This window comes from Polyodon spathula, chromosome 30 (genome assembly GCF_017654505.1).
Source record: "Polyodon spathula isolate WHYD16114869_AA chromosome 30, ASM1765450v1, whole genome shotgun sequence".
NCBI classification, from domain to species: Eukaryota; Metazoa; Chordata; class Actinopteri; order Acipenseriformes; family Polyodontidae; genus Polyodon; species Polyodon spathula.
Window position 1 is genome coordinate 3,483,364 of NC_054563.1, and position 72,089 is coordinate 3,555,452.

A 72,089-nucleotide genomic window follows, 5' to 3' on the forward strand; every position below is an offset into this window, starting at 1 on the left:
CCCATTCCTTACATCTGTTTTCTTCTTTAAGGAAACGAAAACTTTAATTTTGCCTTCCATCTGTCGTCTGTATTAGAACATTGTGGTGTTGCACAGCACACTATTATTATATTATTGAAGCCTTTAGTACAGTGTCGGTATTACCTGCTTACCAACAATCGAATACGAAAAAAAAAACATTGTTTCCTCTACTCCCGCTTAAATTCCGGAAGCGTCTGGCTGGCTCATTGCACAGTGAGATATGTCTAGGATCAAGTGACGTTTATGTTCGGACAACCAAGACCTTTTGTTTCATGTTTTTCAGTTTAATAAATGTGGCGTATTAGCTACTCATTTCAAGCTTGTACCACGATGCACGAAGGCGTATCATATCTTGTTGTAAAGTATTGTGAACCATCAACATACGATGAATCACCCCTATTAAGTACTAAATAACAGTCCATAGGGTTTTCCACAAAATATAAAATAAAGTGTGTGAGCACAATCATTATGCAAAGTACACAGCTGATGATGTCATTCTTTGAGCGTGCTCGGTTCCATTTCTCATTCCCAACAGGCTTTTTGTCCTATAGAATGTAATTACAATTCTATTGCTGAACAATGAACAATGAATACATATCCATGTAGCAATAACCTTTTAGTTGAAGAGACCGTATAATCCATTGACAAAAGCAGACTAAGCCTATCTAGTGTTTCCGTTCCACACAAATGTCCCTTCTCTCCAACCCAGTGTCTCTTAAACAACTCATTGTCTGATTTTAAATATAACAGCAATCACTTCCTTTCTGTGTAGTGAATAAAAAGGCATTACCTATATTCTTTTACATTACATGTGAAAAGGGTATTTCTTGGTTGTCACCTGCTGAAGAAAAATACAATACTGTATATATGATACCAAATGTACTGGGGCTATCCCAAACTAAATATGCTTCTCTTTTGTTGAATCCGTAATAAATTGTGAGCTATCAGGTGCACACAATACACTGTAACAAATACTTTTGTTTTCAAGTTACCAGTAAAGAGTGTGTTTATAAAACATATCTAAACGCAGAAGTTCATTCATTATCCAATAGACTTCTGACAATAAATGTAATGCTTTTAGTTACAATGCCACAAAAGGTTAATTCAATTATTATTAACTCGTGACGCAAGTGATATAATTTAGTACTTATTTGCATGTAACCTCATATAATATGATTACTGTGGCTAATAATTTAACAGCTAAAGTTATATAGGAGACATGCTGCCTGGGTCATTTTCACAGGGCTCTAGCCAACACCACCTAGGGCCAGAATATTAGATAAGCCAAATGTATATTGTATGTGCCAAGTTACAGTCTCTGTTCTATAAGAATAATTTCCAGTAGTAAAAGAAGAAAAGGGGATACAATGCAAAGAGTGCAGGTTTAGAGTCATGGCTTAGTTGCCATGTAGATGCACTGAAGTAATTTTAAAGAAAGTTTTATATTTGAAATGCTTCAAATGCTACACAATGAGAGCCTCATTTTTTTTCTCTCTTATTAAATGTAGTGTGCCAAATTATTTTACAGCAGATATACTGTCCAATTATTTCTTTCCCCTGACTCTAGCAATTCCACATAGAGCTCAGGGAAACCGCTCAGTGGGCGTCCTACGATCCCATGGCTTGGACCAAGCCAGCTTCCTCTTTGACATGCACGAACTCGAGCGCGAGTGTCAGCGAGCCACCGCCCCCTGGAGGACAAAGGCCAGTTCTGCAGGTGAGTTCACAGGCTACCTGGCCGGTAAGGTCTGCTGTAACCCATGGCAGCGCCAAGGCCAATGGAACACTCCCTCCGGAATCTCCAGAGAGCCTCTTTTCCACTTCAGTAGTCCAGCTCCATTTCGTTCGCAGTCATCCGGTTGACTCGTTTGAAATGTTAGGACAGAAATTGCATTCGCATAGAAGCTCCTGCATGTTCCACACTTGAACAAGCTTTAGGTTTGTAAAAAAATTCTGATAGATACAACACAAAGGAAGTCTTCATTGTATTGTGTTTATGTTGTGTTTACAGAAAACAACAAGACGACCCACATTCCAGGCAATAAGGGCTCAGCTAAACCCTCACTATACAATTCAAGAAGCCTTTTAAAATAAGGATTCCATATGAAAGCAATGCAATATATCTGTGTTATAAGCACACATGTATCCCTCCCTGATGTTTTTGTGTGTGTGTGTTTTTTATATTAAAGTTGGTAAACAGATCATAAGATATAGGTACAGCTACAGTACATTGCCAGACTGGCAAGGTTACAGCATAAAAGTATTTTAACATTAACATTTATTTGAAACCTGGGTAAAGCCTCTCATTGTCTTCACATCATTTGAGGCTTCTCCATTACTGACTCCATCCAAACTGGATAGCGAGCAAGAGGACAGTACAATAAAAGACTATTATTTACAAAGTAGCATTTCTAAAATGAACTAGCGTTCACAAGGTCCCCAACTTATTAACTAACTGTCAAACTAAAAACCTAGTAGCTAAATAATTGAAATGCCTTGCTGGACCCATAAGTGTGGCAGCAAAGGTCACCATGTGTGAAGAAAAGAGCCTTTGTGAATCAGATCAGATCATCAAGACCTTCTAGAACACAATCGCCTCCATTATGATAACAAATCAACAAGGGGCATGATTGTTTATGGACGAAACTCAATCCATTTGCTTACTCAAGTTATTCAGCGCTAAAAGGCACACCTCATCACTTAGCCAGCCTAAAGGAAGATATGTGAAGGATGGATAGCCCCTCTCTGATTGTCTCTCTCCACAGTTACAGCTTTGTGCTATCTGTCTTTATGTCTGGAGCAAAGTGGAAATATTTTAGCGGCTGACATGTGGATTTGGGGTTTTAAAGGTAGCATGATTAACGTTGATCTCTAGCACCAGATCTCAAATGACAGATGCCGTTCTAATCAGACAAAGGCTGAAAGCAAATTGAGCTTGGTGGTTTTACAGTAGACTGGATGAAAAAAAAAGTCTTTGCAACAGTCTTTACTTGTAGGAGAACCTGAATTAAGCAGAACAGAAATAACGTGCATACTTCAACTGATTATTCACAGCCCTCTGCTTATAAATATGATATTTTTAATTCCTGTGATACAGTAGCTGAAACTTGGTTTAATAAGCCCAGAGAGTGAACAAAAATGTTAAAGACTTTAGCAACATGCATGTTAGTCATAGAACTGGAGGCTTATCATTAGTGTTCCCATGGCTGTACCTGTGAATATGACACCCCATAGTCAATCACCTTACAGCAGCCACAAGGAGCAACAAAGAAAGGCCCCTGTGCTTTACTCAATTGTTTCTAAAATGCCATATATTGATCCACTGGAGTGTGCCACAACCTCAAACACAGATTCTGCAACACATAGAGACCTCGCAGCTCAGAGGGCACTATTTTTCTGTTGAATAAGCAGCCCGTACTGATAAGAAGCACGGCCGCCCTCTAGTGGTAAAAAAAAGTATATTACCTGTAATTTAACCAGACATTCAAAAAATGATGGATTATAAGATCTATAAATCAGACCCCTGCTCTGCTGCCGTGAAGGTACAGTAATTAACAGGGGAGGTGCGGAGGGAGACATGACCAGGGTTGATAGCGCAATGCTGGGAATCAACTGCCTGTTCCCACAGTCCTGTCAGATCATAGAAACTAAACAAGGCTGGGCCTGGACAGCAGTTGGATGGGCTCAGTTTTTTTTTTTTTTTTTTTTTTTTTCAATTTCCTTGAGTTGAAAATCGTGAATTGTTTATTATTATTATTATTATTATTATTATTATTATTATTATTATTATTAGACTAGTTAAATCGTTGTGTTATTTTGATGTATTTCATGTATATTGACCCTTGATTTGCCTTTGGGAAAACTGACTCTGGAGTGTGCTGACTACATTTCGCCGCTTCCACATTTATAGAAATCCTTAGTAAAACCAGAAAAAGTGATGTGTTGTCTTCTGACAACGCTGCCACCGGCTGCGTGTGAAAGTGCAAAATAAGCATACGTTTTCTTTCCTTCTTATTCATCTTTCTTGAAACATAGTGATCTTCAAAGGGGGTAATGATCTCTCTAGCCCTGTTGATTAGCAAGGGCATCATCTGAGATGTGCTCCAAACTAACCTGCCACCTCCTGGTGAAGCCAAAGAATGTAAAGTATTTTTCTTGATATTGGTCTCTACTGACTGGCATTGGGATAACGCTTTGATCATTCGATAGAAAAGCAAGTGCTACACTGCCCCCTAGTGTATATCATAGGCAAGGCATCAGTGCTTGGACGGCACTGTACTGTTGCTGAATGGGAGTACAAAAGACTTGAAAGAAGTGAACACGTGAGAAATTATCAACTGACACTAAACATATGAAAAAATACATTAGAGAATGTTTTAGATTCTCCATTATCAGTGTATACGGTCATGCATCTGCTAATATATATATATATATATATATACTTATGACATATATATCATCAAATATATGATATAATATATATAATATATATATATATATACTGAATCTGAACCTTTCGTTTGGATATATGAAACATACTGCATGCATACGGTAGTTGCATTCGTACATTTTAAACACTTGTATACAATGTATTACTAATTTAACACAGGCTGCGGGTAAAGCATGGGAATAACAATCATGAAATTCTCAGGAGGACAACTTGAAAAAGAGAAAAAAACTATTAAGAAATTCTAGGTTAAATTTATATTAGATTTTCTGTTAAACTTACTGCATACTGATGCTCACTGATGCATTTGAAGTAAAAAAAAGGTAATAAATAAACAGATAATCCAATTTTAAATGAAGTCACATTGTACTACAGTATTTTCGTGACATGTGACAAATAAAAAGCTTTAGTTTCAATTGTTTTGTGTGTGATTTCATTTAATACTCCGCATGCTCCACATTCAGATTGCAAATATGCCTTTTAGATGATGATTGACAGGTGAGAATTCCAATACAGCATTGTGAAAAGGAAAATCAAACTACTACGGCTTGTAGCACAAAGTAATTTTCTCTGCGTGTTTCATGGAGTGACATCATGCACAAGAAGATTTTATATATATATATATATATATATATATATATATATATATATATATATATATATATATATATCTGCAAAGGCATGATGTGATTAAGGACTGGATGGTTGAAGTATGAATACATGATTTCATCATGCACCATGGCAATGTAGCGTGTGTGAAAAATGGAACATGTTCCTCTTCTTAAATGCAGCTGAAGTGCCTTGAGGACATGTTTGCTTTGTGATATTTCTTTACTGTGCGGATCTGTCAGTGGTCAGATTAACTACCTTATTCACAGCTTGTAATATTAATGGAGCTGATGGAGTGGTGAGGGTTGTGTGTTCCATTGTAAGCTGCTTATTGTACAGTGCATGGTTTCTAGAGCCTCCACAGTACTGCACACATCGGATCTGGAATATCTGGGATTATGTTAGTCTGCCATGCATTTTCAGTGAAATGGAAACGCACTAAAACAGTTTGAAACGCTGATAGTAATTCCAAAGAATTACCCTTTAGAGAAGTGATTAGGGGGTATTATTACTGTTTGGTAGTTGATCACCCAGTAGCTAATGATCAGACAACTACCAGGTCAACTTGGTAATGCCCGAGAAGGAGGGTTTTATTGTGATAGGAAATGCCTTTTTATTTAGTTTTCCTGTTAAAGCTAGACATTCTGGAATGGAGTTCCAATTCCCTTTTGGCAAAGTAAAATAATCAATTATCATTTCTAACTCCTATTTGATCATCTGTGTGTCTTCTGCATAAACAGCAGCAAGTACCCTTGTTTGAACTAAAAATAGTTAAACAGGTGCCAATTAACCAAGGTCTTCATAATTACATAATAATAAAATCAAGAGCTTTCAGATTGCAGCTCATTTTTCTATGAAATGTAAAGGTTAAAAAGAATTCTGCTCTGCAAGAAATATAATTGGGTTGATAGCCAATCAGAACACTCAAATCAGGAAACTAAGTACAGCTTGAAATAGTCCAAAACACATTCAGTATTGATTCCGAAAAATAAATCTTTCCAAGAGGATATGTGTGAACATTTATACACGGAATAGTTTATCAATGTTTGTATGTCGCGCTAGCATTGGTATCTTTGCTCACACTTTTCTTGTGTTGAAGATCTTTCAGTTCAGTTTGGAATATCAGGATGTTTCAAAGATAAGGCTATAGATGAAAAGTTGTTGCTGTTTCCTGTCACATTATGTTTAACAGATCAAACTCCATCCAGTGATTTCCAACTGTTATTAAATATAGTGTCTATGAGTTACACAAGTTAAACACATACATCCAACAGAAATTCATGTGAACACAAGCTAGGGCTGGTTTATTCTCGACAGGGTAGAAGTTGATCAAATCAACGCCCTCGCGAACTTCTCCATTCATTTGGAAGCCTGTGTGAATTCTACAAACTAACTCCCCTTTATTCTACATTTAATCAGACCAGACAGAGACTACTTTCTGAGTTTGCTTGTAGATGACAACTGAGCTGTTTGCATTTACCAGTGTAATGTGAATTCAAAAAGCAATTATTTCAATTACAGTCCTATCAAACCAGGAAATGCACTGACATGTATCATGTACTGTGAGATTTTCCGGAGTCGTGAAAATCGATACACATGCTTAGCTTCCACGTCAACAAGAATGTTCAATAACTCCTGTGGCATACTGAAGGCATTGTTTGTTAATCAAAATACTTAAAGTCACATGTCAATGGCTTCTAGGGAAACCGTTAGCTAGTTATGCATAAAAACATTACATTGGTAACGAATTCTCTCAGTTAACTACTAATGTAAAGAAAAGATTACAGCTCACATTAATTTTTGCAAACAGGAACAGCTTTATGTGAGATTCCAATGTTACCAGAGTTAATTTTCAGACTAACTTTTTTTAGCAGGTACATTTTTCAACATGCTAAGAATAATGTTGAAACCTCTTTTGTCACATTTTGTTTGCATTGGTGTTAGTTAGTTGAGATGAAATGTAAAAGTTAAATGAACCACCAGTTCTGAATCTCAGGTGAATCCCCAGGGTTGCTCTTCAGTTCTAGTTGGCTGACATAGATGAATGCAACATGCTGTAATGAATGACCTCGCGGCTTATTGAACTGACTGGAAAAGCAAGGATTAGGTGCAAACTGCAAACTCTGTGGTTCACTGTGGTTCTGGGAAGAAAACAAAAGCATGCATTTAGCACTCTTCAGATGTAATTACATTGTAGTTTTATGTGTGGTTTGCACTGCAATAGAATGCATCTTATAGTCACTAAGTACATTAGAATTCTGATGTTCTGATGTCAGGGATCAGTCACAGGCTGTTGAATGAGGAAGTCAATCTTGAAATGTTGTGCTATCATGCTATAATTCCGCACAAAAAACAAAAACAAAACATGTGTCTTTTAAGGTGCAAACACACTCCACACACTGAAAAGCATTTGCTGGTGGCTGTTTAACTCTAATGTTGTTTGTAATGCTGGTTTGTAACGTTGCAATGGACCCGGGTCGCATTTTGTGTTCAGAATAATAAAATCAGTTGTGTAACTTGCAAGATTTTCTATTAAAAAAAAAAAAAAAAAAAAAAAGATTTAAATGTGCAAACTCAAGACAAACATACCATGCAGTTATATGTGTTACTTTACTAATTGCATCATTAACCTTTATTATGGTAAAAGTGCACAAAAATGCTGTTCTACATTTTTTTACCCCCTGTTTCAATGTAGTATTGAAGTGTGTTTACACAACAAGTTGAATTGTAGTTGTACTGTTCGGTGTGCAGCTAATTTAAAATGTTACAGTTAACCTGACAGTTAATCTTTCTGTATACCTTAATAAGTCAAACATAATTAAATAGAAACAGTAAATAGATAATGTGTTCATTTATACACATACAGGCTTTACAGGGATGAACACCACGTCATAAGCAAGATTTATCATATGTGTATTTTTTTTTCTTCTTTGCAATGGACTAATTGCACTAATTTTGTTAAATAAATATGATTTCAAAGAGGTGACAAACTTATTTTTACCTGTTTTGTACTCTGTCAAAAAAAAAAAAGCCTACGTTTTGCACCGTTGGAAACAAATGATGACACGGTCTGCTGATGGACGGGTCATGTGACACGACTGAATTCCCTGCCTGTCGATAGGAGGCTCCAAGGTTTCTTGTGTACAGAGAGTATGCTGAAACTATAGCCTGGCTGTCGCCATTTCGGCTCTTGAGTCTTAGAATATGGTACATGGTGGCGACTCATTAAGTGAGCCAAAATGTCGTCAGTTTCACACCCGGCACAACTTTCTAAACCTTGGGAGGCTCCAGCGAGAGAGGAAGTGGACCCGCCATTTTCCTGCAAGCCAGCTCTAGTCCATTTAAACCCAGTAGGGGGAGGAGAGATAGACAGAGGGAAAGAGAGTGTGTGGAATAGGAATAGGGAGGGACAGAAAGAAAGGACCTATCTTTAAAAAACTAGGGGTATCTTTTCCATTTAGCCCGGCTTACAGTATACCTTTGCATACTGGTGTTCGGGCTAGTTGAAGCAAGACTCGCGGATCTATATATATATATTTTTTTTTTTTGTGTGGTTTTTTTTTTTTTTTTTTTGCCCCGGATACGACTGGACCTGTCTGGTGTTTTTTTTTTTTTTTTAATTTTTTTTAAATTTATTTATTTTTTTAGGTCAGGTAGTTGAACCGTGGAGCCGCCAGAGGATATTTGAAAATAACATTTCCTTAAAATAAAATATATTCAATATTTTATAAGATATACAAGAAAAAAAGTCGAAGATGTCGGGACAGAGCATAACTGACAGGATAACTGCAGCTCAACACAGTGTCACCGGGTCTGCCGTTTCCAAAACTGTGTGCAAGGCAACCACGCACGAAATTATGGGTCCGAAGAAAAAACATTTGGACTGTAAGTAGCCCTTAAGGGAGTGGGGTGTCTTGTTAACAGATAATGTGGTCGTCTGAAGCATTGTGTACGTGTTTTAGGGTTCTTATGACGAGCCTTCACGACCAGTCATATAAGCAGTACCAAGGCCTCCTATCATTTATGTCATTCTTGTTACAGGAGTGTTTCGTTGACAATGTAAACCACTGTACAGACGAATTTAATATTGCTAAAAAGAGAAAGTGATTGGATTCTCCGTGTACCTCGCTTTTTAAGATAATGTACAGGAACGACTGTAAACAAGTTAGTGTATTATTGTCCTGGCTGTTAAAATACACACACAAGTACAGTAACACAAGGTATTATGGAGGTTTCAATGCTTAATTATATATGAAATATTGATTTCCTGTTTTTGGCAAATACTGTCTTTATAATTTAATAATAATGAAAAAAAAAACAAAACTATTTCATAATTGCCAGGAAAGCTGTACAAAGTTTCTCATAATCTTTTCGTATAATCTTATGTTTTATTGACCATGTAAACTTACTGTAATCCGTTTACAGTAGTATCATTTATTATGTAAATACCACTGGCTTAGCTTAGTTTGCTTTTGTTTTAAGACATGCCGGAAAGGGTTTTTGCTGTACACACATTTTCTCAATTTACTGATGCACACTATTTATGTTTTCAGTTGTGTGCAGTTGACTTGTAGTGCTGTGTGAATGCCAGTAACTGATCTCTATAGATGTGCTCAACACTTGGTAATGATTTTTTGGCCAGTAACTAGTTCAGTAGTTGATTATTTCTGTGTTGTATTTCCTCAGCATATTTAGTAGGCATTTAGTCTTTTTGACCTGTGAGGAATTTAAACTATAAAGCAAAAGGCAGTGACATCCACGCTGCCGTGTGTTTCAAGTCTTAATATTATTTTTTGACACCTCAGTGAAAGAAATACCATTTGTATTGAAGGATGGATGACTCCTGCTTTTATTCTTTTCTTCAAATTATTATTATTATTATTATTATTATTATTATTATTATTATTAATATATTGTTATGCATGTAAATAGAATGGTGCCTCCAGCTTAATTTCACATTTTGGTCCTCAGAAGATGATGACTATAATAAAGAATTTTATGCTATATTAAAAATTAATTACACTTGTGATTTGTATAATACAAGAGGGGCTGACATGGTTATCTCATGAATTCGTCATGTTTTCCAGTTCTAAACTATTTCATATGGGGAGCTACATTTGTTGCTTCGTCCGTAGATTTATTTATCACTACAATAGTGTAATAATTGCTTATTATAATTGAAATGGCATACTCCATAGTGTTTGTGGTAGCTGGTGTCCTTTTAAAAGTCCCCTGAGGTGTTGGATTGCTTTGGGTATTTGAAGATGACTGCCCTTTCTGGGTACAGGCTTCATTTTCGTCTCAGTTAGTTCAAGTGGTACAGGGACTTTTCAAAATTGATCTTTCACAATACAGTAAGTGAACATTGGACTCTGTACATAAAGAATACAGCTGGGTTTGTTGTGTTATTAGGGCATGGGGGGTGGGGGGTGGGGGGGGGGTTCAGGGTTTTCCTTCAGTCGGTCTGAAGTAGGATGTTGGCTTTTTGCCACATCATCAATAGCTTTGTAGTTCCCACTCCTGATTAGCAGACAGACTCTTGGTTTTGTGGTGCAGTGCCTGTTTAACTCATTTCCTGTGAGAAACATTTTTTTGATTCCACGATAAGCAGCACATTCTGTTTGTGTTGCTTAGGGCATGTCTATAAAATTTTTGCAGTTGATAGCCTGATTAACAAACTTGACTGATCTCTTAAGTCATTAGTAGAGTACAGAACATTTTTGTTTATGTAAGGGGGGTTGACGGGTATGAGGCGTGTGTGTATTTTCTGCTGGGAAGTATCAGCATCTGGGAGTAGAGGAACCCTGTTTGCCTGTCTGTCTGGCCAATGTATGTCATGCTAAAACCCAGTCGCAATACTGTATAATTTAAGATACAATGGAAATAAAATGTGAATTCCCTGTTTGAAAGAACCTGTGTTGGACATTAGTTTTTTGGCTTGACTGTAAAAAGGAAAATGACTTGCTGTACTTTAAACAGAGTACAGTATAAACTATACATATAGTACATGTAATCATTGTGAGGCCAGCTGGGGAGTGGAAGCATTGACAAACCATTGCTGTAGTTTGGGTGTAATCCAGGTGTTCTGTAATGGAATATTGACCTTGGGTACCATATTACAAGCATTAAGTAAACGTGGCTTTGAAAATACACCTGCCGAAATTACACGTTTTCAATAGTGCGTCTCTTGTATTTGAATACAACTGTAATTAAAAGTTTAGTATGAGAGCTCTGATAAACTATAAACTGTGTTTCCCTACGGCTATGCATTGACAAGTAAAGAAACCAGAATTACTTGAATTAATAAATTACATATATCAATATCCAATGTGCTGAAAATGGCAATGATCAGCTTAGAAGGGTCAACATTGGTTTTATTTATTTATTTTATTTAAGAGACTGAAATAAATAAAACCATTTTAAATTGTAGTTTTAAGGATACCTAGTTTTTTATACCTGAGAACAGCAATACAAGTCTAACTTAGGTCTGTTTTTTATATTGTTTTAGCAAATTTAGTAATTGTCTAATATCTGAATATTTCTCAATTTTGAAAAGATAGTAAAGAAAATCTGTGTCTCCATGTCTGGTTTATGTTTCAAAAACTAGACAAATACCATAGACTGCATACTGTGACCACATTAAAGTAAATAGTGGGCTAAAGGACATGTTGGTTTGGTTGGACAGTATGCAAACTGGGTAGCAGTTTAAACACTACATCCCTTATTTTTTCCTGGTTTTAAAAATCTTCTGTCTACCTGCATGGGGAAATATCCTGTACTTTTCTATTCAATTATTTTAAGTACTGTGCCATCAAGTGAACCACTGCAACAAAGTACAGTGCCAAAAGGTCATGACAAAAGCAACTGATTAGGAATGACTATACAATGTTCTGTTTATATTCTAGATTATGCTTTGCCTAAGTTTTCTAAGAGGTGCATTTCAATCAATACTAAAAACAACTGATTATTATATGTTTTTATGTATTGCAACCAGAGTCAACATCCTAAAGTAATTTTCTGAACGCTTAAAATTTAGGCTTTACACTAGTGTGGTTTTATGCAGTATATTTTCCCTGCTGTACATTTATTTTTAACCACTATTGCCTTATACCAATGCATGATGCATCATCTGCAGTGACTCCGCATGATTTGCATGTAATGAACTTTACACCAGGAACTTGATTTGTTGATAGTAAATGAGGTCATTCTACTGATGGCTGTGACTTTCACCAAGTTATGTATTAACAGAAATGGTTCAAGCAAATGCTTGCTTCCTTGTGCAAGACTCAAAATGTAAGCCGTGCCCTCATAATAGGTTTACAGTAAACGCAGGGGAAGCACTCTGTGTACAGTATGTAATGTCCAGTGTCGTCTAATGTATGAAGTGTAACCAGCTGGCTGCCAATTGTTGACAAACTCAGTCAACAATTTGCAGTTTCCCTGTAGCCTGTTTTTAATCTTTGTTACTTGCAAATAAAAACTTGGCAAATCTGTCTGGAACTAATTTTATATATGGTTTTCTATGAAAAGTACAGGCATTCAAATTGTTAGTTGGTTAGTTGGTTGGTTGGGGGGGTGGGGTGGGGTGGGGTGGGGTGGAGGGGCGCGAGGCTTTAGGTGTCTGCGGTGACCACTAGTCTTTCTTTATATGTTGCTAAAAGCTAATATTGGGTTAAAGAAATCCTGGGTTTTCAAACAAAACAGTAAAAAAAAAATGATGATAATTATCATTATGCGATGATAATTAACATGCTGGTGTCCATGTGGCATCAAAAATCGCATTTAACCGATAAGTAGAGCCTCAGGTTTTGTAGAACATCTAGGGCTTCCCTAAACAGTATCTGGCCCCGGGACAGATAACTATTGTGCTAGTATAAATAATCGGCACCCACACAAAATAAACTCAGTGTGCTTGCTTGTCTTAGCCAGAGGGCTTCCTCATTTTACATTTCCCTGTCGTCTGGAGGAGGGGGAGGAACGAGCTGTAATCTTTTTCACCTTCTATGTAGTTTCATGCATAAATCTATCAAATTTAGGAATAAGTACGTACAGTAGATAAGTTCAGTTTGTTTTTTGAAATGTAAATACTGGGGTTTCCAAACCCGGGATGAAATTCCAGGCCTGGGTTTTCAGGATTTAAAATTCACTAAGCCCCAGGACCCTGGGACGCCCGGGCAGTGGGGAAAAGTCTGCAATATGGAAAGAAAAAAAATATATATGTACATATTTTTTTTAAAAACAATAAAAACACTAGCTTACAACGTGCACTGGCTTCATAGTCTCTCACGCTAAGCTTTTCAGATGGCGCTTCTCTCTCTCTCTCCCACACCAGGCTGAAACAGCGCACTGAAACAGCTGCCTCTTATTGTGTGATGTGCTTGCAGCACGATGCGTGTGTTGCCTTCCCTTGCAAGTGCACGCCTTGTCCTGTCACACTTATTTTAAAAACATAAATCTGTTAGATCACTGAACTCCTGAAATCTTTGGCTTTTATGTTTTCATCCCCTTATTTGATTCATACACTAAAACCCAAATCGCCAATTCAACAAAATCCAAATTTAACAAGTTGCAATGCAAGGGATTTGGGTCCTACAGTAGCTCATGGGAGCCATCTCAAAGGATTTACTGTACCCAACAATGTATCTACAGTACAGTTGCTCCCTCTGGCATATCAGTTAGAAAGCCACAGTGAGCACAGTACTCAGCCAGTTTTATACATCTGCAAGGAAACTTCAATAGAAAATAAGATACAATAAAATATGTATGTAGTTTGATCTGAAACAGTGTTTTAAAATAACATATTTATTGACAAAGCAAGCTGTTAAGAAATTGTCTACTCCCTCTGATAAATATACTGGTGAACCCTTTCATGGTTCAGAGATATCTGCATGAACAGTGAGTGCACTATGTAGGCAAAAAAAAAAAAAAGTTCTATTGTGCTTCATTTTACTAAATGGCCAGCAAGAGAGGCTTTGTCTTTTCATTCTTCTGCCCCAAGTCATATTGTCTTGAGTAGAAGTTCTGATGAATTATTAATTAGTTAATTATTTAAACAGCCTAGTGAAATACAAAAAGCTACTTTGTCAGCTAGTTATCCAGGGATTGTGCGTTGTACCTTACTGTTGGTGTCTCAAGGAGATGCTTAGAAAATCTAAATGTTACAAATTGACAAAATAGAAAATTACATGCACAACTTCCATAACTTTAATGTTTTTGTTATTTACTTTTTTTTTTAATAGGTGCCTTGTTTCAATATTTGTAGGTTATATTTTCCAGACCTAAATACCAGATTATTTGACTGATGACTGTTGGTCAGTTTTCACTGTTGTCATCAAGACTGTGTTGTCGCAGATTATAGCATGTCTTTTACACGACGGATTTCCAATTTAAGCTGTTAAGTCCTTTTTTATTTCTTTTCTTTTTTTACCCCATTGAGAGACCCATTATGTAGGCAACCATATAGCTTTATGGCTGTCCCGTCATTGCTCTTAAGTTCTTTTTGTGTAGCATAGCACACAGAACATTTAGTAAAACTACAGTATAGTACACTTCAATTTATTCATCCCATTTCCACTAACGGTATTCAAGAAATATCAAAAGAGAAAGCTTTGTGCATTCCAGGCATAAAGATTTTCATTTGCCTAGTGGCCTGGCATACTTTACTTGTAAATTCCCATGACACTTTAATTGAGAGTGCCCTTGAATGAGTAAGTTTGTCAAAATAATGTACTGTTCTCTGGTTGCCTTCATTTCTGGCCATGGAATCAGTACAAAGTCATGTGTGTGTGTTTTCTACAGGTGTAAGATACATGTATCTTTTGTATAAAAGACAAAACAGCTGCTACTGTTAGATGGTCCATTGATATCCATAGTTGTTAATACCAAGAGTGCTGCTGGTGACGGGTGCAGTTGAGAATTGCCCTAAAAAATACTAGTGTACTATACCTAGGCCTTTATATGAGATCTCTGACCAGGGAGGCGTATTTGTGTATTGGGATATTTAGGCATTGCTACAGCTGATGATTCAATTAAATAATACATTAGGTTAATAACCTTTAGAGTGGACTGCTATCATTTGGACAGATATAATTAGTATGATTGGCACCTTCTAAAAGTAGCAAAACAGTACATTAGCAAACCCGTGTTTCAGTTGACAACACACCCGTGAAAACAGACAGGGACAGAACCTTAAGTGTTTTTGACAGACACAAAGCAGGATGGCATGGGAGAGTGCTAGTAAGGTAATGACCGTCAGAGAGAAACTATAAAGCAAACCAGCGCTTCCAGTTTAAAACTGGATAGCTGGGGGACTGATTTTATACCCCAATGGGTTAAGTCATAGATTTGTACATTTTACAGCACTGAGGAGTTGCCTAGGATTTTGTCAGCCATCCCAGGATACCACTAAAAACAAGTGGTTGATGCAATCCAGATGGATTCCCTGGTACTATAAGGTGTTATAAAAAAGACATTTATAGAGGGAGATTGTCAGACCCTATTCGATTTAAGACCTCCCTCCTTCAGTCGAAGGAGAATAGTTTCAAAGTTGAGTTGAGATATAAAATATATAGCAGTTTTGTTCTTTTTTAACTGTATCAAACTTCAATTTCGGAGAGCTGATAGTCTTATCTGAATGTTTCCCTTTTTTACTGGAAAATCCATCAAGATTTAGGCCACATTTAACCAAAGGAACAGTGGCAAGATGGCCACATACAAAGCAGAAACAAGCTAAACGTATACATTTACACAGGCACAACCCACTCAATTTTGCTTAATTGTGACTGTTGATCTGTAGGCGGTCAGAGGTTAGTAGGTTTCTTTCCAGAACCAAGCAACATAATCTTCCTATTGTTGTTGCAACCATAGGAACATTGCTTGCATAGTAGTTGATTGAAAACAATGAATGGGAGTATCCTGTGTTGCTTGGTCAGTAGAGTATTCTGAATATACTATTGCTTTAACTTACTGTTACAGTATGCCAGTTTTTGTCTGTGACCAAAAGTATCCATTCAAAGATTTAGACGCACACTAGATAAATAAGCCTATTTGTTCTCCTGTCAGCAACCAGCTTTAGAGTATACAAGTGTCTGACAAGTAAGGCGAGGCTTCTCTTATCCTGTCGCATCAAATTTAAATAACAGAAAAGTAGTCAACTACTGTGACTAGTACCTGCTAACCAAGCTCCCTGGTTGTTTGTGTTCAGGGCTTGAGAAAGTGGATTTAAGACAACATAGTCTAAATGCCAGCCACTTGCACTGAGGGTCAAAGTTGATTCTGGTTCCTGCCATGAAGCAATAGGAAGTTTTGATCTATTTCTTGCTCTAATGACCTTTACATACTGTAAATACATTCTCTTAAGACTCTTCGTGTACAGGTACTGTATAATCTGGACTCTGGAACTTTAGGGATTAGAGATCTCCAAACTGTATTTGAAGGTATTTCTTAAAGTAGGGATCAGTTTGGTAGGGTTTGACCCAGGTGATAATGCAAATCCAAAGTGTGAGATTCGCTATACAGTACTGCAACCCCACATATTCCTAGTACAGTGATTTTATAGACACTGGGAGACTTTATTTACAAACAATGTAAGCGCTGGTTATTGCATTGCAGTCAGCAAAAACTTGTCATGAATACACATAGGGATGAATCACCCCTGTTTCAAAGTGCTGGCTTCTCTAAATCTGACAAAGATAATACAGCAGAGGAATTATTTTTCTTTTTTTGTAGACTGAACTTTATTAAAACAGTATTTAATGTATTTATTAATTTGATGTCTGCTAATCAGTAGACACATTTTTTTCTTTTTACTGTGTCAAATTACCTTGGTGGATTTTGCAAGTGTTTTTGTTTCAAAGCATTTTTTTTTCTCCATGCAGTAGTGGGTGTGCAAATCTATGACATACGTGTTTTGTTAATAGTACCAACAGAAACGTGTTGGTACATGAACTATTTTTGCAGCATGGGTTCAATAATGAAAAGACATTTGTCACGTGGATGTAAGGCTTGCTTTTGTTTACTGTAGGTCACAAAGCGAAGTCTGGGATTAAGTCATGGTGAACACGTGTGTCACGGATTTGGTGTCTGTGATTGTACTCCATCTCAACCAAAAAAAAAACCCAAAAATCAGCTTTTTTTTACATTTGCGCTAATTATGTTGAACTAATTACTTATGAACATAAACATAAAGCAGAGGCCTTTGAGATTCCCAACTCTTGCTGTAATCAGGTGCTTGACAGTACCAGTAAATAGCATTGACGCAGAATGCTCATTTTCTGCATGCAAAAGTGTACTTTGGGATGACCGACGCTCCATAAAAGCATCAAACCTCTCAATGTTGTATCAGAATAATATGTAAACAAACCAAAATGTAAAATAACTGCAAACTGTACCACAGCATAAGCAACAGATACACACACACAGTCGTTTTGAACTTCAAACGTTATTTTTTTAAAAAGTTATCTGAAACCTACAGCTTTTGTTTAGAAAAGCCACAGAATGTTATGTAAAATGAACATTTTTGTTATACGCTGTGAAGCTTAGAGATTCACAGGATAAAAACTTGAACCTGATGTTGTGAAAACCATAATAATTAAATATTTTGATTAATTTCCCATGTTCCTACTACAGACAGACATATTTTATTTTTATGTAGGTATGTTTTATTGACCCCTACTGGCCAAATAGGCACATTGTATATTTGCATACAAACACCACTAGGGGTGATTACCCTTTAGCGAAACTGTAGCGTGTCAGCTTGTAGTGCTGCAGGTTGGCGGTTCAAATCCAGACAACGTGAAACTTTATTAAAACAGTATTTAATGAAAAAAAAAATATATATATATATATATATATATATATATATATATATATATATATTTGGTGCACATTTCTAGAATTTCTAGTGCTAGTAGCCCATAGTGTAAACTGTTGTCTTCTAAAATGATACTATGAATGCAACTCTGTCCATTTAAATGACACCTTGTTGTGAAATAAGAGAAGATATTTCTCTGTAGACTTTGAAATTTGTCACTCTTTTAATTGTTGCCTCAACCTGCCGATAATTTCCTTACAAAGCAAAGTAAGCAGCCTTGAAACATTCAGTGAAAGCAAGTTACTGTAGACTTGTACATTAAAAAAAAAAAAAAAAAAAAAAAAAACCTGCAAAGATTTCTATTTTGATCTCCTTATGATGTTGGGTTGTGTAGGTTTGAGTGAAGTACACTATTATAATTTGGCAATTTAAAAATATTTAATAAAAAAAATGACATACATTTCTCAAACTACTGCCTGATTTGGTGATGAACCCATCCCTTTTTGTGCTATCCTGAAGGGGCTGCTGTAAAGAGATATATTTATTTTATTTTTTTTAATTAATTTTTTCCTATCTTTGCCAAATATATTTTTGTGGTACACCTCAAAACCATGCCCAGTGCACATCAATCAGTATAGTTCATGCCTTGTGTATTGCAGCTTAATCCACCGTTTTGACTGTAGCCAGTTACAATATTAAACCGTTGAAAGCTACTTTTAAGCAAAACACGGAATTGAGAGTGCATTACTAACTGTTTACCTTTTATTATGTCATTTATAAGTTGGAGAACACTGACTGCACCGAGATGCCACAACAAAAAGGGTCCTGGGACGGATACAGAACCATCCAGTTCATAGCAAGTGTGGGATGTGGGTGTACAGCACAGTATTCACCCCAGCGTTTACAGTATGCAGGAAACAAATCTCTGTGCTGCCCCTAAAGAATGCTGAATATCTGAATGTCAAATGCAACGTTTCCTTTTCTTGGGTGTTATCTCTGCTCCTCTGTTTAGACTGCAGCGTTGAGGTTCAGTAGGGTTTTGAACTTGCTAATCAAACATTTTAGGAAGGAAGTTTTTAAAATCTGCTTTCGTCCAGATTTATTTTTAAAAGTAAATTACATTTTTTTTTCAAGAAGTTACTGTATTTGAAAGGTGGTTTAAATAATGGTAGCTATATTACTATACAGGGGGCATCAGTGTAAATGCGTAGATCCTGCAGTCAATAATGCAGTATAATTTAGCATGACATGTTTTTGCATTGTTTGTCAAAAGCCCTATCAGAAGCTGGGATTTGGGACAGGGTTTTCTATCAGTTTATAAGTACTGAAAGTAGCCACAGTCCTACGCTAATACAGTAGCATTCCTCAAGTGGCTATGAAGTCATGGTATGCACAGGTACCGTTACTGACTGAATTGCACCCCAGTGCTATATGCTTCTTTGTGCTACATACCTTTTAAAATGGATAGTCAAAAGAGAAATACCGGAAGGATATCCAGATAGCTAGATAGCTATAAATGAAGATTGCTGCGTATGCTAAGAAAAGCAATGGCTCAGAATATCTGTAAAACATAAAAGGAATGGAAGAAAGTGTTGCATCAAAGTGAGGCTTCATGTGAAACTGGTAAATAGCATGCTGGGATTGGCCCCCTGCAGAAAACTCCATAATTTTGCTTGTATCTTCCGCACCTCGCTGAAGACCAGCCCTCACTGCTTCAGTGTCCAAACAGGAGCAGGTTTTTAGCTTATGTGTGTGTGTGTATTCCCCTCAAGGTCTTCATCACATCATTAAGCATCCATGTGAAGGGAGTTCCTGTATACGATCTTCTCTGTTTCGCCATTGCTGTTTCAACTTCATATTTTCGTTTATTGATTGTTCATTAATAATAATAATAATAATAATAATAATAATAATCCTTTCACTGTGGAATTGTTTTTACCTCCTGCCCATATCAATGAAACTGAACTCCACACTTTGAGATGGTGCCCCAAATAAATCCCATTACATGATCCAGACCACACACGCCTTCCTTTTTTATTTTAAAATATTTTTTTTCTACTGTTTCCTATTTTAGACCTGATCCAGTGCACCAACGAGATGAATGTTAACATCCCACATCTGGCTGACACGTTTTTTGAGAGGACTACAAATGGCAGCTGGGTGGTGGTGTTTAAAGCTCTCATCGCAACACACCACTTGATGGTTTACGGCAATGAGGTAAACTGCTTTACAAAGCTGCATTGCTGTACATGTATTGGTACTGAAATACCATGAATGCCATAGAATGTGTAACACTGCAAAAGGGCTGTTAGGTCATTGCTAATCTTTTTTTCTTTTTAGGGTAATGACGAGGATTACTTCATGTATCTAAATGCTTTTATTATCAAATGTCCTTATCTCTGAGGCGTGGCAGTCAGGCTCTGCCGTTGCATTGTCTAATAGACTTCCCGATGCGGTATCTAACAGATGAAACTACTGTACAACAGTTCATTCTCCCAATGTTTTAGTACGCATCAGATGGATTTTTATGTGCCGTTCTAACCCCACAGTTCATGGAATTTTGAATTGTACACCCATGACTGCCTGCGTATCTGTCACACTACAGACACATTTCATGTTTTTTTTCGGCCCATCCCATTGTATGAGTACAGCGTACTACAGTCATACATCTCAGCATACAAGAAGTTAATAACGTTTATTTCTAAGATTAAACATTCATCATGGTACTCCTGATTTTAAGGTTTGATATTTATGTAGCTATAATAATAATGATAATCATAATAGTAATAATAATAATTGGGCAGTCATTGTACACAAGAAACTTTCTTTATATGCATTAGTTGAAGCATAACTGTATACAGCAGTTTTGTATTTACAATAACGTTTTCGGTTCATCACTGAATATAATCGTAACACCAAAAAAACTAACTGGCTGCACCATGTTGCTGGTTTGTTTAGATGGGTTTGTGGTCGCTAAGCCCGTTGCTAAGCAAATGACACATTAACGCAAATTACGTGTATTATGTAGTGCCCAAAATTGATGATTGGTCAGTTGCAATGTCTTTGCACACTGCCTGTCTTCTGAAAGCTGTTTTCTTTATGTAGAAATACAGTAGTGCATGATTTACATTATTTAAAATATGTTGCCAAACCCACGTTTTATTTGTTTAAAAAAAATTAAAACTGAATTTTTTAAATAGGTATTTTGGTTGTTATCGGTTAAAACCGCAAACTTCAAGCCCTAATTATAACACACACCAGACTACCACTAAAAAAAAAAAAAAACAATCTTATTTTATTTCATCCCAATCTTGAAACACTCGCTTGCTTAGATGGGTAATTGATTAAACAAATGAAAAACCCTGGAGCCAATTGGTGATTCTTTAAATATTGGATCAAATTCTCAATTCATCTGACCATAATGTTGTGCACTGTTTAAATGCATTAGTGCGTGGTCTTTTTGTGACTAATTAATTTATAATTAATAATTATCTTTTGAGAAGATGTGCCAGTATATGAAGTGTTTATATCTTTACAGTAGTAATGGTCATTTGACATCTGTGGAGATGTAGAACAGTCTACATGGTAAGGACCTGTTTTGATATGGTTTTACAGTCTCTTCATTGTTCTTTCATTGCAGAGGTTTATCCAGTACCTGGCTTCAAGGAATACATTATTCAACTTGAGTAGTTTTTTAGACAAAAGTGGGTTACAAGGTGAGTTAAATGGAGTACAAGTTTGCAGTGTTAGTGGATCCTATTTGGGGGAGCTGTAAAAATGTTGCCCCTTTTTTCAAACCTGTATCTTTCTATTCTATTATACTTTGTTTTTTGTCACAACTGCTGTGTCCTGTTAGTTAGCATGCAGCACCACTGCACAACCTACTGACAGAAATGTTCTGTAGCGTTCTATTTGTCGTTGAATTGTAAGCGTGTTCATCTTTTTCTTGGTTGTTTTCACCCAGCACTAAACCCTCTGTCCTCATGCAAAAGAACATGCCGTTCCATCAAATCATCATTAGTTGGAGCAGAACCGAATGACATAACTACCGATCAATATTCACAACTTCGCTGCATATTTCTACCACGACTTCTCTGTAAAGTAAAATGTTGAAGAATGTGCATGTATCCATCCAGAACAATTGTAAACGCTGTGCTGACTTTCATGTTGAATGACAGCCCAGTGATGCCTGTCGTTGCCCTACACCCTGTTGACAGTTTTATGGACTGGGTTTCACATTTTTCATCCAAATCCTGTACATTCTCTTGAACCTGTTGAGTCTAAATTAGAAGCCATTGTTGCTGCTGAAAGCTAAAGCAGCCAGAAATGAAAGCCAATATTGCTACAGTATACTAACCATGCCGTGGTGTATCTGTAGTGCTTTCAAATGTAACTAATATCTCTCTCTCTCTCTCTATTTGTATAAGGTGCCACCAAACAAAATCTTTGGAACTTGTTATTGGTACCATTATTCAGTTATTTTAATGTTCTTTTACTCTATGCACTTGCTAAAGAGAACTTTTATATTAGTACATATTGGGAATTGCGCAAATAGTCAGTGATTTCTTATTCTGCCTGTTGGCACCTCTCATCTTCAGATAAGAAAAAAAAAACTATGTCCCTATGTGTCTTTCAGTTATTGGAGATCTGAAGGCAGTTGTCAAAGGAGAGGAGTGTGTGAAATTACTCAAAATGCCAAATTCCACACATTTCCCCAATTCCAAGGCTTCATGTGAAGAATGGGCTGTGCAGTATAATCCTCAGGATAGTACAATGCCTAAAATACTTGCAATTCTTCTCATTCATTTCTGACAAAATACAGGGATTTCTGACTGAGTACTTTTTAACGAAATAAGTGCACATTATATTCTAGTCATAAGTGCGTTCTCCCTGCAAACAGAGCTGATCTTGACAGATATCTTTCCAAAAACAATTCTTTAGTCAAGGTTCGCTAGAAAAGCTGTTGTTTTTACAGTAATTACCAGAGGGATTGCTCCACATTAACGTGACTTTCAGCAATCTGAATCCCTCTCCCCCTTTGCCCCGCACATCCTAAGAATGCTGCCACTAAAAGAGACTGACTTGCTAATTAAAATGACAGCTTTTTTCACTGGTTGCTCTGTGGAGCTGTCAGTTTGTAAAGCAGAGTGCATTTCTTGCTTGTCTGAACAGCCCGCACCATTAGTTGCTACTCTCCCTGTTGGTATTAAATGCTGTCATTTGCAAAGAGATGGATAAGAAAATGCTGAAAGGACTTTTCATAATTCTGTGTCTTGAGCTCCATGTCATCCACTGGTTCGTAGCCACACTAGTTATTTTTCTTTGTGCAGTTGTTTCGTAGGCCACTTGTGAAGACCATAACATTAAAAAGAAATATCTTCTCAGTTGTAAATCGTCTTGGCATGACTTAATTGCTCAGGCAGCAGGTGACTGTGAAAAAATGTGAGTGTGTCCTTAATAAACGATGTTGCTCAGTAAAATGGTATAAGCTGTTTTCAGTACATTAAGGTGCATAAAATGTATAGTTTACAAGAATGTTGTTAACCAAACTTTTTTTTTTTTTCCCTCTGCGCACCCCCCCCCCCAAAGGCTACGACATGTCTACGTTTATCAGGCGGTATAGCAGATACCTGAATGAAAAAGCTGTTTCATACAGACAGGTTGCATTTGACTTTACGAAGGTGAAAAGAGGGTAAGAGCTGTGTGTGATTTATTATTATTTTCCAATTCACCAAATATTTGTAACGGTGCCCACCTAAGCCTGCGTGTGTGTTCACAAACGTGTTTGTTTTTTCTTACGGTTATTTATCACTGGTACCATTGCTTTTGTGTGTGGGTTGTTCTTTTATTTATTTATTTTTTTGGTTTTGCATTTGTTCTCGTTTTACTTTTTATAATATGTAGCTGTATTGTTTATTGTAGTGGTATGGGAAAGTAATGCATGTTTTACATTTTGCAGAGCTGATGGGGTGATGAGAACTATGAACACAGAAAAACTGCTAAAAACAATACCAATAATCCAAAATCAGATGGACACATTGCTAGACTTCAACGTGAGTTTAAATCAGTCGGCTATATCCTGTCCCAGGAAGGACTAAACATGTTATAGTGCAATAGGTTACAGCTTTAGCAGAGATGTATTTAATGCCTCTTGACACACATCATGTGAATCAAGCCTAAATGTAACCAGATGCTGTACAGTACACATCCAGCAGAACAGGCCTGCAGCATATAGCAAAAGCAACACCTGTCTAAACAGAGTGTCCAGGTTAGTTTCATTATGTAGTATTGTATGTAGCCTACTGTTTAATGGAGTACTGTTTATTCAATATGATGAATTGGTATAATTTGTTAATCAGGTTAAGAGCCTATGGAAAGCTTTAGTTTCTAGGAGGGCTGTGGCTATCACTCGGCTAATACAACAAAAAAAAAAGAAAAGAAATTATCCATTTTATAAACAAAAAAGTGACAAGGCACAGAACAATTTCTAACATCGTAATACCTGCATTTTGATTTTGCTTTGTAAAATATATCAACTTTTGTGGTAACCAGGTAGGCGTCTGTCTGAATTGAGTTAAAAAGCATGTTACTTTCATGTAAAGTTGTTCCAAGGAACAGTCAAGCAAGATATTTGCTGTATATAGAGCAATTCATAAGTCTGGTCTGTGGAGCACATTCAACTCTAAATGGATATAAAACTATAGTTGAATGTAGATTCTCCTATACTTCTATGCCTTATTCGTAATGTAAACTAATAATGGCTAGCGATTTAGAAATGCTTTTTTTTTTTTTTTTTTTTTTTTTTTTGTGCAAATACAGGAAGAAAATTCCAAAAAAATGTGTTAAGTCAGAGGGGTAAAAAATAAAAATGGGAGTTTTTTCATACTAAGTAACTGTGTTAATGGAATGATTCACAGTGCAGTTCAGTTAATATGCTTTGGGTTTTCCACAGGTCAATGCCAATGAACTCACAAATGGGGTGGTCAATGCAGCCTTCATGCTCCTGTTCAAAGATGCCATTAGACTGTTTGCCGCTTATAATGAGGGAATTATTAACCTGCTGGGTAAGTGACTCTTTATCTTCTGAAAAGAGCACGTGTTGATTGAGAGCTGCATTTCAATGTGAAAGAATGAGGAATTGATCCCACCAAATGTTTTATTCCGGGGGACGGGGGGTGTGGGGTTACACGGACGGATGACGACTGCTATGCAGCTTTTAGATATTAGTAGAACTCCAAATGATAATGGATTTAGGATGGTACTAGCCCTCATACAAATACAACCTCAAATTCCTATTTCAGAGTCACAAATCTTATCAGTTCACTTATATTAAACTTACTACAACACACTTGAAATAATTTTGCATAATTATATTGTAGTGTATTGTATGTTAAAGGATAAAATGCTTCAAATGCCATTAATACGTTTTTTTAATTTTTTTTTTACACTTGCATTAGGACAGGATTAAAATGTTGCCTTTCATCTGTGATGGCCACACCTGTTCTCTTATGTACAGTATGTACGTGGTCATGTGGTCATTTGATTTCTACTAAAAATGAATTCCTTAGTACTAAATTAGTTGCAGAAGTCAAAATTATTAAAATTTTGAACATCTTCAAGGTTTATAGCATACATTGCTTGTCCTGTCAGCTTGTCAAGCACTCCACAGAGCACTTGCAGATTTTCTTAGCAGAGATTGCTATGTATGCAGGAATTAGTTCATTTTGCTGGGTCTGAGATGTAATCTTCTGGCAGGACTGTGCTAAGCTGTGCACTGTAATTTGATATACACACAGTATTTTCAGGAGGGAAAGTGTTTCAGATTAGGGAAGAGGGGGTATTACTGTGCAGCAGGTAACGGTAGAAGGCTCACGTGTGGCTCACAGTAAAATGTTGGTTGTCTCAAATTGATATGCTTTTTCCAACCCTGCTGAGTAACACCTTCTGATTTGTTCTTGCAAAGTAATATTTTCTATGCGACCCATGCGTTCTGCCGTCTCTCATTTTATTTGTTTGGGTGCCTCCCAGTCCAGTTTCCTGTTTATGGTCACATACAAACATATGCTTAATTTATGAAAATGACAGAGTGATCGTTTGAGGTTTACAGACGGCTTTGACCCAGCCTGATGGTGGGCTAAATTCCACATTGAGGGAAGCAAACATCTTTGTCATGCAAGCAAATGCATCAACCAGTAGTTTTAAACAACGTCATTGAGCTAGGAAAACAAAGTTATGGGTTATTTAAAGACACTGGGAATTTGCTTTATTGGCATGTAAAATTGTCGAAGCAGTTCTTTCAGAATTTTAATGCTGTATTCCTACTAACTTTTTTTTTTTTTATTTTTTTTTTTTTGATTAGAAAAATATTTCGATATGAAGAAAGTCCAATGCAAAGAGGGGCTTGACATCTACAAGAAATTCCTCACCAGAATGACCAGGATCTCCGAATTCCTGAAAGTCGCTGAAGTGAGTGGTATTTCTTTTTGGTTTAATTTTTTGGTTTAAGTTTTATTATAATAAATAAGAATAATTGATTTGAAAAACACACTGCTCCTTATATTTATTTATTTATTTATTTTTTTTACAGCAAGTTGGGATTGATAAGGGAGACATACCAGACCTTTCTCAGGTAAGTCGCCAGTGATGCTTTTTAACGTTTGAGAGTTTGACATTTCTTTTACTTTTTTTTTCTTTTTTTTAGCTTAAAGCCTAATAAAGATAATATATGTCACTTGTATTAAGTCTTTATGGCCAAAGTCACTTGCAGCCTTTCCAATCTTTGATGTTAAATGGCACTAACTTTTACACAAATGCTCTGCAGATTATGCACTGCCAGGTGCATGGATGCTTTAAGTGCATGTAGCCTTCAGGGAAATCTTCTACTGTTTCTTTTCTTAACTTTTCACGCTATACAGCAAATAAAGGTGTTACCAGAGTGTATCCTCTCTCAATGCTGCATACAATGCAATTGTGTCAAATTGTTTTTTTGGTATTTTATTGTAAACTCAAGGAAGTGCAGAAGTCAGACGTTCATTTTGTGCAGTATGTGTTCTGTACACCAACAACACTGAGATTTAAATACATCTTTATAATTGAGAAAGGAAGCTCTGAACCATTCTGATAACCCAAGGTTGCAAGTTCCTCCTCATCCATCCTTATGATGGTGAAGATCTAATACTGCAGTGTTCTTGCACAAGAGTGAGAGCTTGGTTTGAAATGCCCAAAGTTGGCCTTGTGGATGCCATTTGCATTGGAGAAACATGTAGCTGACCCATGCTTACCTTCTGAGTAAATATATTGGAAAGAACTATTATACTTTAATTTGCATACCTTAATAGTCCACTAAATAAAGCAAATAAGATTATTATCAAGCAAATAAGGGTTTATTATGCTTTTATCTTGTATGTTATACAGCACTGTGAAAGTATAATATGCACAATTTTATAAGAGAATTCTATATACTGATTTATGTATTTCTTGCAATTACCACCTTTATCTTCTGTATTTTCCTTATCTTTCCATTTTCAGTTTACAGTTTGTGTAAGTATCTGCATCTCACTCTTTTTATCAATCTATATTTTTTGCAGTTGCTTGGTTGTTAGTGTATTTTGTGTTTTTTTTTAAATAATAAATACCTTACGTGCTTTTTCCAAAAAATGATCACTCTGGAATCTCTGATATTGTTGTAGGCACCTAGCAGCCTTCTCGAAGCTTTAGAACAGCACTTGGCTTCTTTAGAAGGGAAAAAGGTCAAAGATTCCACCGCTGCAAGCAGGTAAGTTGTTGAGTGTTTAGTTTGTCCACATGGACAGACTTTTACTTGGGTGGATCATAACTCTGTGTTTTTGAAACTGGATTACTTTCATACCACAAAAGAAACAAAGTATGTTGGGGTGTTATTTTGGTGGGGTGGGGTGGGGTGGGGTGATGGTTAATGTTTGCTGTTCATTTTCAGTACCTTATTACAATGGTTCCAAAAGCCAATCTGTTACTAGACAGGAGTTGATTAGCAACAAACAAAATTGGATGGCTTTTTCGTTCTATCGCAAGTTACTGCTCAATTTTTAATATCTCATATTTGTGGTATTTACACTACAGCAGATATTCACATTTAGATCTCTTTTAAAATCAGTAGTGTAACTTTTTTTTAAGTAATCTCTGTAATATGCAAGCAGTACTGAGTTGTTGTTGTTGTTTCATTGCCATCTTCAAGAACGGTGTTGGTGTGTAAGGAGTAAACAATGATGTGTTTTTAGTTATTAGAAGACTTGCTGCAGAGTTAGAAAGGACAATAACTTAGAGCTTTGCAGGGTCACGTTTGGCTTGGTTTGCTTCTCACAACGTGCCTTACCCTCAAAGTATTCAGATCATAGCTTTCCTACAGTTATCCTGACCCTAATGGGTTTAACACAGAGTGCCAGATTCTACAGGGAAGGGGGTTTGGCAGAGGATTGGCTGTATGGAAAGCTACAGAGCATTTTTAGTCATCAGAGCAGCTGGAAACAAATGATGCTTTGAAGCACTGTTTAAGCTGCCAGAATAACAATGTTTTAATTCTAGAGATTTAGAATTGTACCATAAAAATTATGATTTTATGGTTTAAATTGCAGTCGTCTTTTTTTTTTTTTCTTTGTTCTGTTTTGTACCCCCTGTGTCTGCTGGTCTTCATTCCAGCTGAGCATGAGACCCTTAATTGAACTGATAGTTTGTTTAATTAGACCTTTTTCTAATTGTTTTTAGCTCTTAAACAGTTGCAGGTTTCAAGTTGGCTATAACGTTTTATAAGTTACTTGGATTCTGCAACTTTTTAAGAGCTGAAAACAATTACAAAGGTCTGCTTATCAAATTATCTGTTCAATTAAGGGTCTAGTTAAGTAATTGAGAGTTCCGTTGGAATGAAAACGATCAGACACAGGGGGTCCCCAGGATCAGGGTTGGGAATCACTGCCCTAAATGATGGTCACACACAATAAACCAAGTTTAATTATATGAAATATGTTAATATATACTTAAAGCTTTCCGCCTGTACTGAATTTATAAATACTGACATGTATTTAAGCACAGGTGACATACATCTTGTGCCACTAGAAACCACTGTGCTTCTCTCTAGCACTTTTTTTTTTAATCCCTTTGGCACCTCCTCTGTTTCCACATGAATGACATAAAAGCTTCTAAGTGAGTTTTCCACACAGATCATTTAAGTCTTATTTTCAATGCAGAAATTTATAGTCTTTTGACTGTCCTTGTAATGCCCAAGTATTTTTGTGTGGAGAAAAGCAATTGCTGGCACGGTGCTGGATTGTAAACACAGTGTGCTCTATACAACAGTACTGCCCAGTCAGATGATATCACTGCTGCATATTGGTTAGATTAAAAACTGTCATGCATGAGAAATGTCATGGATTTAGTTATTTTCAGAAGTCATTGTGTTTTGTTTTTTTGTGTTTTTTAATTCTACAATTTCTAAGCTGTGTCTTCTTTTGAAGATATTTTTAAGAACATAACAGATCTTTTAGAAGTGCCAGCAAAGCTCTTTCTCCATCTTGTAGGGATGTTTATTTTTATACACTGAACCTCTTCCTATTTGAAAATCATCTAACTCTTCCTGTCTGACATTCCCAGGGCCAGCACTCTCTCAAATGCTGTCTCATCACTTGCAAATACCGGCATATCTTTCTCCAAAGTGGACGAAAGGGAAAAACAAGTGGCTCTGGAGGAAGAACAGGCTCGCTTAAAAGCACTGAAGGTACTTTTTTGTTTTTTTTAAGAAATTATACTCCTCATTGGCTTCCGGAATGTCAAGTTTAGGTTTTTTTTTTCCCCGCCCCGTGTACAAGAGGATGTGTAATCTCTAACTGGGCTTCCTTCCAAACATATTTTCCTCTTTTTGTTCTGAGAAAACACTGTTCTTGCTTAGACAGGTTGAAGGATCCTCACCACCTGCAGATCCAAAGTCCACAAGTTAATCTTGAACAACTTGTCGTAATGTATTTTTGTTATAATGAATCGAGCATTGTTCTGCTTTTTAAGTCTTTTTAAAGTGTTTTGCTCAATATAGTAATTAGTCTAGTCTAATGGCTTGTTTCCAGTACAGTTTGCCTGGTTTTCTAGCCGGGAGTAGCTAACACTAAGATCAATTCACAATTCATTGCTCAGTTTTGTTTGTGTGACCCCAAGCGTGTCAGATTGCTATAGTTTTATACCACAACGTTTACTTTAAGACCATAAATACAAATTAAAAAAGCAAAGCTTAGCAGTGCTTTTTTTTTTTTTAAATCATGCTTTAGCCAGCAGCTTTGAAATAGAGAGAGACAGTTTAACATTATAAAGTATATCCTTCAAGAACACCATTAAATGTAGTATTTTTTTAAGATGCTATGAAAAGCAAAATGACCTTTTCTGTTGCCGTAGCAGGAGTGACTGTTTGCTAATAGAAACAGTGGCAATCAAGTGTAGTTTTGCAGCCAAATACTGTTGTATGAACCAAGAGGTTGTGAGTTTGGTGACTAAACCATTCTTCGTGTCTAGATAAGCCCACTGGTGAGATGTAGTTGAAACTACGTTTTTATTTATTTATTGAACTGAATTGATTTTGGATTCCATTGATATTGGACTACCTGTAAAGTTAACAAGTACATATGTTCAGAATATTTGATATTTTGAATTTTAACTTGTTCTATCTAGGAGCAGAGGCTGAAGGAAATGGCTAAGAAAGGTCCGTCCTCCTCGGCCACAACCGCAGGCTCTCCTGTCTTGACCACCGGAGCGGGTATCTGTACAACGCCCGCTATAGACCTCTTCTCAACTCCCAGCTCCACAAACAGGTCCTGATGACAAATCTCTCTCCTGCATGGATGTCATTTTTGATCATGTTTATTTGAATGTTTACATGCAACCCATTAAGACTGTGCTGGGTAGCACTGCCTGAAATAGTGTTTTAAGTTTTGGCATTTTAAGGTTAAACAAACACTTCTGATTTGTGTCTCTCCAGCACCTCAAGGATGCCAAATGACTTGCTTGATTTGCAGCCAGCATTTCAAACATCAATGCATCCGATCGCAACTGTATCAGGAGCTAATACATGGGGAGGTAGGAAGGACTGCAAGAATACCAGAGTATCAATATGAACCCTTTACCAAGAATATACTTTTTGAATTGCCTCCTTGCAGTGTGGTGTACACAAGTGTTTGAAAAGGTTCTTGATAGATGCCGGCAATGATGAGTTGAGTTTTTCTGTGGCTCGTACTATCCCGCTTTTTCTGCCAGGGCTCACTATACAGAGCAGCACAGGTCTGTTCATGGACGAATGTGAAATTGCCAGGAAATTAGTTTTTGTGTCCAGGAATGATAAAATGCAGTAAACTGTGACAGGGATACATATTGCACTTTGTAATAATATGTTAATATCAGTTTATCCCGTTCTGAAACCTGACACAAACACGTAGAATCCAGGTCACGGTGGCATTTATGGCATCTGAATGGTTGAGCTAATGAAGGATATGCTCACCCGATTTTGTTGAACTTATGCCTGAGCCTTTGTTACAGTGTTTTTTGGGGATGTAGAGTGATCTGATAAGTTAGAAATGTTTTGACTACAAGTGTTTCTCTCTTGTGAAGATGTTTGTCATTTGCACATTTTGCTTAGCATTTCGGAATATTCTATAATGTATACAAATGTGTTGTTTTATTTACGATTTTATATGTGGTTTTAAACTGTAAACCAATGTCATATTTCTTGAGGAAATGATAAATATTGTTTTAGCAAATTGAAGTCAAACATTAGAAAAATGCTCCACAAAGATCAACAAAGGCACCATTTTCCAGCATTGAAGCCAGTAAAATTTTTGTTTTGTTCCAGTTTTGAATTCTTTTTAATGCTACAGTACGTTTATAAATAAGCTAGGACGTTGCACAGACAGTTTTGTTTGTGAAATATTTTTTACAGCCAATCAGACCACAGCAATGCGCAGTGTGCCACTGTACCCCTTAATCAGTTAAGCTTTGCTCCATCATGGCCATGCCAAACTCCTATTAAGATGAATGCTGTTATAAGCCGAATGACCGATGAAGTAATTATGTCATTTTTATTTCAGAATTTTACAGAATCTATGGATAGCTTTTTGAGATAAGGAAATGGAATGTTCTGTAATATGTTTAATGGACTATTCATGCAGCTGCATTATTTTTATTGCACCAAGAACATTTTAAATCTGATATGGGTTTGAAAAGTCTACACTAGGTGTTAAGAGCGCATTGTGGTATATGGCAATATGCTAAATGGATTTTTCTCAGTTAGTGAAACAATCCGATGATTACAATAAACCGCAAGAGTTCCAAAGGTCAAGAGTAACTGACTTATTAACTGACTTAATTAAAAAAAAAGGTTAATATTTCAAAGTGGCTTTCTTTCACGACCTTGTTGCAGCAGCTGTTTTGTTATGTGGAAGGAGACTGTGTTAAAGCATTGTTCTCAGAATAGATTACATCCAGTTTACTATTTTGAATGTACTTGTTGTTGTGGTTTGAAAAGGCTTTGTTAACCCTGAGAGATTTAAGGAGAGAATGTGGAAATTTAACCACCATGTGATGTAATTCAGTTGACTTCAATAACAGTTGATTGTAGGCACCTTCGGTTCATATTTCTTAGCTTGCCTCCTTTTTAAACGCCTGTTCTTCTGACATTCTGCCTTTGTCATAATTCTTCCTTGCTAATATTTTCCTTTTCTCTTGTTTTCTTTCCTTTGCATGCATAGATCCTTTCACTTCTACTGATGCTGTTGATGACTCCATTCCAAACTTAAACCCTTTCCTTACACAACCTGTTGTCGAAGCTTCCCATCTACCTGTTGTCTCTTCAGACGCTGTTAGTTTTTCTTCTAGGACACCCAGTCATGAAATGTTTGGTGGTAAAATACCTTTTCTCTCTCCTTTTGTTTTCCTTTCCTTTTTATTTCATTTATTTCTTATCTGTTTTCTTGTTCTGAGAAAAATCATAATGTAACATGTAAGACCTTCCCGGTCCCATGTGAACCTTGCATGCTTGATCATCAGACAGTTTCGTTTATAGTTATGTCTCGGTGTAAGCCTAACAAAGTGTTTTATTACAAACATTCAAATACATGAAGATCCTCGGGTGTCATTTCTGTGCTTCATGCTGTTTATAAAGATTGTGTTGTCAGTGTGCACCTCCTAGGTTGGTAAATAACAGTTAAACCAGTCAAGGTACAGTAGATCATTCTGGGGTTGTCTAACTCTGTGATGGGAAAGCCTAGCCCCAGATAGTTCTGTTCTGCTCTCTGAAATGAAATGATTGGGTGAGGGATGGAGCATTTTTTAATCAACCACAAACTGTATAAAGTGGCTGTCTAGTAGTAGTTTGTGGAATATAATTTTATTAAATACATCCATACATGTGTTCTTAATATTTAAAGACATATCTTGTTTTTTACCTTTTTAGTTTAAGTATCTTTTCTAGAAGCATTTACATCTTGTTTTATGTAAATAGGCGTGTACTTGCTAATTAGAAAAAAAAAAAAAAACTTTGTTCCTGAATGTGAATATTTTTGATTCTCTAGATCATTTCAATCCCTTTATTGATTCAAGCTCCTCTGTTGCAACAAATTATGAACACACAGTTCGGATAGAGCAATTTATATCAGGTACTTAAACTGAAACGGTATGTTTTCTGAAACTAGAAAACATAGACCTGAACTTGTCATAAGTTTATTTGTGGAGACTTTTATTACATAAATTAAATTGTATCCTGCGGTCTCTTTACCTAGTGTGTTCTACTTGTGTGGTGTTGGTTAGTTTTTTAGTTTTAATTGTCCTAGTTTTCTTTCTTTTGTTGTTTAGAAATCTTTTGAATAGTTGTTTGTTCTTCGTGTGAAACCTATACCTAGTTTTCTATTATTTCCAGAGGTCCATTTATGGTTTTCACTTTTACATTGTTCTCCTAAAACTCTCTTTCTCTCGCTACTCTTACTTGTGCCTGACTCCTACCTGTCAGACTCCTTTTGTGGTCCGCCAGCTTACCCTAATGCTTCCCTCTTCCACACTGAGCCCTCTGCTGTAGCTGGTCTATTTGGAGGTAGGTAGGATATGAGTTGTGTTTTTTTTGTTTTGTTCTTCCATCTGTACAGTACCTTTTACTAGTAAACAGTAAGCATTGAGTGTTTCTAATATTGCTGCATCGTTTGTGTTGCTTTTTATTTTATTAACACATGGACCTAAAACGTGTACATTTTTGGGAGCTCAGGCAATTTTAGTACCCCTTTCCTCTAGTTTCAGGATGCCATTCAAGCACAAAGGGGGATGCATTTGAATTATTTCATAGAAAAAGTGCAAATTCTTGTACTGTGCTGTGTTTTGTCAGTAAATATTCTTAACTGGCTGCCAAGCATATTCCAGACTTATGCTAAAGAACAACTTTTTTGTTTTGTATATTTCGTCAGTCAAAGAGATTCAGGTCCTGCATACTTCTCCTGATAAGTGCTTCCTACTGGTTGAAATACAAATATATAGCACCACTTTGGACACCAATGTCCTTTATTGGAAGTAGGTATGATATCCATAAAGCTAGTTATTTGATGGGGACAATGTGCATTCTTAGAAATCCTTAAAATTTCTTCCAAATATGTTAAAAATAGAAAGGAAAAAAAACATTATAGAAATAAAAATATATATATATATATATATATATATATATATATATATATATATATATATATATAATATATATATATATATATAATAATATGTTTAACTAGGATCCTTGGGGATGTATTATATACTATTGTTTTAACTAGGAGTTCCTTGGGGAATGTATTGGGTAGAAGTCAATCAGTCACACTTCTAAAAGGCCTACTACCTTTTTAAAGGGGAAAAAAAAACCCACTAAAATAAATTCCATGGAATGCTCAAAGTAAACAAACTGAGATTTTAAAAGAGCTGACTTTGGCATCAGTAGGGACCAGTTCAATTTAAACCATGGTGTGCTGTTGAATCAGCTGGCTGTCTTGGATGCCTAGTGGAATAGAAGCTGACTGCTGCAGTGCAGAGCAGCATTTTGCTATAGTCTGTCATGCTGAATGACTAGCTTAAAGGGGATTATAGATACAGTAGATAATGGGGGGTCGGGGTGGGGAGGATCTTACCTGTTCTGCAGTTACATTAGCTAGCATTTTTATTGAAACCTTTCTTAGAAATGGAGTATAGTACTGTATTCATATATTGACACTGAATTTGTGTTCAGTGTCAATATAGACTGTATTTGTGTACTCTCTGGTAAGATTTGATGTGCTAACGTCTTTATAAAGAGACTCTTTGATATTGAAGCCTGAAGGGTATAAGCACTGTGATCATAAATGCCAGAGTGAAGCTCTTAATGTTTTTTTATACACAGTGACATGTTTAAATGCTGTACTTGCGCAAGGCACTCTCTGTTATGATGAAAATGTTGTAGTTAGCTGACTGCTTGTAAGTAATGTAGAATGTACCCCCTCCTAGAAATGTATTGGAAAGAACCTTTGCTTTTAGATAGTTGCTATGGGCTGTTAAATGTACAAATGCTTTAACCAGACACTCCTCTCAAACATTTTACAGTTAATGTTACACGCTGAAGCTACAGCTTCTGCTCTTTTACGAACCTCTTGTTCGTGTCCTGTTTGGGGTTCAAGGTGCTTATTTTTCTTTAAAACTGAAACATGGTTTGAATGTAGTAGCCACTGTAGCAGACAGGCTAGCACTGTACCTCTGATCACTGTGTACTGAGAATCTTTTTCTCATTCTGGTATTGAAGGGTTCACTCAGCTTCCAGCTCCTCAGCCACAGACCTCAGCAGGCCTTAACGTTGACTTTGATTCAGTGTTTGGCAATAAATCATCCTCTGCTAATAACCTAGATGCTGGTGGTAAGTGGTACATGTGTTATGTGTTTTTCAATAAGTAATTAACTTTCAGTTCTGACTGGGTTTTGTGAAACCTTTTTGGTTCCCATTTTCCTTTTAATTTTTGCCATTTAAATCTCATAAAATACTAATATAATTAAGCACTTTTTTTAAAGCTCATGACAAAAAAAGTGCCCTGCACTGATATTATTTGGTTTACGTGCAAGCTGGTCCGTCTGGCTTTTGTAGCGGCTTGTGCATACAGAGCTATGATACTATTGTACACAGCTTTTTCTATTTCCCTCCACAAGCCAACAAACATTTGGGTCTATTTTTTTAATGTGAACAGCAGCAGATCTGAATACCACCTTAAATGCCACCTTAAAACTGATAAACCAGATTTTCAGGGGGCCCTATTGCACTTTATTTTTATTGCATGCAGTAATGTTAACAAGTGAGCCAATAAATAACTGCTGCAGGGAAATCCTCAGCTGGATTAGTATTGAATTGGTGTGGCAATATTCATATCCACCAGTGCTTATATCATTACAATAGACACAATAAACAAACTGTGGAATTCTGAAATGTTCTTGTGGAACCATTATACAGTCCAAAGAACAACTTGGTGTGTTAATGCGTATCATTAGTGCTGAAGCCAAAGGTTTCGCATTTAATCAGGGGTGATTGCTAGAAAATAAACCTGGCAGCAACATCTTACATTTAGATCTGTCCATGGAGCTGATAAAAACTTTCCAACTTCTGTGTCTGTTTTAGTCCTCTAAAAAACGGCTAAACTCTTAAACACCAGGTTAATCCTGCTACATTTAAAAATGGAAATACTTTTTATCTGGCTTTCATTTGAGTAATCACACTTTTCATTTGACACTTTTTTTTTTTTATACGGTTTCAATTGGATTTGTTAGAATTTCCAAAAAATCTAACATATCAGGATAACTTTTCAGCAATAAAAAACTAAAGAATAAATCCAGTTACAAAAGTTTCTGGCAAACTATTGAAGTTATTGCTATTCAAAAACATTATGAAACATTGCCCAGATGAAAACAGACCCCTTTGTTGTAAGCGCATGTTCCCATCCCTGAACGGTGTATGTGCTTGATTGTATTTTTCGCCATTGCATTTTCTGCTTCACAGCATTATAGGAACTTTAGTCCATAACTAAGGCTGTAAATGTACATTTTTATAATTCATTGTTTTAACCTTGTGTAAACGATTGTTTCAATGAATAATTAAAATGTAGTTACACATTTAAGGACTCTGCCGTTTTTTATTTTTATTTAAAAAAAAAAAAAAAATGTTTTACCGCTTAAATCTTTACAGCCTTAGTGTTAACGTGATCCGTTTAGAAGGCCTGAGAATGCTTTGATTTTATGCTTTGATGGACTAGCCTTAAGTCAGATAACTATCTTGCCTCTAAGTTGGCTGTATCGCATTTGAGTCACTACATGAAAAGTACACTTGAAAAAGCTTTTTCTATAGAAACAAGTGAAGTTTTTTTTTCATTAGGGGGAGTTTCTGTTTCCTGTTTTTATAGAGCATGTTGTGTACTGAATTATTATTATTTATTTTTTTTGTTGTACATTTATTTAAAAAATCACTTTGTTGCATAGTAGAGAGAAATATACAATGTATTATAAATATAGACTGCTCTTTGTTTTAATATAAACATGTGTATTGAATGCTGTTACACTTTTTCATTAACTATATTCCCCCTACCACGATACATGACTTAATCTTGTTTTCTTCTTCTTCTCCTCCCCCCCCCCCCTTTTAAAAAAAATAAATAAAAATCTTTGGGCCTTGGCCTTGGCTTTGCATGGCATGCATGACTGGGTGAGTTGAGACTTCAGACTTTTTAAAAACTGTCAGTAGCAATCAAATTTGGATATCCTGTATAATAATGTGATGATGTTAAACATTCTTTTTCCCTTTCTGTCTTTTCTGTTTTGTTTCCCTCCTTTTCCCTTTTCTTGTTCACTTTCTTTTAAGATGATGTTTTAGGTGGAATCCTGAAACCAACAGTGACTTCTCAAAACCAGAGTCTGCCTATTTCCAAGCAGCAGGCAGGCATATTAGTGTCTGACGATTTGGATTCATCGCTAGCCAACCTCGTAGGCAGTATGTTTGTTTGTTTATTTACCTATCTATCTATCTATCTAAAATATATAATGGTGCACTTGCAGATCCACTTTTTGAATCTGTATTTTAGATGAGGAAATATCAATGTTTGTGTCCAAAACAAGTGGTAGGATTAGCTGTTCAATCCTCACCACCTGTGCATAGCAAAATATAAAGAGTGCTTTATTAAGTGGTAAAAGACCATGCTTCATGGAAAGCTTTTTTTTTTTTTTTTTTTTTTATATTTCTGGAGTCTGGAGTAAAAAAAGACCCAGCAGATGGCTCAAAAACTAGAAAGAGCCTTTTGTGTAAAGAGCGGCTGCGAGATCAAACCAGGGTTAGAAAGTTCCACTCTCCCTGCTTTGGAACTCTCTTTGTTTAGGTATGTTATTGAAATGACCAGGTGCCAGGAGTCTGTGCAGTCAGGCTTCTGCTAAATATGGGAAATTAATGCTCTTTATTTATTTCAGACTTGGGGATTGGAAATGGCACAACAAAAAAGTAAGTACAAATATATATTATATTGTCTATGTAGTTTAATTTGTTTGTGCTAAAGTTTTTAGGGTGTTTTTGTTTTCCTTCCCTTACAGTGACATTCATTGGAGTCAGCCTGGAGAGAAAAAATTAACAGGTGGAACCAACTGGCAACCAAAGCTTGCCCCGACCACTACCTGGAATCCTGCAACTATGGTAAGTGCATTTTATTACACTGCATAAAAGCATGCATTCAAAGGTTTGGACAAAAATAACAATTAAGCATGTAGTAAATATGTACATTGACAACGTTTGAACCGATTTACTTGATAGCAATACAGTGGGGCGACTCATATCTGACCATTGCAGAACCCTTTAACAGATTTATCTGACACTGTCCCACCACGAGCCCCCAAGCCACAACCAGACGTAGGGTACCGCAGTATTTTACACTGGGCTGGGGGGTGGTGGCACTAAATGGAACTGGTTATTTCATGTTTTAAAGCTGTTTGTGCCATTATTTTTGTGCATGATGAAGTGATGACAACATTTTTGTATAGAGGATTGGGAGTGTTCATTAATACCACCTTTTCACATGCAAGCCAATTCCCCCATTCCTGACAGGGTTGAATATGTGACGTTGCACTGGAATATGTCTTTATTGTTATATGCAGCTTGTTCTAAATGCCACAATATTGCGTTAACAGTTGTCAATCAGTTCTACATCAGCATATACATTTGCAAGGGAACTTGCATACCAAGGAAGCAAGACCAGAAGAGCTGATCTGAGCAGGCTGCATTAAATTAAATTGCTCCCTAATGACACATTAAACTAATATCAGAACAGTATAGGTACAAGCCTTTTCAGTAGAATTTTGTAATCATTGTTTTATGTTCTAAAATTGGAATTTTAAAACTGTTCCTGATAGCACATGTTTAAACACTATTTAGACTTAAAGATAAATGCATTTACGACTCCATCTGTTGTAGCAGCGCTACACAGTGAAACGCTTGTTCTTAATTGCCAGTTTGTGGTGGTTCTTGTGATGCCCGTGTTTGACTAATTTGTTGAAGTCGTAGCAGCGACAACAGCATGAAACAAACCAGTCAGCATTGTCTGCTATATTCACTGTTGGCGTCGTAAATGTGAACTTAAAAGTTTTTAATTGTATTGTTTGAATTTCATCTTCTAACGTAGTCTTTATTGCATTACATAATTGTTTTTCCTGGGGGGAAAAAACAGAATGGCATGCATTTCCCACAATACGTAAGTGACAAGTTGCCAATTTTTACTGCTATAAGCTGGCATGCAAGTACTATATTAACCACAACTTCAGCATCAACTCAGATCTTTCAGCCATTACACATTTATATTACATGCTCTAATCTTTTAGCCTGCTGAAAATACCTCTTGGTGCTTTTGCCGTTCTACAGATCTTTACTGATGGAAATCTTTTTTCTCTTCTGCATTTCTGTATAAAATATCAGTGTTTTTAGTATGCACTTGATGAACTGTGTGTGAGAACAGAATTTAAAGGACAACTTTAAATGTAATTAATTGCATGAGTACTCAACATGCTTTCAAAACATCTGCCAATAAAAGATCACAGGAGCACAGACCAGCACACAAAATAAAAACACAGTTTTGATTAATAATTTGGCTTTTTTTTTTTTGTGGCTGTTTTTAAAATTTGTGCTGGTTTAAGTATGCAGTGCTTGACTTGTTTTTAATGTGTGTTGGTCTATAATGTGGGTGTGACCGTTGAGTTTCCTGGCATAATGTTTTGGTTACTATCCTTGTTTTTTTTTATTCTTTACTTGAAGCATGTCTGTTAATGATGGTAAGTCAGTTTTATAATCTATTGCAAGTCCTGTAGGGGTGGCTAGTGAAATGGAGGCTACACCATGAATGTTCCTAGAGTACTGTAGCTCTTCCATGAATGAGGACGGCAGAAAGGGTCAAGTGTGTTTACAGCTATCCTCTTGAGTGGAATAACTGCCCCCTGAACATTCCTGGATTATTCTGTTTATGTAACAAGGATAGAACAGAAAGTGTGTTTAACACTAACTTAAACAATTCAGTAAGGATAATTACTTTCCTTAGATCAAGCTCCAGGTCTGTGTAGCAATGCAACGTAATTTGGAACAATGTGATTTACCACGTCATTCTGTAGCTGTATTTGAATGAATAAACAAAATCATTAGGACCACTGACAGAGAAGTTATTTTATCTCTCAGCGTTTGTATAATAGGACATATTCTAATACATCTTCATTTAATGGCAATGCAGAATTACGTTAGCTGTCAAATTCGGCAACAATGACATACTGTGGCCACACAGTATATCTGGTAAGATGATTCCAATTGGTTCTGTCTGCTGTCTTAAAGGTTGTAATGAATTACCATCTGTATGTGAGCTGAAATTGTCTGTTTTGTTTAGTTAGGAAACCCAGTGACCATGCTACTAAGTAAGGATGTTTGTATTAACTCTCTAAATTATCACAGCCAGGAAATAGTTTTAGTTTGTAATTGCATTTGATTCCTGACACTTGTTAGTAACCACCAAACCAAAGTCCTCAGAGTATTCAAGCTGACCTCTGTTCCAATAATGAATCCAGTTAATCAGAATTAAAAATAAGATGCAATGAAAAAACGTTTTTACTCCATCAACTGCGGAGTATGCACCTCTTGTGTTAAAGACCAGGTTAAAGCCAGCTTTATTGTTAATGCAAGTCAAAATGCAGAGAACAGGTTGCAAGATCTCTTGTGCTCCCAAGGGAATAATTTCAGTTTCCAGGCATTTTTTTTTAATTTATTTATTTTTGTTGTGGCCTTTTGTGGATCTTCGGTAACTTCCGCTTCAATGGGGCTTATGAAACGCCTTTATTGGCTTTTTCTGTTTCTGTGAACAAGGCCCAAAAGGTCCAGTGTTGGAAGTAGATTTTAAATAATAAACTAGTGTGCCCTGTATACAGAGCAATGCATCCATGTGCTACAAGCAAATAACTGCTGATTGTTTGCCCCCTCCCACCAATAAAAAGACATAATCCTGACTCTCTTTAATGAAAGCTCCCCTGAGAGTCCTGCGTCTTTCAAAGTTTCTTAATTAGAGTTTTTTTTTTTTTTTGTGATGAATCAGGCCTTTTATTTGAATTCTGCAGCTGGGTGTTAGAACTGCTGATGTTATCAAAGCCTTCCTTGATCCTCCCAGTGCTTGTGCTATCAATCTTCCGATTTTCAGAATTCCTTCAGAAGTGTTTTTGGACTGCCTTGGTGGTTTTACCCCTAAAAAGTCTTAATACCTCCCAGATGTAAAATAGGCTGTGCCAAACTGAAAGTAGGCAATGAAAAAAGACTGCTGCAATATCAAGTGTATACTGCTAACTGCACTGGGGAACAGCATAATGACCTACAGGAGTTAACACGAAGCTATGACATATATTGCAGGCAGCACAGGTGAATTTATTTATTTATTTATATATAGTATACACCTACTAAATACTGTACTGATCTACAATAAGAAAATTGCTAATCTATGTTTTCATTTTTATAAACTTTTTTATAAGGACCTTCACAACAATGCATTATTGTACACTATTGGAAATTGCTTTACCCATTGGTCCAATTTATTTACTTCTAGGCACCTTCCGTTATGGCATTCCCTGCTACCACACCGACAGGAATGGTGGCATATGGAATGGTCAGTGACTTAAGTATTTAAGTAACATTTTATTTGTTACCCATAATTTTTTTTCTTTTTTAAATTTGATCAACCATTTGTTTTTTGGAATGTGGTCTTTTTCATTTAGCCTCCTCAGATGGGAGCCATGCCTATGATGACGCAGCCAACCATGATGTACACCCAGCCCATCATGAGACCTCCCAATCCATTCGGACAGGTACCCGGCACACAGGTATGCTCAGTGAGCTCTGCACTGATGAGTTGTACCTGCTGCACAGGTATGCTCGGTGAGGTCTGCACTGATGAGGTACCCGCTGAAGTGCAGCTATATATCAAGTGGATCACAGGAGGATATAACACTGTTTTAGTTGTTAGAAGATAATTATATATATATATAGTGGGGTACAAAATTATGAATCCCCCTGCAGCAGAAATCAATGAGTAACAGTTAGAAATAGGAAAGCAAGTAACCGTACAATACTTTTTATACGACAGTTAGGATTATAATCAAGTATCCTTTTGTATATACAAGAGAGGCAATGTATTATTTAAATGGAAACCTGGTAGCAGAGCAGTTGAAATTCCCCTAAGAATATGTGTAGAAATTATTTCTGCATTATGGCAACTAATGGGGGTAGCTGATTGGAAAACCCTGTACCTACCTGCAAACTTAATTGATTCCATCCAGAGTGATCTAAACTCCCAACTTGCTATTACTAGACATGTCCCACACACCTGAGAGCTTTTAAAGGTTCACCCTTGCTTAAACAGGTTTATGTGTATCAGATTGCATTAGATACCTCTTTTCGGTTTATATGATTTTGTGTGAAGTTTGGCTCCCCATCCCATCCCAAACCAAACCCCAAATTCCAAGCCAAATCAGTTATACAAGGATATTGCTAAGATTGCTTCCATGGTCTGCTTCAAGTTATCCAGCCTCTCTCTTACACCTGGCAACTCCAGATTGTATGTAACCGTGGCCTTGCACGCCACAAATTCAATGAAGTCTTTTCCAACCACAGCCACTAAGGTTTACATGCAAGTAGGATTCCACTTGTCTTCGGAATATATATTCGTCATGTAAACCTGGTGTTCGGAATGCATTTGGCAGCGTTCTGGTTACCTGTGCTCCGAATGATGGAAAATTCTAATAAATGCAACATTCAGAATTCTCACAAGTGAACCAAGAAGTACATGCGCATCCATGTTTGATTTCCAACAGCATTGTGAATACCACTGAAAGAGTACGTGCCCTGCTGTCATGTGCACCCAGTATTCGAAATACATGCTCCTGAATACTCCAGTATCCAGAGCACTACTTGCATATTTAAATGTGAGTCTTGCATCATAAACAAGGTTTTCTTTTTCTGTCGCTGTTGAAGATTGTGTTTTTGTTTTTGAAAGCTGTCACAGCTTCTAGTGTAGTAACCTTGCTGTTCACAGTGCCGTTTTGAACAGATTGATTGAAGAGGTTATAAAGTGTTTGTGTCTACCATCACTACTCCCTGAAAACTTGTTCCTGGCTGTTCCTCTATTCCTTCACTGTCTCTCGTTCTTTCTGAACTAGCTTTCCGCAGCTTCTAGTCCTTCCAGTCAAAGTCCTCTCAGAGCTCCGGAAAAGGACCCCTTTGCAGAGCTCTCTCTCAAGGATTTCTTGTAGAGCGTCTTTAGGTACAGCATGTTCTGTGTGTATGTACAGTATGTGCGTGTGTGGAGGTATTGCATGATCATTTTCTTTCTTTTTGTTTATTTGCTTTTTTCAAATGTTTTATGTTTGGCACATACATGCATATTACACACATTTCTGTTGGGGTGACGGGTAAAGGAAACGAGAATCGTCAGATTTTTTTATCTAATTTCAGGTATGTTTGTTACTTTGAGCTTCCTGAAATAGTTTGGTTTGCCTACAAAGTGCAATGCTTCAGAGTTTTTATTTATTGAACCCCCCCTTGCCCTCAAGAGTCAGAAGTTTGTATATTTAACCATTTGCTTGCTGTAAATATTCAGATAACTAACAACAAAAAAAAAACAAAAAACAGATGAAACTTAAATGTTACCTGTGAATGCGGAACTGTGCTAGCAGTCCTTCTACTGGCAGCAATAGCATAAAATATAGTTAGCTGAGGTGATGGTGGTGGTGAAAAATGCCTCACATTATCATCTAATTGGATTCAGTTTTCAGGTCACACAACAAACATTTGCCATAGTGGGCAGGTGAAAGATCGATTACATTCTTTTTTTTGAAGAGATGGGTATATAGAGAAGAGATGTAAAAGTCAGGGGTGTTTTTTATACTTTTAATATTGAAAGTGGCAGTATTTAAAACTCCCCTGTTTTTAGTTTTTATAATTCTTTTTGTTTGTTTTTTTCTGTGAAATATTCAGTTAATGCTCAAATGTAAAGCAACCAGTTGTGATCCAGTAGAAGTTCAGATTTTAATCATGGGGATGCCTCTATCTGTCTGCATTGTGTGCTCAACCCAGAACTCAGCACACACACGGGGGAGAGCTCTTGTACTGTTGGTGGGCAGCACAGACACTAAAACAATAGGCTTCGTTATTTAAATGTTTTGATATTGGGGATGTAAAGGAAAATCTGATTTTACTTCACTATTTGAACACGAGGCAATGCTAGCAAGCATGGAAAAAAATGCATGGAACAAAACTAAAAGGGATATTGATTTCAGCCATAATATCAATCTTAAATTCTTTGCTTTTGAAAGAGGAGGTTTGTTTATGGAGCTACTAATACAGTATCACAAGTGTGTTTTTAAAAACGACTGATTTCTTTCTTTTGCTTGTTTTGTTGTCTTTCTTTACTAGGTTCGGTTGAAAACCACTTTGTTGTCCATATTACAGTTTTTTTTTTTTTTTTTTTTTTTTTTTTTATAAGAGGAATTCTTCTCCAAACCACATTCTGCTTGTTACAATACATGCCATAGCTGTGCCAGATCCATGTTGAATTCGCTTTTATGGGCAAGGCTATTTTCTGGCTTATGTGTCTGTAGTAGCGATTTTTAATGACTGAACTTATTGTGGACTGTAGTTAATCACTGCCTCTTAATCGTGCATTGCACTCCACTCCACACCTACATGATGTAGTTACGTTTGCAGAAGGAGAACGGTGATTCAGAAACTCTATTAAATAGACTGAATACAGGGAATAAAAAATCTTACTACTTTAGTCTACTGGGGGAGGCGTTTGTTTAGAGCTGACCCAAATTAAGTAGACTGTGCTTAATATTGCTAAATAGTTGTGTAGAGTGCATTTATATATATTTTTTTTGTTGTTGTTTTCAGATGCAGTTCATGTAATCTGAAGGGAGTCGATTTCGTTCTAAAAAGACGACCAACGCTAAGCAGCAAATCTTTTCTTCTTTAAGCAAAATTTACTTTGCTCTCTGTACTCTTCAGTGAGAATACCTACACTAAATGGACACGTGAAGGGAAAATGTGACATGGCAGTGGGAAGAAACAGTATCTTGGTGGACTGATGCAAATTCTTTGTGTCTAACACAGTAACCGTTTTAGCTGCTGTTATTACCCATGATCAGTATCACTCCTCCAACGTGACAACTGTCAAGATAAAATGGGGGGGGGGGGGGGAATCAATCATGCAGTGCTTTTTCATTTAACTCACAAAATTAGAAATGCTAACTTTACAGGTAACTGATTTTCAATTTACTTTATTTTTTACTGTATACTAAGTTAGACATTCCTTGTGTTATTGTTTGTTTGTATTTATTTATGATTATCTGTTGAAATATAAACAAAATACTACATCAAAAATACTTCCTTGCGAGAATGATTCAGGATTATACATAGGTATGGTTGATTGTATCTGTTGAGTGACTGATTTAAAATAAAATAAATTAAACACCTGTAAAACTAACTGATGGAGCACTAAATATTCTCCTAAACCAGTTTTAATCATGTCTAGTACAGCTCAGTAGGTCAGAATCTCACAGCCGTACATTTGTGTGGGAATTAGGGGAGAGAATACAATTTATTAATCCACATAGTCAATTCTGTGCCTAGGATTTTGCAAGGGAACATTTAACTGACTAGCAAGCACTACATTTGTAATTCATTTGGGATGGATCTGTATTGCTTTATGCTTGGCATGTCATTATTTTACATTTGACAATTATATGGCTGCCTTTCCAAACTGAATGTGAAGAGTTGCCTTCATGTTACGACCATCCTTCTACTTTGTAGCACATAAAAGTAGTCTCGGCCATTGCAGCAGATGTAGAAGAATGTGTACATTTTCTTTGGTTACCACCTTTGAAAAAAATGGAGAAGAAATTCATAGGAAATAGTTTCTTTGTAAATTTTTTAGTAAAGGGGTCCGGTTGAATATAAAGCTCAGAAGCACTGTTGATCGGTGCTTTGTGTATATATAAACAAAATCTGTCAATTTGAGGGGCATAGTTCAGAGGATAGTCTGAAAGATGAAGGCAATTCTGTTCATTAATTTAGCATATTTGCTGCATTGTCCTTGCAAATTCTATTTTTGTTTATAAAGAAAATGTATGAAAGCGGAGATGGGTTGATTTTCAAATAAAGTGCAGCTTCCACAAAGTGTTTCACTGGCCTGATGACTCTTATTTAATGAACGTCGAAGGGAGAAGTTAAGGGGTCGAGTTTCGGTTCTGTTCAAAACGGGCGTTGGGCACTCTTCTTAATTATTTTTAACGTCAAATTTAGACCCTTACCCCCAAGTTTGGTATTCAGTGGCTGCTCAAATAAGAAATATATATACAAGTGTTAGTAACATCAAGCCACTTGGTTTCCAGTGTTTTTTTTTGTTTTTTTTTTTTAATCATGTGCTTTACTTCCAGGAATATTCGGTAGACCAATTATCATGTCCCTTGTGAAGTCACTGAAATCCTTTTGCTGTCTTTCCCTTGATTGTTACTGATAAAGTACAACCAACTCTTATGACCACATAAATGCAGATGCATTACATTAACTGTGTTAAGTGACTTGCCCAAGGCCACACAGTAATTCAGTAGCCAAGCTCAATTCATACATGTTCAGAAATCTCGGCAAGTTCAGAAAATTACTATCATCAATTTGAAACCGAAGAAGTAAACCCTAGAAATACACTGATCACTTACTGTAATCTGTAACACACACATTTGTATCTACATGGAATCAAAACTCAAGTGCCCCTGTACATACCCTATGTGAACTACACCTGCCATCATCTTTTTCTAAGGTGATTTTGCATAAAAGTAATTTTCTTAAATACTTGTATGCGCTCTGACTCTGGACAGATGTCCGTTTACACTTTTGGCATCTGTGTAACATGAAATGCATCAATATTCTGTGCTTAGTTCATAATGTCTTAATTATTTAGGTTCTAGAACATAAAAAAAAAATATATATTTTAAGAATCACTGAAAAATGTAAGATCTTGCCATCTTTGTTGTCTCCACTGTATAGTACAAAATAAAACATGACTAAAAGACATGACATGCTGCCAGTGGTACAATATTTTGGTATTCTATTAGAATAAAGGACAGTGTGCAGGGCTGAACCAGACCTCTTCAGGACAGTGCAGATTTGATCATCTGGCAAGTGACAGGCCACTCCTTCTGCTTGGGGATCGCTCCCTTGATGTTCGATTCTAGAGGTTTAATATGGAGGCCTCGGCCTACAACACTAAGCAGCTTCAGTTCCAGGGGCCCCAGCTGTAGATATTGCTAAAGACAGAAGACATATATCTTTAGAATTTAAGATATTAGATAGATATAAAAATGGAGCATGATTATTCAGAAGGCACTGTTTGAAGCTTATATTCTACCTAATTTTGCCTACATTATTCAGTTCTGAAGTGCATGTTACAGAACCACCCATATATAATGGATACCTGCACAGAATAAATAGTTTTTGGTTACATCTAAAAGATTTAGTACAATATATTGCATTGGCAGATCATAGTTTCAGAATCACTGCTCTAACCTGCATATTTATTTTTGCACTGTGGTTTAAATATTAAATTACAATGGTAAAGTGTAGTTTGACAAGCCTGCTCCTAGAACATGAAATCTGCCTCCTGTGTGTATTTGTTTTATATAAACTTACTTGAAAATCATCCTGTCTTCTGTACGAAAAAGTGCAGAGATCCATGGAGTCTGATCCAGTTGGCATTTCTTCTTTTTCAAAATTTTCTGCCAAAGAGAAAACCTTTTTCTCCACTGCTGCTAGGATTGCACTTTTAGGTCTGGAGGGTGTTCTTGCTGTGTAAATATTAACAAACAAGAGGAAAGATGTTGTGTTTAGGACTCCTGTCTTTCATTTCCAGTTTGGGAGCAAGTACTGTATACAGGTTTTTACCAGAATGATCGCTGAGCTGTAACTGCTCCAAGTCTTCACCAAGCAACCCAGGTTCATCAATCTCCAGACCAGCTGCTTGAGTAAGGAACACCTTTCTGTGTGAGGGGGGAAAAAAAAAAGAAAATTAAAACAAAAATACAAGATACTCCAGAAGTAACACATGGCCACACTTCCTGTAAATTAAAGTGATTGTTACCGAGAAATCTTGAGGTCCTCCAGTCTGCATTCAAAAAGCTGACTCATTAGCTCCAGGTTGTCCTGCTCCAATTTCTGAACACTGACCTCCATTACAGCCACCTCATTTCTGTAAAACTGTGCCTGGAAATGAGAGAGGAAAAGTTATTATATTCTAAGTAAAGAAAATGAAAAATAAAACATTGCAAACAGGAAAAAGACTGCAGGTGCAATGCCAATGAAAAATGAATGGAAGTTTGCTCCTGTGTTATCTGTCATGCATCTAATCTGCTCTGTTAACTGGCTTCTCTATATCAATTTATATTTGGTTTTGTAACACCTGTATCTTGCAGTGTTCAAAAAGCACATCCCTACTCTAGAGATGAGCTGAGCTCTGTGCAAAACCTTTCCGCACAGCAAGAAAAAAATTAATGCCATCATCAGACCACATACAATACGCTACCTGTCTTTTTAACCAGTCATTTTCTTTGACTTCTTGGCAGGTCTGTTTGTCAAGATGTCGAATTGCCTGCTGTAGAAAAAAAAATATATATATATATATATATGTTTAGTGATGTGCTTTTGTCATATTTTCATGGTGTAGTACAATGTTTTTTTTACTTTTGAAAAGGGGCATTAACCCCAGTTTAAATTATGTCTCTGATTTTGGAGGATGGTTCTGTGATTACAGCCTAGCAGACTGGACAATATTGTATTTTGCTAACCACCTGAACTAGCAATATAAAGGAACAGACTTGTGAAAAGACCAAAAAAATCATCATGCTGCCGTAAAACTAAATGGCCAAACACACACTTCTCTTTCTGGGGTATCAGAGATGGTGTAGACTTCTGTGCACTTCCATTAAATACATTGTTTACTACCTCTGAAGCAAAATGCTTCTTGTCATCTATCTGCTTTTCTGTTCGCTTGTTTATTTCATTTATTAAATACATTGTTTACTACCTCTGAAGCAAGACGCTTCTTGTCATCTATCTGCTTTTCTGTTTCCTTGTTTATTTCATTTACTGCTGCATCCAAGGTTCGTTGCATGTGGTCTACAGAGAAAAAAATACATTAATATTGGCTTTTGAATCAGTGGTAGTGTCCTAGTTAACACTTAAGACATTTTGTGTTCGTCCTGTCCTGTGACCTTGCCATTCATTCATCTATAAAAACTATGCATTAATTTAAACAAATGGTTATAAAGAAGTGTTATGGATTTTCAGATGTGTTTATTTTGCAGATATGCATATAGAAAAGGCTTGAAACGGTGAACAGCAGCATGGTAATCTACTAATTAGCTTTACCAACCACAATTCGATTGAATTTGAAGCCTTTGCATTCTTAGAAATCACATTCCACTTGCGCAATACCGTGCTATCAAAATTAAACTTGGCATATACTTTATCATCTTATTTGAGGTATTATGAATCCAACATGTGAAATTGACTGGCTAGAGATGCCAGACATAAAGACTAAAAGCCCAATTCAAATCTACCTTACTGTTATCGGGGCGGAAACAACATTAGAGAAACCCTATGTTATTAATTAAACAAAGTGTGATCTTGATTACATTAATAAATTGTAAACCATTTTTTTACCATGCTTGTTGTATAATCTAATCTTCTTGGGTCCTACTCCCAACTGTGGGTAAATTGCCCATGTAATAAATGTACTAGTTGTAGGAGTAATTTGAGATTTGCTCATAGTGGTATAGATAACAGGCCATCCTGTCCTAATTAAAAAGTGGGCCCATTATGGCAATACAAACCTGCCATCTCCTGAAAGTCCTTTTGCATTTGCAGGAGTTCCTGTTCCAGCAGTCGGATCTGCTTGGCATGCTCCTTGCTCCCCACATTTTTGTAGTCCAGCCAGTACTGTTTCTCCCGACCTGCAGTCAAAATCAACTGCTCCAAATCATTCAGCTGGGAATGCAGCTCTGCTCAGAAACACAGATCCATTTACTGTGCAGCTCTGCTCAAAAACACAGATCCACTCACTATGCAGCTCTGCTCAGAAACACAGATCCATTTACTGGGCAGCTCTGCTCAGGTGCACAGATCCACTTACTGTGCAGCTCTGCACAGGTGTGCAGATGCATTTACTGTGCAGCTCTGCTCAGGAGCACAGATCCACTTACTGTGCTGATACTTCTACACTCGCTGACAGCATCATTTGTCAGGGCGCCCTGTCAGGATACCATTACAGTCACACTGCATTCCCCAGTGTCAGGCAGCTGCATTTATAAGCACAGTACAAGTATATCTCCATTTATGGGGCAGACTTAAGTTAAAAGTGTTAAGGCTAAATTCTCAATGCTATTTACTCCAAAATTTTTTTTTTCAGAAAGGACTTTTTTTTCTAATACCTATTGAAGTGTAGAACACGTGATCGTCAATTCTTGGAACAGTACAGTGTGTGTTTGGCAGGCTGTTTGTTACCCTCTATCTCGCGCTCCTTGGTCTTCTCCAGCTCCCAGTGGTCCTGAAGGGCCTGCTCCACCTGTTCTTTGCTCACTACTTCCTTGTGTTCCAGCTCCCGCTCCTGATCTTTTGCCTGCTTCAGCAGAGTCTGAATGTGTCCCAGCTGCTCCTCTTTCAGATGTCCCTGCTACATACAGACAGCACACAGCAGTGCTTCCCCTGATGAGAATATTCCTCAAGGAACACAGAACCGACAGGCACATGCACGCTCAAGCTAATATTCTATTATTTTTTTAGGAATACTGGTACTCAGAATATCAGCGTTCTGTTATTCTGAATAATACAGGAGTACTTGCTCCCCACGAGCACTTCGTACCTGTGTGAGACCCCTGCTCGGCTCAATAAAAGTAATCCAAAATCCTCTATTAAAGGGACTATATAACTCCCTTGCGGTTTACAGATATAATATAACATGATTGTACACTGTGCAGTATTTATATATAAAAAAACAAACCCCCTTCTATTTAAGGAACAGGTTGGGCTCCCCTACTTCCTACTTACCCTCTGGTTGTACCTCTGGTTCTTTTCCTCTAATGTTTTCACTTCAGACTCAAACTCTTCTATTTCCTTTTCTTTCAGCTGTATTCTAAAGGAGGGAATGAGACACACACACCTCAGGGGGGGTGTTTGCTCGTACGTTTTGCATGCAGGTCTGCTGGTATTCAGTGCAGTTATGACTGTACTGTAGGCGTATGCTTCACTTTCTAGCAATTGTTTTGGGCACCTGCATTAGCTACTAATTCACACTAAAATTGGGGACAGATCAGAAACTGGAAATCCTTTTGTATACATGACTAAATAAATAAATAAATCGATGCCAGATTCACGATTAGCACAGAAAGGGCTGACTTACTGAAAACCCACATATGCTTCTGCTAATGTCATCTGGTCATCCTTGTCAGCCTTCTTTTTCTTCCCCATTTCCACTGTTAGGTGAGAAAGACCTGCTAAAGAAGCCAGAAAAAAAAAAACAAGTGTTATTAATATGAAAAGCAGCTATGCCTTATGTAATTGTGTCAAAACATAATGAATACCATTATATGTTATATGCATGTTGTATTGTAATCTACAGTAAAATGACCATGACATACATGTGGACACTTCCATATAGTTCATATAAAGCTAAAACCTTAATATCTAACTTCACTGTATATCCACTTATAAAAAGTAACACTGGTATTATTCTCTCAATAGACCACAGATCATTATCTATATCTTTCTTGCTGTTTGGAATGAATGATGAAACTTTGGTTTATTGTTTAGGGCAAAAGGGCACCTCAAAATACATTATTTTAGACATGCAATTTTTCGTGGGTGACGAAGGCATTCTGTCTCTATGCAGCTCAAAGAATAAAAAAAATAACGTAGAGTAGGTCGTTTCGTATTTATTTTTTGAGTACTGTCGGAGGCGGCTTCTACGGTATTTCAATAACAGATCCAAAACTTAACAAAGTTTATTATACCCAAATGATTCAGAATCAATACAAATAAAAACAAAAAAAATGCCAAACTATGTTACCTTACATGTTCAATAAATCCGTGAGAAAAATGGCTCTGCTTTGTTTTAAAAAGAATGTAACCATGTGACCTGGCCGAGCGTTCACCTGTTCCCAAGGCAACAGCAGAGGAAAATAAAATGTAAAACTCAAGGCTGCCGCCTGTCGTTAGAAAGTAGTTGTTTATCACCCTTTATTTGGTTGTAGAAAGTGACTGTACCAGTGGTACAGTATTTTCACGGAGATGACACACTCTGCACCGCCTGTTCGAGCACAGACATGTTTAACATGCCTTCTGTTGTAGAGAAATAATTTTAACGAAGTGACTGTTACTGACGGGCTGTTTCATTACGCAATTTGCTTGCAAAAAATATCGTAGCTATCTGATTCAAGACTAGTTTTCCAGAAATTCCACCGGCTAGTTTATTTGATTAATATTTAATACCAGAACACATGTGCGCAAATTTACAGCATTGATTTTGGATTGCAGACAGCAATTGATTGTCTTTAGAAAGTTTGCTGCACAGAGACTTTTAAACAGACTTTTTTTGTTTTCTTTAAACAGCATTACGTTTGACTAGAATCCCAAGCTGAAAATTAGGATAGCTCAGTGCAGGCCAGCATTGATGGGGCCCGGGCCAGAGAAAACAAAGCATTATTATGTACTGTGCAGTTGGCACATTCACCTTCAAATGCATTTTAATAAGGCTGTTCTATCCGCATTCCTCAGAAACCACACTCCTACAAGATAAATATTGACCAAAGAGATAATATTTCCAGAGAAGAGTGTTATTTCCAGAGAATGCTGAACTGTGCGGGTACTGTATGTCAAAACTGGTGTCAGGCATGCCAGCATCAGCAATCCCTTTCAACATTAGATCACTGCCATGGAGCACACCTTAACACCACAGCGCTGTTTACAGAATGCTACAAACAAACTAAAACCCCACTTGCAATGGATAAGCAAAAATAACGCTTATGGATACCTTGATCAGTAATGAAGCAAAGTTGTGCTATTCGTGTGGTGATTGTGGGTAAGGGGCTGATTCATTTGATCAACCCATACTGTTTAGGGGACAAGCCACAAATGAATTTTATTGGAACATTTTACTTAATCCTGGCCTGAGATAACCACAAATAGGTGATTGATGCAATCCAGGGTGATTGCTGGTGCTGTAAAATGCTCTAAAAGTCTAGCTGTGGTTTAAAGCCGCCTCCCCTTGATTGTGATATTGTTTACCTTGTAAAAGATAGCCAAGTAGCCCCCTGTCTTGTTTCTTTTCTTATGCAAATCTGCCTTTGACAAATTGCTCAATAAAAAGGAAATACAATGGGCCATAAAGCAGTGCTGTATTATTTGATTGAGTCTACCCAAAGAGTAATGCACACGTAGCTTGACATGCAGACTGCGCTGTGTTGCTGAGTTCTCTCCACCTCACTTTTATCCTCACCAGGGTTCAAACACCCTCCCTGCCTTCGACAGTGTGGGCTGCAGAACTGCAGGGGGATCTTCTATAGTTCAGCTGCTACTTCTTATGATCATCATTCAAACTGAGTCCCCTTCTGCAGTAACTGTTTCCCTCTATCCATCACAATCAACATCACACTGAACACGATAACTGCCTTTTATAACCACCAATATTCACAAATCTGACTAGACTTCAAGTTTGTTTGTTTTTTTGACAGTGGGTATAATATGATGCAGAGACTGTGATATTTATTACGGTACACACACAAGCTTCTGTGTTTAGTTTATTTCATATGTTCTGTTTTTACCAATTAATTAGAGGTCATATTCCTGATTTTTAATAGAGTAATTAAATTACTGTAGCCTAATAAGACTGTGAAGCTATTTTTAAAGGAGAGATGCCTCTGAAACTCAATTTATTTAGTTTGTTTTATATAGTAGTCATAAACTCCAAATCAAAGGTCTCGATCTCTTTTTTTAACAATAGCATTCATCAGAGTTGCTTAATACAATTTAGATGCTATTTTTAAAACTGTGTTTTTGGCTAACATTTTGTATTTTATTTATCTTACAATGCACGCCAAATTAAAGACGTAGATGTTCTTTTTTATAACTCAATTGCCTTAATTAAATTTGGAGTAGGGGTGGGGTATTTTTAAAAGTGCGCTTTCTATATTAACATTTTTTATAGGGAACTTCAAAGCGAAGATAGCCTGTGGATATATTTTAAGTAGAAGATTCCAAATGTAGGAGGACAGATAAAAATGTTGCTTTGACACCATGCACGGTATGAGAACATGTGATTCCAGAAATCTCATCCTCAATCCTACACCATCCTGTACGCGTTCTACAAGTCACAAACATTCAAATTCATCTTTCAAGCTTTGGAAATTGGACAACGGAGATCACCCATTGAAATGTACACACTTGTCCTGAAAAAAAAATGGTCAATGTGCCTCCTAGCTCAATGTGTCCCACTCTACACTATATGACCTTGTACCATATTGATCAAGTATTGAGGAATGTGTTTAAGAGAATATAAAGGATTTTTCAAAAGAGGGCCCTAAAGTTGCCTACAGCATAGTAAGGTCATCGTTCAACTTTTTGGGATATTAACCTCAAGCAAATCAGATCAAAACGATCATTGACATTTGCCATTCACATATATGCTAAGATATCCGTAGTCTAAATTAGGACAGATTCACAATTCTTCTCAGCCTGGAACTTATAATACAGACATGCCACAAAATCAGGTTGCTGGACCCTTAACACAGCTTTATTAGAATAAGAAGAGCATCAGGCAGGCATAAAGTCCCATAGGCCTCAAGGCTAGAGTGTAAATATACAGCATGAAACATAGGGCTGGAACTAGGAGATGCCTATGGAACACTGGGAAGGGAAATAGCCTTCCCAGTGGGCAGGACCATGGTCCATTCCCAACCGCAGAGTTAGTTATAATGTGGAATAATAATTGCTTCTATTCGCCACGTGATGCCTTTCCACAAGCGATTTCATGCTTGTTAAATGGTGGTACACTAACAGCACAGTTTGGTAACTATGGTTCCAGTCTATAGTGTTATACAAGGAGAGCACTGTATTAGTAAGGACAAAGGAAAAAGAGAAAGTAATAGGCTTTGTTCTCCAGTATGTATTGAGCACTGCATACCTGAAATACAGGTTGAGTGTGGGCCCCTAAGGCAAAGACGAAACTCAGTAAGCGTGAAATTACACAAACAGAAAAATCAATCAGTTCATAGAGTGGCGGAAGACTGTATTACCAGGGATTTTTACAACAGATACAAGAATAAAAAGAAACTTCAAAATGTGTCGAACCCTTTTGTTCTGGGGTTTATTCCACTTGTTTTTTAAGCACGGCAGCACTACTGCATTGTAAACTGTTCAGTTTACATCTGAATACCCATAAGTTTGCAAACAAGACAACCCTGTTTCGCTGATCTCTAAGCCCAGCCTTACCTGAACGAAGCCCGCAGTAAAATGACACATATGTCAGTGAGGAGGAGGGCAGGTTTGGCTCCTGGGTGTTTTTTTCACCCCATAACCTCAACAATATTTGACATTCCATGACTAACATGAGAACAGATTTAACATAAAATCGCAAAAAATGCAAGGGCGCAGTGTACCAGAGTCTCACATACCGCTTCATTTTGTTCTTTTTAAAATTATTTTTATAGAACGTTTTTTGTTTGTTTGTTTTGCTGTTGGGTTTGTTTTGGTAATATCATGATGGAAATGGCTTTAGATCACAAAGAAAAGTGGAAATCACATATGAATAATAATAATAAAAAAAACATTGCTCATTCTTGTAATGATATATACAGTGTGGTTTGTGTTTCCTACCGCTCTATAAACCCTGATCCTGGGTTCTTTATAGAAAACCGCAAATGCGATGATTATCTGAAGCCAAAAACACAATCCAAAAGCCTCTCCCAAGATTGCAAAGTGATTTAAGAAGGAAAGACACGAATGACCATTTGCATTCTGAAAACTGGCAATTTGTTTACAACACGCCAGCTTGGCATTACAGTAGTTGGATTTCTGAAGCACATTGATGCCTGTTTGTTGATGTCTTGGGTCCCTGTGAATGTGGTTACCAATTTCATTCAAAATGTTCTTGAGCTACAGCAGACAGGCACCCAGCTCCTTTCCCTGCTTGTTTTCACAGTTCTCAGTGGAAATTTTGTTTTCTGCACTGCCATTCAGGCCAATAAGGTATCAATATAAATTTAATAAGGGCATTTTACAATTGTGGTCCTTTTGATTTTAACTAAGCGCACAGTGCCACTCCATGGAAAAATACTGTAATTGCAGCAAAATTCTTAAAAAGGCAAAGTCACTGCAACAGTGCCCTTACGGATTCTGCTGGTGGTATGAGATTAAAAGCTCTAAACCCACAAATGAAGACAAGCCTGGCTTTTTTTTGGGGGGGGGGGCAGATAATACAAGGATAAGAAAATATTTAATGCATGCTTGGCACATAATATGCATAATCCATGCATTGGAAACCTCTTGTGTGAAACTGATTCAACCCTGGGATTGTGTGCGAAATGCTTCTTTATCCTTGTATCATTCTAGCATAATGCTTGCTGTAAACGTGTGTATGTGAACTATGTGCATGTCTTGCTTGATCCCAGCATGATCCTTGTGTTTCTGTTGGTACAGTATGGGTGGTCAATGGCTGCACATTATTATTTGCTGCTGTTGCAAAGTGTAACTGCGCTGTGTCTGTGTGGAGAGGCTCTTTTTTGCATGTGGCTTATTTGTTTGTATGTTTGAGATTGGGTTGCATTCACTGGGTGTGATGTATGCTATCTTTATGTACTTGTATGTAGATGTGAGTATATTTCTGTGGAATGTCATTTTCTGCTTTCAGTCAACATTGTTGCTTCAAACAAGTAATGTGCTTAATAACATATGGGATAAAAGGAATGCTTGAGGATGCAAATCAAAATGAATAATTCCGGTGAAGCACAGGCAGAATGGGATGCACAGTATTGTTTTATGTTACCCCTCCTGAAACTTCCAGAAACTGGTGGTGAGCTGGGGAACAGAAATAAGTAAATTGCCTTGGATAAAGGTGTCTGCTAAATAAACAAATAATAAAACCCAACAAAAAAATATAGCAATAATAACATGCAGTATCTCACCAGAGATAACTAATGTCTAAAACAAAGTATGCAATTACTGCATGTGCATGCTTATGTAAATAGCTTCAGCTTTTTAAATTTTTTTTACTGCTATACAAAATTTTCCAGCTATCTCTCATTCCCGTTATGTGGGTGTTTGTATATGTCTGTGCACAGCACAGCAGAGCACCACTCCTTCTTCTCTTCTTGCCTGTAACTCAAGGTAGGGTGGCAAAGCCCTTGTGAGCCGATTGCTAAAACCTCCCACTTTTTGATGCAAGTCAGTCGAAGCCAAACCCAACCGGCTGAGAATCAACCTCCAACACTAAGTTTTCCCTCAATGTAGCTGATAAGGAAAGGCAGAGCCCGAAGGGAGGTAAGTAAACTTTTACTGCGCGTTTCATCCATGGGCACACAATAACCCTGAGAACGTATTATAGTTTTTTTTTTTTTTTTTTGGGGGGGTGGGGGGTTGTATTTCGCTAAGTAAGTGAAGTCACATTTCAGAAAATGTTAACAATAGTACGTTGGTGTTGCTTTGTGTGTGAAAAAAAGAATACACTGCTTGTCATAACATGAATGCAATTATTCAGGGTTAAACAGGAAGGACCGGGGAGGCTTTGAACACTGCTTTACTGGTAATAACAACCAGGTGAGGAAATGAGAATTAATACACGTTTTAAACAGCTGTGGCTGCCTATTAAAAGTGCTGAGTGTATTTATTTTAATTGTTTTTGCGGGCGGGTAGCCGGTATTGGATTCTGAACGATCCTGTTCTCGAAACGCATCGTTTTGCGCACAGATGTACAGAACAGTAAACTGAGAATACTTTCGATTTACAGCAGCCATGTGTAAACTCTGTTTCTTTTATTTAATTGAAACGGTAATCGTTTATTTTGAAGAAACATACATTATAACCCGATTAATAAAATAACGAGGATTAATGAAAGGGTAATACTTTACATGACTTTTCAAGGCTTCCTGCGTGAAAAATATTGTTGTAACCGTATCAGTAGTCTGTCGGTGTGTTGTGTTGCATGGTATTATTCCTGTCTATTTTTTTCATTTAACAATAACTGTAATAAGACCACTGGTAATAACAGCAGTGACGCTACAGTTAAACGATTGCCGTTCAGGAATCCTGCCCGCTTAATGTATGTGCTTATTTCATGAATGTTGGATGATTGTAAATATAGCGATGTAGTCCACAGCTTCCACCAGTTACATTGCCATTGCTTTATTTGCAGTCATTTTGTCACTGTCATACTGGTTTGGGGTTGAGAAAGTCTCCACACCCACTTCAGAGACCCAGGAGCTGACAAGAGCACTTACCTGTTGTTTTACTGAGGGTTTTTTTTTTTTTTTTGTCATACAAATATTAACATACAGCATGCCTATTGTATTTCACCCTTATTAAGAGGTCATGGATACTGCAGGGTCAACTTTAAATGAAGTGATACCTCATCCTGATAGGACATGGCAACTTCCTGCTTTCAGAGCTTCTGTTTTTGGAGTGTATTGACAGACGCCTTTGCCACTAACGCCTTCCCTGGTCAGTCTCCTGTCACCTGTACTCTTCAGTTACTCTTCTAGGCGTTTGGACAGTTGGCATTGTGTGATACCGCTGCTCTAAGGTGTCACCCTTATAAAAGTTTCCTATTGTAAAATCCCTAAGAAAAGTGTAATAAAACATAGTGAAAGCATGGGCAGGTAAGCCCTGTAAAGCACACCCAGACATTCAAAAACTTGGCAAACCAGGGAAAGCATGGTAAAAGTGCAAAAATACCATGCACAGATAATTGTGGCAAAGTGTTATAAGGGCAAACACCCACTTTTACAGTGTACACCTATTTTATGATGTAGCCTACTGCCCTGGGCCTTATATAGTGTAAAGTGGCCACATCCTGTGTATTCTGTGCTGGTGGCAGAACTAGAATTACTCTTGTGCTCTGATTTCAAAATCAAAACAGTAGCGCCATGGATGGTCTTATTACCATCATTAAACGCATTAAAACACAGGAAAAGCAGTTTCTCATGAGAGTTTAAGGGTGTCAGCATTTTGATCCACGTTTTTTGCAGATCATTGAAACAGTCGGCTGTAATATAATTCAGTGAACTCCGAAGCATGCACGGGATGTTTCAGTGCAGTTACAGTGGTTTTGCTTCCTGGTGACTCACTTGATATGATCAGACCTGCTGGTTATGTCTGGCAGGACTTACATTAAATTGACTGTAGAAGGTGAACAAACATCGAGCTGAGGTTTCCTTAACAAGGAGGAGGCTTTCTTGCACTGACAAGCTCTTCAACCAGCAAACAAACCTTAAGAAGCTTAAGAAGAATGACACGGATAGTGCTGTGGAAACCAAAGGCTTAGGAGCTGCTGAGCCTGCTGTCCTTTTAAAATGAAAATTAATAACCAAGAATTATACCTTATGGAGATCAAGAAAGGTGTCTTGATGTATGCATAATTGCTTAAGGATGTCCAACTGTACACATATAATGGTTTCTGTTTACTATACCATTCTACAGCTACTGCCAAAAGCTTTGCATCACCTAGAATTTTAGGAGTGAGACAAAACTATCTGATATTGTCAGTTGTTCATATTTGGAAAACTACAAAGCAGCATGCAATTCAGTATGTTAAAGTAAAATTAACAGGTTTTGTTCGACTCTGTGAAGCAAAATGAGTTCCTTCAGTAGGGTGCTGCAAAACCTTTGGCCAGAGCTGTAGCTTTCCAGAAAGCACACTTTGCTGGCCAGTTTGTTTAATTACCTTCTCGTTAGATTGTTTTAGCTGTAAGGACATGTTAGGATTACTCCCCATTCGAAACTACAGTATGTTACTCGGGGTCTTTAATATGGCAAAGTTAAAAAATCCTGCATCACTAGGCAGATGAGGAATATCTGCAAGTGTCTTAGTTAAGTGTTATAAGCTAAGCAGCCTTGTCAGCCTGCATGTCTCAAGCCAGTAGATGTCATATGCCCCTTTAGAGTGGTGATCGCTGCTTGCTTTTAAATTGGATATATATGGCAACAGCAAAGCGAGGAAATACTGATGATGCATTCTCTGAATACTTGTTGTTGTTATCTTAGATTTGTGTGTAAATCTATTTCTTGTAATTGAGTCTCTCGTGATAGAAGTAGCTCTAATCAGATATGCGCTGCTTAGTACTGTAATTATGCAGCCATAGTCCATAAAGCAATGCACATGCAGTACTGGTATGTTTTAGAACCTGGAGATTTGAAGGGGTATATATATTATATTATATTGGATATATAATTAATGGGGTATATATATATATATATATATATATATATATATATATATATATATATATATATATATATATATAGATAGATAAACTGTGTTTTTTAGTCTTGTTTCAATATACTGTAATAAGAGGATTTGACCAGCTTGATTCCTCAAATAGGAATTCTATTACAACTAAAGGGTCCGTGCCACTACATTTCTAATAGAGCCATGCTCTACAATAGCTGTTTCCCTAAGCTATTATTCAGTTCTTCCCTTTTTCTCTTCACCACACAGCTCTATAAACTACCAACAAACAGAAAGATACCTTTTTCATCTGGATAGACAGAACTATGTTTGTCATTGTTTCAGGTAAGGGAGCAGAGAAGGAAGAAATCTGAGATTTAGAAGAAAGCTCAAAAAGGGAAATAAAATGCGATTCTGAACAGATATAAGAAAACCAAATCCACTAAAACACCACTGAGGAACCTTTACCATAACAGTATGCTGTACTGAAGAAACTTTAGAAGGCTACAAGCGATAGCAACGTGACCCGTTCTGAGCATTGCGTGCCGGTATGGAAAGAGAGATGTTGAATACACTGCGGTAACAATACTGCACTCATCTTTAATTTCAAACTGTACCAGTTGATGGAGGTAATTACTTTTACCAGCAGCTGAGATTGTATGATATATGCGTGTATGATCAAATAACAAAGTAAAACTGTATACATAATAATAATAATAATAATAATAATAATAATAATAATAATAATAATAATAATAATAATAATAATGTGAAATGTGCCCTGTTTTATTTATTTATTTATTTTAATATAATGAAACACAACCTTGATATAAATCATGCATAACTCAAAAGAATGTGTTTGACAATGGTACTGGAATTCTGGAAAGGTGAGAATTCCTTTCCAAGTTTTGAACCTGATATACCAGTAACAAAGCATGCAGCTTTGCCTCTGAGCTACAGTAATCTTGCCCAGTGGTCTTTTCATTCATGCTGCTTTGTCCCCAGAAGAATCTGTCAGGTAGTGCCTATGATTTTCTGTTTCCAAGACATTCTTTCAGATACAGCACTGTGTGTAATAGAGAGTCACTGAACTTTAAGCCTTGCTGTTTGTTGTTGTGTTTTATGTGTTTGTGTAGTTGCTTTTCTTTTGGAAATGCAGGCCTACTGCAAATAAAAAACATACAAAAAATCCCCCAGTCATCTAGTGACTGGTGCACACCCTGTGATCAGACAGTGGTAAGAAACCACTATTTTAGACCTAGAATACACAGTCTCGTGCTTCTCCATATGCAGATTCATTTTTCTTTCTTCATTCTGGTCACTACAGTTCTAGTTGTAGCTGGTATGGATGGACCGCTTGCTAATTGTAAACACACATTTTTTGCATTTTGAGTTGTTTTTATACAGCACTGATATTGTTTCAACCTTGCTGTCACCCATAAACTCCTGTCTCGGTTACTAGACCTGGTCACCTTCAGGGGACTTCAGTAAATAATCAACAGAAAATAATTTGAATTGTGCATGGTTACCAGGTTACCAAGAAATGCTTACTGTGGAAATGTGAGTTTTAAATATCTGACATGCTTTAGCAGAATATTTCATGGGAAGGTGGCAGAGCCCTTTGCTGTAGTGAACGCCTAGTGCAGTGTAGTAGAGCATAGAGAATGAATGTATCATAAAACGTGGTATAAAAGCATAGTGGACTATGGTAAAGTATGGGGAATGCTATAGAAATGGCACAATTCCCATGCAATTGTAAACCTGTGGGGAAACGAATCCCAGAGCAAAACCTTTAAGTTTTGATTATTAAACTTTAAGTTCTAACCAGCAGAGTCAGACCAATGGATAGAATGTACAGCATGTACTCCAAAGTTCCAGTTGAATCACTGAAACTCCAGTCAGTGTCACACAACTAAAAAAAGGTTCTCCTGCTCGAGAAAGCCCTTGAGTTAAAGTCTTTTTTTTTTTTTTTTTTAAAGTTCTGGAACTCAAATGGTTGTTCTTCTTCCTTTCATGGAAAAAAGTGCTGCTGACACTTTGGAGTAAGTGGGTTTATGAATCCCCCCTGCTGTTCAGTTTTCTGCTGCATCACAAACATGTTCATTACTTCCGATGGGATGATACAAACACATGGCGGGCATTCAGACTGATGTCTTGTTTATGTTCGTCATCAGATCGGAAAGACTTTAGTGGCTCTTGAAGCCTTTCCAGGAACTGAGAGCGATGTAGATGCTGATTCTTCCCTCTCTGGTCTATGTGGTTTTTCTAATCAAAGCGATAGAACCATAGTTAGAAAATAAAGACTACGAACCCTAAAGTTGAACACCTCAAAAAATGCATCAGAGTCTGTTGGATTTCTCTTCTAAATATGATATTATATATATATATATATATATATATATATATATATATATATATATATATATATATATATATATAAAAATTTAATAGCTGATCTGGTGAGCATATAATACATTTTGAATAGCTCTCGTGTGCTTAGTCCAGGTGCTTTTACTAATGAGTTTTTACTCTGAGCTCTGAAGGACAAGAATGGACTTGAGGAACCTTTTAAAAGTATACCTGCAGGGATTTGTAAAGATACTGACCTGTAGAGCATGTGTACATACAGACCCTTGTGTTTGTTAATGGGAACACCTATGTGTAGGACAGGTCTCTTTTGATCAGCTATTTTTGTGTAGCCAGTCAAACCCACTCATTTGGTTACCATGAGATTTGCAAGCGCTGCGGTCTTTGCTCATTTCTCTCGGCCTGTAATTACCTGCCTTCTTTGTTTCTGGACTGAACAAGATAACAGATAATAAAAATGCATTCTTAAACCGTGCTGACAAGTAGAACGTGACTGGAACTGTTTACCTTTTGGGACGTATGCCTTTATACTGTAGACTTTGCGTTCATATTAATGATGTTTGCCGAGCGTGGGATCGTGGGCCTTGTTTGTGGGTACTCAGGTTTTGTTCAGAGAGCCTTCCATTCTGTGCCACTGCAAGACTTTAAATAATGAAAGAACTGTTTGAAACAAAGTCCTGTTGTGGATTGCAATGGTTCCCTACCCCTAATCTAAACAGTGGTAAAACTAAACGCCTGTTAAATCATTACAATAGCTGTTTACATTTGAAATATTATTACAGACAGACATGGATTAAACACAGTGGAGTCCCATTCTTTGCTCAATGGAATAGATATAACAGTGCAACCCCTTTGAAACGACAGTGTGTGCTACAGTAGTTTTAGTTTAGTTCAGTCAGATGGTATCACCGTCAATTAGTGTAAAACTTATCATTTTTTGAGGGGTTCTTAGTTATCCATACCCTTAAAAAAACTACTAAAAATTGTTAATATATATATTGCATGTTTATCTTGAATTTTAATTTGGATTATTTGAGAATGAAATCGATAAAACTTGCAATGCTTCTGTGGGTCTGGGGAACTAATTCAGTCGAAATGCTGTTGCTACTTAGGGTCTGTCTCGTTCTATATCATATTAGGAGAGGCTTAAGTACTCAGAAGAAGCGTACAGATTTGCCACAGTCCAATGTGATAAAGTACATTATAAAATGCTACAGTGTGTTATGAAAATTCATACTTTGAATGTTTTTGTTCATGTACAGTTCTGGTGTAAGTGAAATGTTTAATTGAATTCATTAATCATAAATGGTTCATGGTGATTTAAATGTGGTCATTTTTCAGATATAATTGATGCCTGGTGTTGAGGGGGTAGCTTGCTTATACAGCACAATATAAGGGTAAAGGAACTACTGTAGTTATTAAAAAAAGAAATGCAATAAGCCCAAGCATTACTTGGTGTAACTGCTAATAACTGTGCAGTTAGCATACTAAATACCTGAGCTGTGAAGAATGATATGTGTGGGGGTCTGAAGAACAGTAATGCATGATAAAAGGTTGAGGCTGTCTGAAAATATATGGAGCTCCTCCTTTTCTGTCAACAAGTTGTACTGACAGGCTTTGTGTTCATCTTGAGTAAGCGCAATGTCAAAACCAACAAGGCACGATAACTTCAGAATGGTCAATATTTGCTCTCCTTACACCACACTGTGCTCACTGCGGTATTTCATAACCCTGCACTGTATATTTATGCAATTGATTGCAAGCAACTTACGTTTTTAGCTTGCATTGAGACTTCATACCCTGTTGAATGTTTTTGTCTTGAAAGCACCTTTCACAGAAACTCAATGCACTGAAAACTTTAAAAGTCACATAAAGGCAAGATCCAGTACCTCAAACAACGACAATACAGACCAGCTGATTACTAAAGTTTTAACATCATGGGCCATCCATTACTTCTGAAACTGCTCCATTGTTCTTGTACAGACACACTTAGCGAACAATAGAACACTCTTTTTCATATTTTTTTAAAACCTCAAGAATTCTCTATATAACTCACATGCTAAAGCTCTGTGAATAGACCCAACAAAGAAGAAACAAATCTCTTAACACAAACTATTAAAATAAAGTAGGACAATGGCATACAGCAGAAAATGGGGGAAATAATACATAGATGGTAATAGTCAGTACAAATGTACAAAGCACATTACCTAAAGGGAATTACTGTACTGTAAAGAGATTATCCAGGGAGAATTGTCTCTAGTGATACAGTAGATTTCATCCAGTGTGGAAACAAACGATGCTGTAGAAGTGAGGGGAATAGGTATAAATCATCATGTGGGTCATTCTAGTTTGCGTTAAATACAATTTCCAGCGAAACCGTTCTAGTTCTTTCACTTAACCGATTTGTGGATTGCCGTGACAAGCAAAACAGTGGTATGGGCTTTTAGTTTATTTTGTTAAAATAAATAAAAAAAATAAAACAACAACAAAAAAGGCTGTTTTGTACTTTTTAAAGGTTCCTGGTACACTGAGTGAAGTCAACATAATTGTATTGCAGCACAAAAGGAGCCTTTATGTGGGAATGTAAATCAAATGTTTACAAGGCACTGACTTCAAATGTCTTCTGATAGTCAAGTGACAGCATTGTGTCACATGTTCTATTCAATCACCGGGATTATTGACTGCCAGCTCCATGCTGTTTTCTAAGGCTTTAAGGGCTGGGATCGTGTTTTCAGTGGACAGTTGCAAAGATTCTACTACTAGGCAAATGCTTACAGTTTCATGCCCAGAAATATGCTTGGGAAGGAAAACATTTAGAAATATGAGAAAATCCCCAGAGGACCTATTCCAACAAAAAGAAAGACAAAAAATAAACTGCATGAGTCTGCATCAATACAAGCTGTCAACAGAGACTCACTTATAATTACAGACAGATTCATTTTTATCACCAGTCCACATCCTGTTCCTGAAATATCTGCATTGGATTGGAAGGGGGTAGGGTTTACAATGCAGGTTGGTTACATCATTTCCTGCTGTTATCAACCCCTTTCAATATCTCACCCATTCATTTGCATAAAAGTAACCATTGGTCTTTTAAATCGTAAGTGTGTTTATAAAGAATAAGAGAGGACAATCACAGTGAAGCATAGTTAGGGTTCTTCATTCCCAGACAGGCAACAACTACAGTAAGTTCAATTAATAAATATGTTGTATATATATATATATATATATATATATATATATATATATATATATATATATATATATATATATAAAATGTGGCATATGTGGTTAATTTAGCTTAGCTCATACTTCAAAAGCAGGTCCAGTGCTTTTTAAGTGATTTCATTGGCGTTTGTTTTGCACTGTTGAAGCTGTGTAACAATGTAACTCTTCTGCTTTCTTCAGGGATGTGGTGTCAATGACAGGTTTCTGAATGGGAGATAGTTTGCCCATAAAAGGGCTTGTTCTTGGCTCTTGCTGGTAAGTGTGCTTACAAAGACAGATATTTCTTTATTACCATCCAGGCAAAGTTAGTCATCCAGCCTAAAAAAGTGAATCGGCTTATTGTTTGCTTGTAAAGCTGGGGAATTGAACTCACAGATGGGGCTTGGTTGTGGTAATCTCCCCATAGCTGGAAGCAGGAATAATTGCCTGATATACCTGTCATGACTGGAAACACAGCAAACAACATTCTGTGCTAGCATCCAGGGTCACTATGGTTTAAGGAGGTGTAAACTATAATGGCAGTTTTTCTAGAACAATTTTAGCTGTTTAGTTCGTGCTTGAAACAATTTAGTTTTATTCTTTTCAGAAAAGATTCCTTTGCTTTTTGCACTTGCTTCGGTATAGGGCCTAAAATGCTGATTTCACAGAACAGCATGAGTAGATCCATCAGATTAAAGTAACAATGCTGTATAGTAATGGCACCCTTTCACCAAATGTAAATGTACTTAGGGGTCGATTTGATCAACCTATACCTGACATTTTACAGGAGTGCGGAATCACCCTGGATTGCAGCGGTACTGTATTTACAGCTGTGTCGAGATTAACCCTAAAAATAGATGAGCCGTGAAATGCAGCAGCATTAAGTGCTTTAAAACACTGTCATAAAATCCAGGGGCTTACTTATCCCCAGAGGAGTGAACATTGATCAAATCACTTACTGCTTATAAGATGTGGGGCGAGCCCTGCATTGCTACAAAGCACACGCAATACAAATGAACAACAAACGAAATAAACCCCTCCAATGTGTGTGCATCCTTATGCCAACAGTCATTTGCATTGAATCCAGTACCTGTTTAAAAGTGAGTAAGAACACTGGAATGCGGAAGGCTCTTCTGTGACAGGTAACGCAATACATTTTGCAGAGTCACTGGCTGTTGCTGCTGCTGCTTCTGGTGCTGAAGGAAACAATAGCTTTTGATGGGGTTACAGCATTACAATACAGTATCACCTCCTTTATACTCCTGCCCTGCATGCAGATAGTTTCTATTGCCCAAGCTGAGCGAACCCTGTCATAATCCCCCCCCGGCTGTGTTATAATTATCCATAACCAAACCTTTGCTTTTTTTGCTGAATGTCTCTGAAATGCTTGCAAGGGAATTCACTTACCCAAAAGAGCACCCAGCAGTTGATTGCTTTGTTTATAGTCAACTAGTTTACATTTTACACCAAACTTTAGCTTCCTCAAAGGTCTAGTATGTAAGCCTACAATTTTCTCCCATAAATTGTCCTCCAAATTACACTGTAAAATGTAAATAAAGCTGTAGCAGAGACATGTAACCCAAACCAGTATATTCCTACAGTATACTGCAGTACATGTTATTAAACCCTTGAAACTTGCAACACTATTTTATAAGGTGCATGGCCAACAAAAGATTGTGCTATTGCCCCCAGACTCGCCAATAGTCAAAGAACTTTTGCCCTCTGATGTCACTCAGCAGTTACTAGTCAAAACACTATTGCCCTGTGTGTGATTTGATAGGTGTAGCTGTGCTTTACCATACCTGTGTGTGTTTTGATAGGTGTAGCTGTGCTTTACCATACCTGTGTGTGATTTGATAGGTGTAGCTGTGCTTTACCATACCTGTGTGTGATTTGATAGGTGTAGCTGTGCTTTACCATACCTGTGTGTGATTTGATAGGTGTAGCTGTGTTTTACCATACCTGTGTGTGATTTGATAGGTGTAGCTGTGCTTTACCATACCTGTGTGTGATTTGATAGGTGTACCTGTGCTTTACCATACCTGTGTGTGATTTGATAGGTGTAGCTGTGCTTTACCATACCTGTGTGTGATTTGATAGGTGTAGCTGTGCTTTACCATACCTGTGTGTGATTTGATAGGTGTAGCTGTGCTTTACCATACCTGTGTGTGATTTGATAGGTGTAGCTATGCTTTACCATACATGTGTGTGATTTGATAGGTGTAGCTGTGCTTTACCATACCTGTGCGTGATTTGATAGGTGGTATTGAATGATTTTACCCCTAAGAACCCTTATTTTACATTGCCAGTATACTTTGATAAGAGTAACTGCATACATGTATCTTAAGTTTTCAATGAGTTTTCTATCTGTTTAGATAATACTCATTCAAGACTATTCAAATAGCAAGTTGTGGATGTAGCTTTGCAGCCATGATTTTAAAATGTTACCAGTTGTTTTTTTCTTTCATTTTTAAGCGAGTGCCCAAAACTGAGCGTTCATTTAATAAAATAAAAGTGCCCAGAAACTGTGAGCTAATTGAGAAAATACAAAACCAAAAAAACAGACTGGACTGTACCATGCAGCTGCACGCCACTGAGAGATAACTGCAGGTTTGGTTAGCACTGAACTAAACTGTTTCCCTGTTTGCAGATACTGTATGCTGGGCCCATTGCACAACACCCTAGATGCCAGCCGGAGACCCCCTGGATGGAGCATGTGACCTGCATGCTGAATGGAATAGGGGCATACAGTACATTGCAGGGTCACATGCCGAACCCTGCCCATTGGCTTGAGGACCTCCTAGCACCCTTGCCATCGCTATAGCCCAGCTCAATGCACACAGGCTAATCGTTATTATTATAAAAAGGCATATTCACAACAAGTTTTATTTTTCAATCGAACTGTTCGTGATTTTTTATTTTTTTTTATTGCCTTTTTTTCTTCTTTTCTTTTGGTAAACATTGCTGTTGAGTTTGGATAGTTTTTGAAAAAGGAGCCAAGATGATTGACTTGAGTTACCTGACGGAGGAGGAGCAGGAGATGATAATGCAGGTGCTGAAGAGGGATGCGGCGTTGAAGCAGGCGGAAGAGGATCGAATCAAGTGAGTATCACAGCCATACCCGCGTTCTGTAAGCTGTGCGAAACACAGTGCTGAATACCAAATGCAGTGAAAGCGTTACTCAGAAAGTATGTAGAGGATGCTGAATTTTAAAGCTGTTTTAAAACCCATTTCGCTGGCAGTATTGTTTGAACTACTGAAGCGCAAACCCATCCTGAATGTCAGCAGCACACCTCTGGACTGGAATGTAAGCAAAGACACATTCAATACTAGTCCCGGTAAGCCACTTATGTTATTCAAGTGAATTAACAAAAATGTATCCCACGCTAGATATACCCACGCTTGTGGTATGAAGTAAAACATAAGCAGCTTTGAATCTCAACAGCTTTGACTTCCAAGCCATTTTTACTATGAAGGCAAGTTGCCCACTTCACTGTGGAAAACATACCCTGATACTTTCCTGCCTATCAAATTAAATATGCATTACTGATCGATACAGATGGGTTGTTTTTGTTCTTTTTTAACATAGCGTTGAATATTAAATGAAGCCAATCACACGTGTAGGGATCACATGACTTTCATGCAGTAAGGGTCTCATTCACACTGGCGTTAAACTGATCCATCATGGCCTCTCATAATTGTGCACTAACCTTTCTTCACATGCTGGAGTGGGTTCTGTTTTAGACAGCCCCTGGTTAAGTAAGATTCTTAGCTCTAAGGATTTTAGGAGTCTTGTACAGAAACCAAAAAAAAACAGAACGTGGTGATTCTACAGTGGTATTCCAGATCAGCTGCAGTTCTGTGTAGTGGTTTTGAAATCGCAACGAGGTATTGGACTAGAATTTGTTTTTTTGTTTGTTTGTCATGTGAATTGAAAATGTATTTAAATAATTAAGTGCCCAGAAAACAACTTTAGAAAATATGCAGTGTGGTTTTTGATCTGGACAAAAAGAAAACTAGTAAATGCTGTGGGCATTGCCAAAATAAACAACCCATAAAGGAAGATTGTGCGACTTTGTCTCTGGTTAGTTATTACTTCCCTCTCTCATTGTTTTCTCTTTCATGTCCCATTTATTCTATATAGAACTGGACATTTTTTACTCTAGGATAATTCACAGATTTTATTCTTATAAACTAGGGGTAGTTGTTGCTCCCAGTCTTTTCTTTGTTGTTCCCAGTGGATTTGTTTGATTAGTAACACACATGTTGATTTTAAAAAGGATTGACATTAGCACTGTCCAGAACCCAGTCCCCTCTGTGTACAGTTTAGTTCTTCATGATATAAATACCATTTACAGTAATGCTTGGTGAATCGCTAAGGGTTGCAGGAAATGTTTATTTCACCCCCATCAGCCCAGCAAGGATGCTGTTTCTGCCCGGAGTTTTAGAACCGCCAGGCCGCTGGCAGCAGAAATAGCAATACAGCAATGCAGAGCAGAAGCATTTCATGGACCTTTGCTTTCAAATCGGTCAGAAGAAATTCCTTCAATAACTCCTCTTTAGGGTATACAGCGTGATGGCAAGTTGGATAGGTTACTGGGGTACTCATGTACTATGTATCGGGCACGCAGATGCCATGGCCCGAATGCTGATTCTGATGTAAGTTTATTTCCTGTAATTTATTAAAACAAGAAAACAACCAACACCCTTACTAATAAGGTCCTAGGAAATCCTGTGTGAATGCACTTATCCTGTTACTGATTACCTGTTCCAGCAGGCTATCTGGTTTTTCAGCTGCCTACTCTGTGCAAGCAGGGGGCAGATGTGGCACTGTGTGTGATTTCCTGCAACTTGGTTGTGCACCATGTCTGTAGACCCAACTTTGCCCACATACATAAAAATGAACAAAAAATCCTGTGTCATGTATTTTGTTCATCGTGCCCATGTATATGCGGTCCTGTTACGTTAATCCGGATTGTTTTTTTAAACGTGACTCAAATGAGTGTTAAATGTGAACATTTAACCCACAGCTCATATGGGTTAAACCGCCATGTGCACATCAATAGCACTGATACAGTATTGTTTGCTGCACAGTGTTTGTACATCTTTGGTGCCAGGTTACAAATTGAAGCCATTACTGGAAGTCATCTTGCATTAACAAAGTTAATGACTATTAAACTTTATTTTATTCAGAAAAATAACTGGACCCCCCCCCACACACCCAAATAACAGCATTTGATGACTAGGCAATCTATTGCATATTTTTTGGTGTCTTTGAGCGCATACTTTATTGAGGAATATTAAGGAATTAACTGTATTTAATGTCATTTCTAAATGGGTGATTTTGCATGCCTGGTGACATTACTGATAAACTCATTTTCAGCTCACAAGCACAGTATGTTTTTTTGTACAGTATGTGTATGCACACTGATTACACTTTCCACTTAGGATAATGTGATTTTTGTTTATAACTTTATTCCAGGAAATTACAGAAAAGCGAAGAGGACAACAACAAACTGAAGTATATGTCAGGTGAATGGTTTTACGAAGCCAAGTCACG

At 37.1% G+C, this 72,089-nt stretch overlaps 3 protein-coding genes across 29 annotated transcripts in view; 2 read left to right on the forward strand and 1 right to left on the reverse strand.

Annotated features, from left to right (window-relative positions):
* Nucleotides 1–8,414: 8,414 nt before the first annotated feature.
* On the forward strand, nucleotides 8,415–46,653 carry picalma (phosphatidylinositol binding clathrin assembly protein a). Of its 18 annotated transcripts, none has more exons than XM_041233065.1 (25): nucleotides 8,415–8,962; nucleotides 19,963–20,105; nucleotides 21,529–21,604; nucleotides 23,478–23,580; nucleotides 23,848–23,941; nucleotides 24,841–24,952; nucleotides 26,248–26,354; nucleotides 26,476–26,517; nucleotides 27,417–27,428; nucleotides 27,578–27,663; nucleotides 29,511–29,634; nucleotides 30,573–30,712; nucleotides 30,880–30,977; nucleotides 32,642–32,794; nucleotides 33,464–33,547; nucleotides 33,898–33,978; nucleotides 35,689–35,799; nucleotides 37,783–37,911; nucleotides 38,382–38,412; nucleotides 38,502–38,601; nucleotides 39,629–39,652; nucleotides 42,026–42,085; nucleotides 42,195–42,299; nucleotides 43,635–43,738; nucleotides 45,367–46,653. In XM_041233065.1, exons 1-24 carry the CDS (start codon nucleotides 8,833–8,835, stop codon nucleotides 43,725–43,727), a joined length of 2,238 nt encoding a protein of 745 aa, XP_041088999.1. In that variant the 5' UTR covers nucleotides 8,415–8,832; the 3' UTR covers nucleotides 43,728–43,738; nucleotides 45,367–46,653. The 18 variants fall into 18 exon arrangements, with proteins under 18 accessions (XP_041088999.1, XP_041089001.1, XP_041089003.1 ...); XM_041233067.1 differs by having other exon boundaries at nucleotides 37,795–37,911; XM_041233069.1 differs by having other exon boundaries at nucleotides 37,816–37,911.
* Nucleotides 46,654–46,747: 94 nt separating this feature from the next.
* Nucleotides 46,748–52,682, reverse strand: ccdc83 (coiled-coil domain containing 83). 4 transcript variants are annotated; one of them, XM_041233086.1, is made up of 11 exons: nucleotides 52,594–52,682; nucleotides 51,923–52,016; nucleotides 51,571–51,655; nucleotides 51,028–51,196; nucleotides 50,358–50,477; nucleotides 49,550–49,641; nucleotides 49,049–49,117; nucleotides 48,608–48,729; nucleotides 48,412–48,506; nucleotides 48,160–48,314; nucleotides 46,748–47,777 (listed from the first exon to the last, which is right to left on the reverse strand). In XM_041233086.1, exons 2-11 carry the CDS (start codon nucleotides 51,988–51,990, stop codon nucleotides 47,622–47,624), a joined length of 1,131 nt encoding a protein of 376 aa, XP_041089020.1. In that variant the 5' UTR covers nucleotides 51,991–52,016; nucleotides 52,594–52,682; the 3' UTR covers nucleotides 46,748–47,621. The 4 variants fall into 4 exon arrangements, with proteins under 4 accessions (XP_041089020.1, XP_041089018.1, XP_041089019.1 ...); XM_041233084.1 differs by having other exon boundaries at nucleotides 50,358–50,525; XM_041233085.1 differs by having other exon boundaries at nucleotides 50,358–50,525; nucleotides 52,589–52,628.
* Nucleotides 52,683–57,919: 5,237 nt separating this feature from the next.
* sytl2a (synaptotagmin-like 2a) overlaps nucleotides 57,920–72,089 on the forward strand; it is a 38,598-nt gene continuing 24,428 nt past the window's right edge. For 3 of the 7 annotated variants that reach the window (XM_041233243.1, XM_041233246.1, XM_041233247.1), the window contains exons 1-3: nucleotides 57,920–58,053; nucleotides 69,180–69,631; nucleotides 72,012–72,089. The exon at nucleotides 72,012–72,089 is cut by the window's right edge and continues 74 nt beyond it. In XM_041233243.1, the coding sequence (XP_041089177.1) occupies nucleotides 69,531–69,631; nucleotides 72,012–72,089 (179 nt within the window). In that variant the 5' untranslated portion in view covers nucleotides 57,920–58,053; nucleotides 69,180–69,530. Of the gene's footprint in view, nucleotides 58,054–58,270; nucleotides 58,330–66,730; nucleotides 66,806–69,179; nucleotides 69,632–72,011 lie in introns of those variants that run through there. The other 4 variants (XM_041233244.1, XM_041233248.1, XM_041233249.1 and 1 more) reach the window with 4 other exon arrangements.

What these genes read in the sequence shown, in the direction of transcription:
- picalma (XM_041233065.1), top strand. Translation starts at nt 8,833, where the DNA reads ATGTCGGGACAGAGCATAACTGACAGGATAACTGCAGCTCAACACAGT. An exon ending in TGATGGTTTACGGCAATGAG is followed by an intron (nt 20,106 to 21,528) that starts GTAAACTGCTTT and finishes CTTTCATTGCAG; the next exon opens with AGGTTTATCCAGTACCTGGC. An exon ending in TGTAGCTGGTCTATTTGGAG is followed by an intron (nt 33,979 to 35,688) that starts GTAGGTAGGATA and finishes CTGGTATTGAAG; the next exon opens with GGTTCACTCAGCTTCCAGCT.
- ccdc83 (XM_041233084.1), bottom strand. Translation starts at nt 51,990, where the DNA reads ATGGGGAAGAAAAAGAAGGCTGACAAGGATGACCAGATGACATTAGCA. An exon ending in GAAGCATATGTGGGTTTTCA is followed by an intron (nt 51,656 to 51,922) that starts GTAAGTCAGCCC and finishes TCCCTCCTTTAG; the next exon opens with AATACAGCTGAAAGAAAAGG. An exon ending in GGACTTTCAGGAGATGGCAG is followed by an intron (nt 49,642 to 50,357) that starts GTTTGTATTGCC and finishes TTTTCTCTGTAG; the next exon opens with ACCACATGCAACGAACCTTG.